Below are 72,089 nucleotides of genomic sequence, written 5' to 3'. Positions count from 1 at the left end.
GATTGTTTTGCAACTAGGAATGCAGTTGCCATTGACTTCAAGTTGGTGGTAAGCCATTCGTAAATAGGAAGGGGTCACCAAAAGACCCAGTCCCCTTTGCAAATAGGGGTGGAAACATTTTTTAGGAGCAGGCAGAGGTCCCACGGACAACTGCCTACTCTTAAAAAATTCAAAGAAAACTTAACAGTTTTCTTTTTCTAATGCATCTATTTTCCTTTAAGACAAATGGGCTGTATTGCAAAAATGATTGTTTTATTCAAAATCAATTACAGACATGATGGTCTGCTGTCCTCAGCAGGCCACCATCCCTGTGATTGTAGCCATTCACAATGGGTCGCAAATGGAATACTGATGTGGCAGGTCTATCTGTGGCACACTATGAATCGCTAACAGTGTCAAACACACTGTCATATATCGCAGTTTGCGATTTCCTAGTAGTGAGCTGCTAAGATTCGCTATTAGGAAATTGCAAATTGCTTTTTTGGTACATTTGGACCTAAGTGTAGCTGGCAATAGTCTTTGTGTATGATTCTCAAACAGTGGGACAAAGGCGGAATAGGAGCTGGCAGGATGATCTTTGACTTGATATGCAGGGGCAGAGCCTGGGCAGAAAGATGGGGAGGGGGTGAGATTCCATCAATCACACTGGCACATAAAGTTAACATTATACAACAAGCAGGGCTCCTGAGAGGGACTAAAGGGGAAGTGGAAAGAGAGTTGAATGTGGATTGGGAGTACAAAGTGAGATAAAACAGAATATTTTGTAAAATGACCAACATTTTTGCAGACTTTAAAACAATTAGAGGGAGAGAATGTGTGCACATTTTTGTCTGTGTGTATGTAAAAATTCCTGGCGAAATCTGAGACACTTCACAACTATTTATTAGAAAGTAAGCATTTTTAGGGGGGTCTAACACCCCAAACACCCCATCTGAAGTTATGCCCCTTTTGATAGGAGTGGCTGAGCTTTGACCTACCACACTTGCACATCACAAAAACTCTGACTCAGCACATTCACTAGGGGTTTCACACTACTGGGGCCAGGGCAGTAAGGACGGAAATTCCAGACACCTCAGTAGGGGGAGAATGCTAGAAGCTTCTACCACTTCAAAGTGGACTCTGGGTATAAGTACTGGACCCGCACATCCAACTCTTCAGTACACTTCTGGAACTGTGGACGACTCAGAAAAAGGACTGCAGTGCTGCTCCAAGATGGACTGCCTTCCGCCCAGCCACTCTGCGGCCTGAGCGAGAAAGACTGGACCTGCATCTAGAACCCAGGACCGCCAGAGTGACTGTAAGTCTCTTTGTCTGGACTCCTAATCAACCTTCTTGTTCCCTACACCAGGACTCTGCATACTGTGAGTCCTAACCCCTCAAGTTGTGCCTCTCTCCGGTTTTGGACCATTGAAAGTGAGGTTAAAGATGCTTTGGCAGCTCAGCTGTTGTCTCTACCAGAACCAAAGCAGCATGAAGCAAACCTGATGCAGCTCTTTGCAGCACATCATCAGAACTGACGCAGTGCAATGCAGCCATGACACAAACCAGCAGCACAGTCCTCTAAGCTCAGCAGTATGCTGCTATTAGACCCATCGTTGATGCAAGCCCATATTGCAGCTCATCAGAACCTCTGCTGCATGATGCATCCTCAACGCAAACTTCACATGTCTCATTGAGACCGCCAGTGCACAGCACATTGTTCCGCAACCAGGATTTAAGCTACATTTCTCGTAGGGACTAACATGGTCGCTATATCTGGCCCATGCTCCATCTCAGGTGGTCTGAACTTATGACTTTATCCAGGTCTGACGCATTCTGATAATCACATGTCTGACTTTGTGTTTCTAAGCACTATTTTTATCTAAACCTTTAAAATTGAATACCTACGGTCCTACTGATTGGAATTTTGTCATTATGGTGTCAAATGGCTTATTACATTTTATCCTATTTTTTCTAAATTGTTGTGGTATTTTTCTTGTGTTGTGTTTTTACATTATTACTGTTTGTGTGCTTCATAATTACTTTACACATGCCTCTAAGCTAATCCTGACTTCTTAGTGCCAAGCTACCAGAAGGTTAAGCACAGGTTATTTTGATATAAGCTTGTGTTTTACCTTGAGGAAAATCATGGTTGTTTCTTGAGTAGGATTTCACCGCCCTCAACCAGTAACCCAATTTGCTACACACCTTAAACTACATGCTTTGTACGAAGTAATTACAGACAGTCAGAGAACACCTCTGGAAAATCACTGTTCATGCACTGAAAGAAGTTTGCCCATGAAACTGAAAGTAGCTGGAACAATCAGTGTGCGTTACACTTCCCAGATGTTTTTCGCAAATGTGATTTACACACTGGTTTCGAATTTCAGAATGGTGTGTTTATTGATTAAATAGCACACCACACCGTAAAACTGCTTTGGTGTGGAAATATCCCTTCGCTTCCCTTTCTGTGCCTTCCCTACCCTACTCCTCCCTTCCCTTTCCTTCCCTATCTATCACTTCCTTTGCCTTGCTTGCCTTCCCTTCCCTTCCCTTCCTCTCCCTTTCCTTCCCTTCCCTTCCCCTCCCCTCCTCTCCTCCCCTCCCTATCACTTTGTTTGCCTTGCTTGCCTTCCCTTCCCCTTCTCTTCCCCGGACCCTCCACCCTTCTCCCCCCCTGGCCACATTGCACCTGCACGGTGAAAGGCAGACACTGGTTTCAAGTAGCTGCTCAGCTTCTTACTAATGTGCTGCCCTCAGGGCAGGGGCAGGTTTGCAGCTATGCAGGGGCCAGTACACTCATTGTGATGGATTGCAGTGTCCTGGCCTCTACCCCATGGCGCAGACCAGGGCAGAGCACTTTATATGTAACAAGGCTTCTCTTGGTCTCAGTGCAATGAGACACTGAAAAGATTGACCTTCTGCTCATATTTGAAGTGGAAAATCGATAAAGTCTACTAGATCTGGGCTGAAATAGAATTTTGGACCAGAATGTGGCTCCAGATCTTCAAGTCATAGCAGGAGAAGGAATCATGGCTTGCTCTTTACGTTCTTATTGTCCATTTTTAAGTCTGTCAATTCTAATGCTGTTAAAGTTGTAAGATCCACCATTGGTCTTAAATGTAGTTATCAAGTAGAGTGGACTGACCTCTTTTAAGAAAATGGAACAAATTTGGATACCGATTCTCAGTGATAGGTGTGAGCTCACTTGCTTTCTGAAGAGAAAAGGCAGACTACAACATGAAAGTACACCCTTCCAGGGTGTCACGGGTGAATCGAAGATGCCAATCACAGGCTGTTTCCTCTTTCAAGATGGGACAGGTCCTTCCTGTTTGTCTAACTACTTTCTTTCTTTCTTCTCATGATGTTTTTACTGAACTGGTTCAAATTGCACCCCTTTTATAAACGCAGACTCCATCCACAAAAAAGCTGCAACAGCCGACACACTGACTGCATCTGTGCTGTTGTTCATTATAAAGCTGGTCTTTTAACTATTCTAATTTTCCCTAATTTTGACCTGTGCATTTTCCTTCAGTGGGATGTACACATCTAAAAGTGACGACATCTAGCCTTATGTTTTAATGCATAATGGTTCAAAAAACAATTGCTAAACATTGCAGCTGTTTTTTTTTTTTAAATAAACAGCGTAGGTGTATTTAACTGGTTGAAACTAAAAGAAGGCATCAGTCACCCCCTTGATGTTTTTACTGAACTTGTTCAAATTTTATCCCTCTTATAAAAGCAGACTCCGTCCACAGAAGCCAGAAACTAAAATAAGTCATCAGCCAGCATTAGGGACAAACATGACGGTCAAGGTTAGGGAAGACGTACAGCCGGGGATATCCATACCAATGAATCAAGAGATTGGGGAATTCAGTTGTGGCAAACACAACACTTCTGTGGCAAACAGAGCTGGGCTGCCCATATGGGAGATAGGAAAAACCCTGGTGTGCTGAAGATCAGTAGCAACTTTTTGGGAAGGATGGATGAAGGAATCATGAGCTATACAACTTAGCATAAAGATAGGGGAGGGCATAACTCGTGTAATTCAGAGTAGCACATCCACTTTTTCGGTACTTAGAGGTATCCTTAAGTTCAACTCATGGGGAGCTCCAACAACTAGGATGGGGAGCAGTGTAGTCCCAAAATGGACTTTGGTACCCCCAACTGGAGCCGTCAATTTCTGTCTATTGATTACAGTCAGGCATACAAAGGTTGTCATTTCAATGCTTTATATAAAGAGTGAACAGGCAGATGACATAGAGTATGCCATAGCTTACTTTAGTATCAAAACATACAAATCATAAGCACAAATAACTCAGTACCGTTCTAAGTGCAATCTGGTATAGCATCGCCCCTAAGGTGAGGAAAAAGATTTTCCTGCACGTAGAAATTTACACGTCTTTTTATAGGACTTTAAACAAATAAATTTATACATTCTCTGTGAGTACATAGTTCTCAGGGTGTGCACCGATAGGGAACGAGCAAGATGAAACATTTTACTACAGAATACATACAAAGTTTCTTTCAGAATAGTACTACATAGGGTCTGCAGACATTCTCACAGTTTATTTTGCAGCTCAAATTGATACATGAATAACAATATCCCGGGAGGATTGAAATGTCCTTGGTTAGGTACAGAGGGTGAAAAGATCTCTGGGAACATTTCTCAGCACATTAGTGTGAATCTCACAATTGTTTGTTTAGAACAAGAAGACGAACATCATTTAGCCTTTCAGTGCAAGATGGATGACATTGTAAATACAACCTAGGTAAGCCTAAGCTCAATTTCTGATGCATTTAATATGGATGGAAAACAGCTCCCAAACACCTCCCCATGAATGATTTTTAAATCATCAATTTAATTCTTTGTTACAGAACATCAATTGTTAAAATTGGGTCTTCAAAACCAGAGTGAACCAATTTAATGGAATCCAGACAATAAAAAAAGTTTAAAGAAGGCTGAGCAGGAGGAAGAATAGGACAGGGGAAACTGGAACAATTCTGCTCCCTCAGCTGCAGAAGATGAAAGATAAGAACAAGTAAAATAGTAATCTACCTCCATAACTTTCACATTTTCTGCTAGCATCAGATAATATGCATTGTAACTATACACACACTCATGCTGGTGGGTACGCAACTCCTTGCTTTTAGATAGGGAAGGGCCAATCACAGCCTCAAGAGTGGAGTTGATTGACATATGAAGGATATTTCCTCCCATCAAAAATACATTCAACAGCCATCCAAATATTGAAACAGAAATGGCAACTGTCAGGCTTACAAGCAAAGTTTTGCACCTTGGCTAAGCCATGTTAACTTAAATCAGATCAAGGAAATCCCAGGTGAAAGGTTTGTCATATAATTACTATCCTGTCATCACCCACCCGATATTGGGATTTTTTTCTTTCTGCATCAACTGGAGACATATGGGACCTCTGACCATTACCCAAGCTTTCAATTCATCCGGCTAGCTGTTGTCATTTGTAAGAATGAACAGACTCTTGTCATGAGGTTTTTCCATCTCAGGGAGGCTCGTCAATGTCAGGTAAGCAGTTGTCTGAGTCAAAATGATTTTGGCAATGCGTGTCCAGTGCAGACCTGAATACTTCCAATTGATATTTCTTTCTTGTTTGGGTCGGTTGGTACCGCTCCGGTTCTAGCTTTCATCCACAATGTCAATCTGGTCAATTTGTTCTTGTTCATCTAACTTGCTGTCTTCCCTGATTGTCTCTGGTATCTTCATAGGTGTCACCAGTAACTTTTGGGTGGCTCAGGGTTTTGGCCAGCTGTCTCCAGCTGGGCCTTGGCTCTTGGAGGTGCTTGTGATCTCTAGCTCTGATGAGGTGGACTCACTCTTTGAGATGAGCTTCCTTGTCCTGTCCCCATCTCTGTTCCTTGTGAGGTTTCATTTTTCCAGGAATTCCCACTACCCTGGTGGCTGCTTCTTAATCCTGTGGTCAGTATTGCAGTCGTAACTGGAACTACAGCTCTCTCATCACCCTTTTGCTATAAGTGATGCTCATCAGATGGTGACCCTCAGCCTGGTTTTCTCTTCTTTCAAAGCCTCAGACACCTCTAACCTGTGATGACTCAAGAGATTAGTTGACGTTGGCTGCACTTCTTCCTCTTTGTGCCTTGCTCTTTTGGTATGGGAGGCGTGAATCGAGTTTGGCAGACTGGTGCACTTGACAACAGTGTTGTTGACCAGGACCACCTGGTAGGGTCCTCTCCAGTAGTCCACCAAACAGAACGTGTGGATGTGTTTCTTGATGAGGATCCAATTGCCAGGTTCAGACCATGCCCTGGGGACTGTTGAACGGCTCAAGTAGTGTTGTTGACCTGATGAGAGATAGAATGCATTACATCAGACAATCCCTTGCAGTACTCGAGGACCAGGTGATCTGTGATATTCATTAGCACCTCATGAGGTCAATCAATCAATCAGGATTTAAGAAGCGCAGCCAATGACCTGATAGGTTATCCATGCGCTTCTAGGTCCCAGAGGCTTATTCAAACAGGGCCATTCAGAATTCCAAGAGTGAAGTAATGGCCTGGCGGTGCGTGAGGAGGCTGTTCAAGGTTTTTGTTGCGATGAGAGAGAAGGAGCATCCTCCACTTCTGCTTTGGTAGATGCAGGGAATATGGGCAAGTAAAAGGGAGGCTCATCGTAGTCTTCTCAGTGGTTGGTGGATTTAGGTGGTGGTTAATGTACTTGGGCCCTTGGTTGTGTAGAACCTTGTGTGTGTGGGACAGCAGCTTGAATTGGCATCTCTTCTGTATGGGGAGCTAGTGGAAATGCCTGAGGTGGGATGTGATGTGGGTTCATTGGGGAAGGCCAAGGAGGAGTCTTGCTGTGGTGTTCTGTATGGTCTGGAGTCTTTGTAGGAGGTGTGCAGCGATTCCTATGTAGAGGTTGTTGATGTAGTCCAGTCAGCTGGTGATGAGGACCTGTATCACAGTGCGTCTCGTGTGTAGGGCTATCCACTTGAAGATCTTACATAGCATGCACAAAGTGAGGAGGTAGGCATAGGAGATGGTGTTTATCTTTGATTTCATGATGAGCTTACTGTCAATGATGATTCAGAGGTTTCTGGCTTGGTCGGAGGGAGTGGGTGCGGGTCCTAGGTCTGATGGCTGCCAGGCTGTCACTCCATGTGTTTCCAAAGACCAGTACTTCCATCTTCTCTGTGTTCAGATGCAGGCAGTTGTCCTCATCCAATCAACAGTGCTTGGTATGCATCAGTGGAAGTTGGTTCTGGTGATAGAGGGGTTGTTGGTGAGTGAGAGGATGAGTTGGATGTCCCCTATGTAGGAAATTGTGTTGAGACTGTGGGATCTGACGATGTTGGCCAGCGTGGTCATATATATGTTGAAGAGCCTGGGCCTGAGGAATGAGCCCTAGGGGACACCGTAGATGATCTCCTCAGGTTTGGAGATGAAAGCTGGTAGGTAGATCCTCTGGGTGCTTCCGGTGAGGAAGGAGGTGATCCAAATGAGCGCTACCCCTTAGATGATGATGTGGTGGAGTCTTTTGATCAGCATGTGGTGTGATATGGTTGTTAAGGAGGAGGATCAAAGTGCTGTTTCTCCTCGGTCGAGCAGGGTTTGGACGTTGTCCGTGGCTGTGATCATAGCAGTTTCAGTGCTGCGATTGCTGTGGAAGCCAGATTGTGAGGCGTCGAGTAGATGGTTCTGCTCCGGGTATGTCATGAGTTGCTTGTTAATTATCTTTTCCATTGCCTTCCCTGGGAATGGAAGAATGTAGATGAGCAAGTAGTTTTTGGGTTCGCTGAGGTTGGCGGAGGGTTTTGTGAGTGGTGGTCTATCTTCCGCATGTTTCCAGGCATCTGGAAAATGTTGCGGTGGTGAGAGAGGTGTTGAGCAGGGTGATGCGTTCCTGGCCAATACTTTGGTTTCCAAGGTTGAAGATGTGGTGTGGGAATGAGTCTGTGGGAGCTCCAGAGTGGATGGATTTCATGATGGAAGTGACGTCCTGGGTGGAGAGGATGTTCCAGGTGGTCAGAGTGCGGTTGGTGTCAGTTATGGTGGTAGTGTATCTGTTGAGGAAGTCCATAGGTGTGGGCTGGGGTTCGACATTTCTGTATATGGTTGCTATCTTGCCATGGAAGAAGTGCGTGAGGTTGTCGAACAGCTCCTGAGATGGTGAGAACTTGTTTTCACTGGCAGTCAGGTTTGAGAATTCCTTAACAATGTTGAAATGTTCCTCAGTGTTTTTGACACTAGTTTCAATGCGTGTGGCAAGGGCTGTCTTCTTTGTTGCCCTCAGCAGGCTGTGGTAGATGTTGAGGGAGTTCTTGAAGCCTGCTCTGTCGAAGGTGTCCTTCCTGGTGCGCCGTCTCCTCTCCAGCTGTTTCTTGTCTCGTTCTGCTGTCTGAGTTCTTTGGTGTACCAGCTGGCCTTTTTGTAGAATTTTCTCTGGATGTGGGGAATATGCTGTTGGCGCAATTGGTGATCCAGGCATTAAGGTTTGTCACTCCCTGTTCGATGTTGATGGTGGTAGCGGGGTTGGAGGTGTTGAGGGCATCTGCCCAGCTGGTGTCTGAAATTTTGTTCCACCTCTGGTGGGGGGTGCTGGTCATCTTGGGTGAAGGGGTGGGGGCTGGAGATGCTGAAGTGGATGATGGAGTGATCAGTCCATGTGAGTTCTGTGACATGGCTGTATTTGACATGGTTGTTGGAGGTGAAAATGGGATCCAGGAAGTGTCCTGCGGTGTGTGTAATGTCGAGGATGATCTAGGTTAATCCAAGGCTGGTCGTACTGTCAAGGAGGTGTGCAGTGTAGTTGTCGTTGGGGTTGAAATTTAGGTCACCGAGGAAGATGTAGTCCTTGGAGGTGACAATTCAATTCCCTTACAAGGGGTACTTCAATGCTTATCAGTACCAAGGGAAGGGAGTTAGGCCATTTGAGTCATGTAGGGGCAGAGGCTTTTGTCAGTTTAGCTTTGATCATCCCATTCAGCCTTTCGACAATATCTGATGCCTCGGGTCTGTAACCAGAGTGGAATCTCTGGTCAGTCCCTAAAGCTGTACACAGTAATTACATTATCTCACTTTTAAAGTTTGTTCCTTGATCCAATTCATCATGAACTGGCATTTTGAATATCGGGACCAACTCCTGCAGCAATTTTTTGGGCGACTGTCACATCTCTTAGTGGGATATGCCTCGGCCCATCGTGAGAACAGACACACAATGATGAGGATGTACCTCAATTGGTTTCATCGGGGCATCAGACCGGGCATGTCTCACACCATTGCAGGCAGGAACGAATCAGGGAAAGCTGCTTTTCCCTTTCCGGATACCCAATATCTGTGGCATACCTCACACATCCCATCCTTTCCCATTTCGGTTTCTCTAACTCTGGGGAAGTATGTTGCAGTTCCCTTAGCTCATGGAAGATATGCACAGTCTTCAGTAAGATGTTGCCCCCTCCTCATTACATGGTTCATCCAAATGGAAGATGCTGGACCAAAGACCACAGTATTTTGCATTTTCATCTGCATAACTGTTGCCTCTGGTGACAAAATAGTTATCACTCTTGTGTGCAACACACTTCACCACAGCAATTTATCTTAGCATTTGCAGAGCATCTAACAAAGTTAAACAAGCAACCTGTTGCAGATCGGGGTACCACCCGATGTGAAAGATCATTACTGTGAACCCAACTAGCCAAACTTGTGCACAACTCCAAACCCATACCGGCTGTCATTGTAAATAGTGACTCGCAAGCCTTATGATGTACAGCAGGTTCAGGTAGGTGCAATCAGTTCAGCCACTTGTGTGGACGTAACATGGCATATGTAAGACACTTCTACAACTCCAGCATACATACAGCAAAAGCAGCACTTAAAATGCTGCATCAGCCCCTCAGACAATACACATCAGCAAAAAGGGTATGATCACACTCATGGAGAGGAGTGTCCAGTATTCCAGGACTCGGTTTTGTGCACACCTCTATAACACTGACACACTCATGGTCGAATTCAGCCTCATCATCTCCCTCTAGGGTTGGTAACAGGGAAGTAGGGTATAGTGTGCTACATCTCTGAATGAATACATTTTCTGCTGGCAAAAAGATTCTCTCGTAGTGGTTTAGGTGGCTATTTATCAGATTTTGGGTTTTGGTACAGGTATGAGTATCTCTATGGAATGGCATGCCATTATGGTTAAGAGGTAACCCATCACTATCCTCTCAGTTTGCTGGATGCTAAGGCTTACTGCTGCAACAGCTTTGAGACAACCAGGCATCGCTGCTGCCCCGGGTCAAGAGTAGCTGAGAAGTAACTGATGAGGCTGTTAGACTCCCCATGGGCTTGTGTTAGTCCAGAAAGTGCACACCCATCTCGTTCACGACAAAAGAGCATGAATTCTTTTGTATGTCTGGCATTCCAAGAGCGGATGAGCTACAAAGTAATTTTTTGCTTTCCCTCAAGACATCCATGCTTTCGCCATCCTTTGGTACCAGGTCATTGACATCAGTGTGCATGAGAATATCAAAGGCTTTGCCACAAAGGAAAAGCTCGGGATTCACTGTCTGCAGTAGCCAACCATACCCAAAAACATACTTACCACTCTCTGAGTGGATAGGAGCTTAAAGGCTATTTCTATGCACTCATGGGACACTCTCTTCACTCCTTTTTCTATCTGATGTTCCATATTCATGACTTCTGTCTGACAGCATTGTAATTTCTCGGGTGAGACCTTCTGCCAAGTCTCAGCCAACTGATTAAGCATGGCAATTGTGACTTGCTTTCAGGCTTCCTTAGTTCTTGAATCGATCCGAAGACTGTCAATGTTTTGAATTAATGTCAAACTACTTGATAACTGCAGACTCTCTAGATTATTTTAGATTTTCGGATTGAAATAGGATAGACTATCAGCATACCCTTGTGGGGTCGAACACAAGGGGCGTGGTAACTGTCATTCAATGGAAATCGGAGTTCCTTATCTTTTGATATATATTCATGCCATTGGCGTAGACACATGTGCAACCCTTTCTCTGCAGCCATTTCCCTCACTGGAGTGCCTTCAAGAGGAAACCTTTCCTCCTTGTTTATGTTCTCCTGTTTTTTTGACAAGGGGTTCCCCATTCTAGTGATATCTCATTTGCTCCTCACTTCAATCTCTTGTTCTGTCCACACAAACAAGCTCACAGTCCATCCACCAATACGGGTGCGTCTCTATCAAGCGCCGCATCTGCAAGCTAATCCCTCTTTGGGACATTGATACAACCCTCTGATACCACCAGACTTCTTCTGATCCACAACTTTTCCATTGTTTGACTGCTTCGACTACAGCAATAAGAATGCTACTTATTTTCAGACAACAGTAAGTCCTCAACCTTCAAAAGTCACTATACTCAGCGTGTCCACTCCCCATACATAAGGCGGTGAATTCCCACTGACCTCAGTTAGTACACTTGTACAAGAAGGTTATTCCTGTATCTTTCACAACTGCTTCATTTTCATGTTTTGCATGCAAATCCTATTGATACTCACACAGTTGCTCTTCATCAGCCATCTTCTCTCTCCGGAGCCAAGATTGGGTTGGGGCAGGATCACTTCAGATCTTGGGGCAAACCATCTGCACCATTAAGATGCAGTATTAGGTTCTGTGGCCAATTAGTTTGTCAATTGTGGGTCAGCTCCAATCAGAAACTTCACTTCACCTCTGTTACTAGATGTGTTAGCACTCAAAGCTATCCTAAAGTTCAACTCATGGGGTCCCCAAGAACTAGGACCAGAAGTGGTGTAGTCCAGATACGAAATTTGGTGCTCCCCGACTGGAACAGCCAATTTCTCTATATTAGGTTCAGTAGCAGGTGATGAAGATTCTCATAAGAATGGCAGACATGTCATTTCAATGTGTTAGAAATGGGGTTTCTGGTTGGCTAGAGTATGCACCTCAGCCAGGCAGAACCCACCCACTCTAGCCAGGGCAAGGAAGTTACATGTCCAAGATAACCCCTGCTCACCCACTTGGTAGCTTGGCACGAGCAGTCAGGCCTATTCCAGAGGCAGTGTGTAAAGTGTTTGCACAACCCACACAACACACGTGACGCAATATCCCCACCACAAAGGAAACACAACACCAAGTGATATGAAAATATACTGTATTTTATACAACGCAATTATTAGACCCAACATCACATGTTAGTAATACCCTGCTACCTTAGTAGTTGTCAGAACGTTACACAAGTTACTAATACTCTGCAAGAATTCGCAGTTTTCACATTAGAACACGTAAATACTCAAGATTCTGCAACATAAGCAGTAGTAAGGAATTACAGTAAGAATTCTATGCACTTGTCATAAATACCTCATAAATACCCATAAAAGGAACATTAGAGTACATATCACAAGTCATAAAAAAAATACATATCAGCATGTCATGCCCATATAAGGAACATCAGCACATATATGTAATATCAGAAAAGCAGGTAGAAACACATAAACCCCCCCAAGGTTCATACTAGGCTCACTGAGCCACCATATCCTAGAAAGTATCTGGTGTCCTGAATAAGAGGCACTCCTTGTGCCTAAAAGAGGAGCATAGGGGGCCCCAGGCACTCCTGTGCACACAATGGGGCCACGCGGGGCTCCTGGGGAAGAGTGGCAGTCGGCATCCTCTCCTCGCAATAAACGGGCCCCTACGGGGACCTGCGATCTTGGTGGGGGCCTGCCTCGGCCTCCTCACACCCTGTCCACGGGGTGGGGGCCAGGCAAGGCCCAACAAACAAGCATGGGACAAGAGGAAGGGGGCCTCCGTCGAGGTCTCCCTTCCCCGTTTTAGGAAAACAAAATGCCAGTTTTTGAGAAAAAGGAGCGTCCTGCTCCTAGGGCAGAGACAGGGGGAAGGAGCGCTCCCCGCGCCTTCCCCCGAGTCCTGCGGTGAGGCTTTGGGAAGCTCGGACCCCTCGGGGGCCCGAGAAGACACTCGCCCGCACCCGATGCTTGAAGAAGGTTCCCGGGCCCGCAGTGATTCCTGAAGAATCGGAGGCGGCTGGTGCCCTGGGGGCGCTCCCAAGAGCAGACCGTGCCCCGGGGGCGCCGACAGGAGCACGCTTGCTCCGCTTTGCTTCTTCTCATGCCCCGGGGGCACAGGCAAGAGCGCAATCCTTGCGCTGGAGTTCAATTAGAGGCCTGAGTTGCGGCGATGATTTGGGGGCAATTAAGAGAGCGCTTTTCAAAGCGCTACGGCCAAATCTGCAGCCCGGGCTGCGGCGGTGATTTTCTTCAGTCAGCAAAACGCGCTTTTGAGAAGCGCTTTGAAGTCACAAAGGAGCGTTCTAGAAGTGCTATACAACCACAGCAGAACTCCAAGGTGAAAGAAGTTTACAGAGGTCGGGGCCACAGCACCCTGCCTCTGGAGACTATAGATGGAGAAGGGGGTGCAGGGCTGGAGAACCCACCAGCAGGTCAGCACAACAAGGGGGTTTAGGCAGTGCCAGTTCCTCCTTGTGACCAGGCAGATCACAGGTCAGTACAGCAGCAGCAGTCCAAGGTGGTCCTGGTGAGTCCTTTCAAAGCGTCCTGTCCAGCTCCAAGTAAGGCTCCTGGAGTTCCCAGAATGTCCAAAATGATGTCTCCAAATGATGTCTAAATTGTGGGGAAAGTTCCCCTGTACTTATACTAAGTTTACAGTGTGTTTTGCAATGGGGAGGAGAGGGGGTTCCAACCAGTTACAACTGGTTCGGGGAGTGCCCTTTCTCTCCTCAAGCACAGGCTCCAAACATCAGTGGGGGGTAAACGACCCTATTGTGCGAGGCCAGGCACGGCCTTTACAAATGCAGGTGAGCCCGCCTCTCCCTTCTCCCAGCCCAGGAAGGCTTTACAAAATATAGATGCACCTCTGTGACACCTCCACCCTCCCTGTGTATAGGCTGTCTGAAATGTATACACAAAGCCCCAACTGTCAGTCTGCCCAGACGTGGATTTGAGGCAAGCTGCAAAACACCAGAGACATAAGCACAGATAAATGCGCACTTTCTAGAAGTGGCATTTCTGAGATAGTAGTAAAAAATACACCTACACCAGTAGGCAGCATTTATTATCACCATCTCAACCATACCAAACACGCCTACGCTACCATTCATAAATCAGACAATACCCCTTACACATAAGGCAGGGTATTTCTTATGCAATCCTATGAGAAGGCAGCACTCACAGCAGTAAGACACCAAGTTAGGCTGTTTGTCACTACCAGGCCAGGCCACGCAACCTGGCACATGTCCTGTCTTCTCAATACATGGCACTCTGCCCTTAGGGCTAGCTAGGGCCTACCCTAGGGGTGACTTACATGTAGTAAAAGGGGAGTTCTGGGCCTGGCAAGTAAATTTAGATGCCAGGTCCCTGTAGCAGAAATTGCGCACACAGGCCCTGCGCTAGCAGGCCTGAGACAGGTTTGAAAGTCTACTTCAGTGGGTGGCAGAAGCAGCGCTGCAGGCCCACTAGTAGTATTTAATTTACAGGCCCTGGGTATACGGATACCACTGTAAAAGGGACTTGTAGGTAAATTAAATATGCGATTAGGTATAAGCCAATCATACCAACTTTAGATGGGAGAGCTCCTGCACTTTAGCACTGGTCAGCAGTGATAAAGTGCTCAGAGTCCTAGGGGACAACAGTGACATGTCAGAAAAAAATAGGAGGAAGGATGCAAACAAAGCCTGGGGATGACAATGCATAAGGAAAAAAGTCCAACACAATGCTTTAAACAAAGAACTAACAGGCAGATTACATAGAGTATGCCATAGGTACCTCTAGTAACATAGCACAGAAATCATAAGTACAAAGAACTCAGTACAGTTCTGAATGAATTTCACAATAGATTTGCCTCTCACATAGAAAGCCTAAGACAGATGTAATAACCTTGGTTAGGTAGAGATAGAGAAAATGCCTATGAGAACCTATTCTCAGTTCATTAGTGTGAGTCTCTGCTAGAAGTTGGGTCTCTAGTCGACAGAGGTATGCACCCTGCCCAAGTGGGGACCACAGTCTTAGTCAGAGTAAGTTTGATACACACCCTAGCAGTCAGGCTTAACTTAAGAGCAATGTATTAAGTATTTGTGCAACAAATAAAATATAGTAACTCAATGAAAACAGCACAAAAAGACTCCACAAAGGTTTTCTAAAATAGAGAATGTTCATCCGAGTAAAGCAACACAAAAATGACAAAAATCGAATAAGTAGAAGTCGAGATATGAATCTGTAAGAATTACATGTAAAATAGTGCTTAGAGGTCACTAGCGGTCAAAAGGTTACTTGTGGTCGAGAGGGACCAGTCCAAATCCAAGGTTCAAGCTGACTGCTACGGAGGGTAGGCCATCTACAGAACCCATACAGGGTCCTCTGAGAAAGTAGCTTGTTTGGAACAAAGCGCAGTTGTGAGTGCACACTGCATCAGTATTTTCCACGCAGTCAGGTCACTGCATCATCATCAGGCTTCGTAGAGATGAATGTAGTGCAATGTCATCAAGCTGCATCAAGTGTTGTTGTTGAGCTGTGCAGGCTGTAGACCCGCTGTCATGGAGTAGCCTCTGCATTGGCGTCGAAGTGCGATACAGTGAAATTGTACATGCACTCGAGTTGATGTGAAAGTTTATACAGGAATCAGCTTCAGAACCCACTTCTGAGGCCCAGAACTGGAAAGGGGCACTACAAGCAAGGGTAGGACTCACAGATGGAAGAGTCCAGCAGCGGCAGGGGAGGTAGAAGCACTCTTTGATGTTCCTGAGACTGCAGAAGAAAAGGGGGAAAGCCAGCAAGCCCTTGGAGACACTCTCATTCAGCAGGTTGGGTCCAGTCCTTGTCTTCAGCAGGGCAAAAATCAGCAGGTTGGGTCCAGTCCTTGTCCTCAGCAGGGCAAAAATCAGCAGGCAGCAGGGCAGCTCAGCAGTGCAGAGAAGCAGTTACTTCGAACAGTCAGTGCAGGGCGAGTGGCAAACCTTACAGCACAGCAGCCTTTACTCCAGCAAAGGTCTTCCCAAGTCCAGTAGTGATCTGATGTGGTAGGGTTAGAGCCCCAGTACTTATACTCAAATGTAACTGTCACCCAGCCCAGTGCAGCCATATATTGGAGACAGACTGTCAGACACACAGTGCAGTGAGAGCAGAGAAATGCCCACTTTCTAAAAGTGGCATTTCTAAAATAGTAATAAAATAAATTCAACTTCACTGGTAATTCACCAGAGGATTTATCATTACCATTCCAATTATGTGACTATGATGCAGCTACTCCTTCCTGATCAGGAATTACTACTTAAAAGCATATTAAGGAATTCCCAATGCTGGCCTATGAAAGGAGTAGGCCTCACAATAGTGAAAAAAGACTTTGGGAGTTTTTCACTACCCGTACGCGTAAAACTTAAAAGTACATGTGCTGCCTTTTACTTTTATAGCATCCTGCCCTATGGGCTACCTAGGACCTACATCAGGGGTGATGTATATGTAATAAAAAGGGGTTGGCAAGAAGTTTTAAATGCCAAGTTGAAGTGGCAGTGGAACTGCACACACAGGCTCTGCAGAGGCAAACCTGAGACATGTTTATGGGGGTAAAACCACCCTAAGGATGCCAGGTCGACCAGTCTCACAATTCTTTATTTAAAATGAGAACAGCAACAGTTAGCACGTGACATTTTGCAACACCAAGTTGTGGGATATTTTAAACACAACCTAGGTCAGAGTAATCCCAATTTATAATCCATTTAATATGCAGGGAAAACAGCTCTCACAACACGGAATTACCTAAAAATTCTGTGACATTACACATAGTTATGCAAGAAAAGAAATTCTACGTTCAGTGCTATTCCTTAATGCAAAAATGCCCTCTGCTTCTAAAATGGGTGCTAGAATAAACTAAGCGCTAAGAAATAGCCCTAAAGCAGCTGCTTGCTGTATGTGCTCTTGGCGTAGGACTTTCCGTCATCTTGCTCCTGACATTTCACGCTATTTTCTCAGCGCAAAATTTTCTCCCAAATTACTCTTAATTATGTAAGCAGGAGTATTTGCATTAACAGTAGTAATTCTGCAACCGAAGAGTTATGTGGAATTACCAAAATTACTTTGATAAGTCCAGCTTAACAAATATTGCACCTGGGTCTTTATAGATCCTGAGGAAACCACACAAACTTATTGTATACACCCACCCCTATTCCTCCAGGACAAGGTCAAACTTACTAACTACAGTCACTTGGTACACTAGTAGGGAGACGTGCAGATATTTTCACGGCTGCTTAGTCTTTGGTCGGCCTGCACAGGATCACTCATGAGAAATTCTGAAAAGCTCACTTTCACCTGCCCCCGTCAGTACTCAGTCAAGGGTGCAGCTGCCATTGGTGCAGCAGGTGCAATGGTGCCCTGCCAAAGGAAGTCAGAGGGACACTGCACCCCATGGATGGCTGTATTGACTACCCAGGCCCTATCCAAGCCAAATGTCCACTTATGGTTTGGAAGGAGTTATTTTCTGCAGTCTGTTTAGTACATTGTCCAGTTTTTATAAACAGATGTCTTCAATCCCAGAACTAGCAGCCCAACTAATGAGCCTTGGCAGCAGTAATCTGAAAATGAGTGATTAGCACATCTGATAGAGCTCTATCGGTGGCTAATTTTCTTCTGCCCTTAATAGCTGGGAGATTAATGGCTGAGCATTAGCACGAGAATTGCAGTTCTTTGTCGCATTTGTGCCAAATGACGATTCTAGTCAGGGCCAAACCTCAATGGACACAGGAGCAAGACAGAGGGAGGGCAATAGAGAGAAATCTCATCTTCCCAAAAATCATTCATGTTTCTTACATATGCCAATGACTTTAAAATGGTGAATAGGTATATTTTCATCGTAGCTGACCACGTGTTGCCTGGAGCAGTGCCAGGTTAAACACTGTGGAGGCCCTTAGGCAGTCGAAATTCCCCCAACCCCTGCAAATTATCCTCTAATACGTTTTAAATTTTACAAACCAACAATTTTAATAAACCAATTTTGTTACTCAAAACTAAACATTACACTACATAGTTTGCAGCATTTTTTTACAATCTGACAGCAGACAGGAGAAGAGGTTTTAAGAGACAAACTGTTATGGGAATCTGATGTCTACGGTTTATTTACTTTAAGTTATTAATGGGTACATAACCTTAATACAGTATTTTCTCTATAGAGTCTTTAATGTAAAGTTTTCATTTCTTTGAGTTGATTCATTTATTTTATTTTTTTTAGGAAACAACTAAGAAAGCTTAATTTTAATTTTCTTGCAAGATCAAATCAATATTGTTTTGATCCGTTTGTCACGGGCCCCTAAAGGGAGTGGGGCCCATAGGCCAGTACCTGCTTTGCCTATTTAGTAGTCCGGCATCAGGCTGGAGCAGCATTACTAGAGGAAAGGTTGGGTGCGTCGGCATGGAGTGAATGTTGTGCCACTTCGCCTGATTCTGAGGTGCACCGGGTATGAATCCGCACCCAGGCCCAGATTTATACTTTTTTTGCATCGCATTTGCGTCATTTTTTTTACGCAAAAGTGGCACAAACTAACAAAATACAATTATATTTTGTACGTTTACGCTGCCTTTGCGTCAAAAACTGGTGCAAAGGTGGCACAAAAAAAGTATAAATCTGGGCCCCGGTGTTTCCGCCCATAGATTCCCCTTGCTCTGTGTAAAGAAACACCTGCTGAAATCAAGGAAACAATGTAGGAGTGGACCAGATAAAACCAGTTCCACATGTTATCCCTTATTCCGGCCAGGAAAACTCAGAATAGCATGGCCAAGGTGTGGAATTAAGGGTCATGATCAGTGATTCTGGCCCACGTTATCGGGCAATGTTAATCATGTCCAGCCCTTTAGATGTTCAGAGTGTAGGTGGTGGGCTGTGCAACTCTAGTTAGTTGACAGAAACTATTCCATGAGTAAACCATAAAAATTGAATGTCCTTTTATTCGTGGAAATAACCACATTCCAGTGATATATGGACTCTTTATGATAAAAATGTCTATCAAACGTGGTTGGAACCCAAGAGCTGACTTTAGAAACAAGCGTGATGAACCCAAAACTGTTGGGTATCCAGCTTAATACTTCATGGTCATGGGTCACTTTATGTGATGGTGCCCTGTGTAAATCACGTTTGAGACAGTATCTTCTAATATTTGATAGATTCCTTAGCTATAGTGACTTTGTAGTTATGCTTCTGTGGCAGTTACATAGGAGGTTGTCATCTTATTTTATCCTTGTAACTTTTGGTGCTCCATCAGCCAGTTGGCTATATGACTCTATAAAGCACTTGAGGAGATGGAGTAGAGAAGGTCACCAAGAAACTGGAAATTTGTTCTTTGTGTGGAGGAGAGATGATTTTAGGTGTTTTCTGAGCACAACGTTCACCAAGGGTCTTTTCAGATCTAGTTGTAAGCTGTGCGAAGATTTAGAGGCCTGTGCATCAAATGGAAAGGGGTTTGTGCCCCTGATTCTCAGAAAAAGTCTAGTATGCTTTAGATGGTTTGCCACCTGAGATTTTTGCAGATTTCAGCGTTTTATTGGCATCAAAATGATTTTCCAGTTAATAGCCTCAAACCTGATGGATTCCCATGTACACAGGTGCACTCCTGGAAACGTTTTGTGATTCCATTTTAGCATTCAAGAACATACACGTGTCTTGTTATGTTATAGAAACTTGTTGAGCGCACATATACCACAAGGTTTCTTGGTGCTAAGGTACAAAAAAGGAACACAGTCAAAGAAATCCATCAAGAGATTACATTAGCAATAGGCTTACCTAAATAGTCATGTCTTTAGCACCTGTCTTAACTTCGAGTAATCCGTGGACAACCTGTAGGAAGCGGGCTATCTATGTAGTGCACCAATATAAAGGGACACTGTGCAGATCGTCCAAGACCCTTATTGGCTGGCAGGGGTTGAAATATTAACCCAAAAAGCTATATTTTGTGGTGGTGTGGGCGAGCAGTTAGGTTTATCAGAGGACAGTGTTAAGCATTTATTGCACACACAAAGCCAGTAAGCGAGACATACACTCAATAAAGAAATCCAACTCCAATTTATAAAAATAACACTTATTTTATATGAATTTAGATAGAAAGATCATTAGAATCAGGTAAGTATTTTTTGAGATATGAATTTTTGTACATTTCAAAAGTTGACACAGTGCAATTTCTGGAGAGGTAATGTTATCCTGTGGGGAAAAGCATGTATTGCAAGACTGTTTTCCAGGACTCGAGGTGAGTACAGGACAAGGACCAAGGCAGCACCACCAGGTCACCCTGAGTGGCACTGGGGCATCCGGGTGCATCAGTGCTTTTCAGGTCTGGTGCCCTAATGTTATCCTAGGGGAAAATAAATATATACTGCATTCGGGCACTTAGCAGCAACTTATAAGACTGTTCTTCTGGAGTTAAGATAAGTATATGGCAAGATCCAAAGAAGCACCAACAAGTCACTTCGGGAGACACTAGGGTGTCTGGGTGCAGAGGTGTGTTACAGTGTCAAGTGTCCCATTCACTTCAATGGAGATTGGTCCGGTTAGAAAGAGGCTGCAAGCAGGGACTGGGGGGCCAGTCCGCGGGAAACCACAGGGAGTTTTGACCATTGAAATGCCTGGGCGCTATTGGTCCACTTATCCTTGGGTTGGGGAGTTTGAGTGCAGTGGTGTCTTTTGCTATCGGGTTTGGTACTGGAGTCACTCTTGGTTAGAGGGAGGCCAGCAGAAAGCGACTGAAGGCAGACATTTGGAAGTCCTGTCTTGTCAGACCCAAGGATGGGCTCCGCTATGTAGATCTTTGGACCCTGTGGGCACCATCACCTCCCTCGCCTTCGGTCTGTGTGGCACAGGTGTAGAGGCACTTTGAGGTTTTGGGTGGTGGCAGTCGGAGCCTCACTCTTAGTCTTTGGTTCTGCAGAAGGGGGCAAGCAGGTCAGCTGGGCCACTCTTGATCTGGGTCTCACTGCCACTGAAATGCCATGCTGTGTTTTCACTCAGGGTTTGCAGTTTGCACCCTGATACACAGTCTGCAATGGCAGGCTGTGTGCAATTTTTGTGTGGGTAATGTAAGGTGGCATAAGATATGCTGCAGTCCTTAGGGACCCTCTTTAGTACCCAGGCCCTAGGTACCAGGGGTACCATTTACTAGGGATTTACAGGTGTGCTAAAGTTCTGTGCCAATTGTAAGGAATTAGACACACCTCCCTTTTAAGGAAAGAGCACTGGCACTGTGGTCTATTTCACAGGCCTCAGTGAGGTCTATTTAGCAGGCCTCAGTGAGCTGTCAGAGTTGGAAACCAGCATCTAGTAGTTCTAAAAGGGGGAAAATGTGGGGCGGAGCATCTTCAAAGAAGCCCAGTTTCATACACAGCTGTATTGTGGAAGGGAAAGAATTCCAGATCCAACAAGCTTGACAGGGAATTAAATGACACACATCCTTTTATTTTTATACTTGCTGGTAGTCAGAAGATTCTGATAGGAAGAGCAAAGTCTCCAACTGGGGTATATTTCTTAAGTCTAGATTTAATAAATGAGGGGCCTTCATCAGAAAAAGTCTTGAAGGTGATGCAACCTAGTTTAAAGATAATCCTTTGCTCCAGAGGGAGCTAATGAAGGTCTCTCAAAAGTGGAGTGATACAACAATTTCTAGGCTGTTAATAAATAAGACGTGCTACTTAGCTCTGAACACTCTATAGTCTGCTAAATAAAGATTTTAGTAAGCCAATATAAAATGAATTGACATAATAAAGACGGGAGATAACCTAGAGTATGGCCACTTGGGCTCAGGCTTCTAGAGTAAAGAATCTGTTGTTTTAATCCTTCAGTGATTTAAGAACCGAGATGACATTACTGCTTCCAACTTACATCTTAAGAATAGCTCATTATCAACAATGACTCTCAGGTTTTTGGCAATTTCTTGGCGGACAGAGGGTTTACCATATCAATGAGCCAAAAGGAGTCATTCCAAAAACCCAATTTCCTGTTCATGATGAAGATCTCTGTTTTATCCGCTTTGACTTTGACATAATTACTACTCATCCAATCGTGGATGAAATGTATCCTATTTTGGAAATTGTCATGTGAGGCCGAAGAGCCATCTAACCTGAAAAGTAGCTGCAAATCATCTGCATAGTTGTAAATTGTACAGTTCATATAGCCTAATGCTTGGATAAGATGACTGACATAAATGTTAAAGATAGTGGAGCCCCACAATCCAGTTGTACTTCTGTTCACCTCCAAAAAGACAACAAACAGGTTCAAATGAACTTTTTTTATTTTTGTACTTTTGTTTGAGCCATGGAAAATCCCCTTCCTCATGATGGAACCCCCTCCCATATTGACTCACACCATTGCTGGGCTGTGTTTCTTCTCTTGTCCAATCCTGGAAAGGGAGCTATCCTTGCCCTCCACAGAAGTATATCTTTGAAAGTTTCCAGGGGAAAGAGGTGGCAGGGGTATTTGTGAATACACACAAACATGGTGGAGAGACGTGGGAGGAGTAAGTGAATACCCACGAACCAAACATGGTGGAGAGGTGGGAGAACACCAACAAACATGTTGGAGATGTGTGGGAGATGCTTGTGTATACCCAAAAACATGGTGGAGATCAATATGATTTCTATTGCATTGTAAAATTTGTACAGCACTTCCCTGCCTATTTTAAGAACTCAAAGTGTTATTGCAGCATTACTAGACTGAAATGTTATTGGCCAGGAACACACACTTTGGCTTACTTCAGCAACCAGAATTTCAGTCAAGGATTTCCAGTCACACATATAAAGCCCACAATTCACGCACAAGAGTTACCTGCTTTAGTCTCTAGTTGTATAAGAAAGGACAAAGGGGCATATTTATGAAAAGGGGGGCGCCACTTTACTTTCGCCCCATAGAGCCCGTCCAACGACACCATGGTAGTGCTGTATTTATACTATGATGCACCGTGGCAATAGTTAGGGTGACTAGTGTCATATTTTATTACACTAGTCCGGCACTTTGCAGGGCTAGGGTCCAAAATTATGATGCTAATCCTGCAGGGCACCCAGAGGCCCAATGTAATCAATGGGAGCCTCTTTATGACACCTGCAGTTAGCAGGCGTTAAAAATTGCTAGTTAAAAAATGGTGAAAAGGAATCTCAGAGATTCCTTTGTGCCATTTTTAAAGCCCCCCCCCAGCGCCAGATCGCCCCCCTCTTGCATATATTATGCCTGGTGCAGGGATAATGTGGCACAAGGGGTTACAAATTGTAAAATATGCAGCAATTTTCCCCTTCCAGCGCCACATTAGCGTAAACAAATGACACTAATGTGGTGTCGGAATGGCGCAAGGGCTCCATAAATCTGGCCCAGAGTGCTTTGTGCACATTTGCCTTTTGAGACCTGCATTAGGAACCCTCGAACTCAGTTCAATAAAAATGACTTGTAATTCATGTATATAATACGGTAAATAGCTAGATAGTTACTGAAATAGATTTTCTAAACCCATTGGTGGATCCATTATCTACCATTTTCAGCATATAAAACACTGAAGCTGAATCCCAAAGTATGAGTGGCTGACATCTTCCTCTTAGTAAGCTTTTGAGTTGAAGAAAACACATTTAGGATATGTGACGGCATCAGGAGACATGTCACTCAGAAAAACCTCCCAGAGAAAACTTGTTAAGCATTCAGGGCCTTTTACGCAAAAGCAGCACAAACCTACAAAATATAATTGGATTTTGTAAGTTTGCGCTGCTTTTGCATGAAAAAATGATGTAAATGCGGCACTAAAAAAGTATAAATATGGGGCTCAGTGAGAGCTGAATAAAGGCACATATAACTAAGTGTAACTTTTGAAACGTATGACTGATGGATTCAAGTTAGGCCATCGCAAAATATAAATCACCAAGTAAATCTGATAGTTGGGGGAATTTCGAGTTACGCTTGCCTCATGAAAGTCCCTAAATTATGCTATTATGTCACGTTGCATAATTATGTAGCAAAGTTATAGCACAGGAACAAGGTGAACAATCAAAAGTTGAGAAACGTTTTTGCAGTGATTGTTTCTTGTGTCCTATTTTTTACACAAAATGGATCTCTGGATCAAAATGTGACATATTTGGGGGCATATTTATACTCCATTTGCGCCGAATTTGCAGCATTTTTTCATGCACATACAGCGCAAAACTAACTCCATATTTATATTTTGATGTTAGACCTGTCTAACGTCAAAATATTGGAATTTGCACAATTTTTTAGATGTGTGAAACTACCTTGCGTCAATGAGATGCAAGGTAGGCGTTCCCATCTAAAAGATGGTGCCAGCCCCATATTCATCCCCCAGGCTAAAATGACGAACAGGTGGGAGGAGGGGCTAAATAATGGTGCATAGCTTGCTTTGGGGACCTTTGGGTCGTTAGGGGACCTGTGGACCCATTTCTACCATTAAACACCATGGCATGGGTCCACAGGTGCCCTCCTCAAGCCCAGCGTCACTCCCACCCACACTAGAGGGACACCAGAGGATGGGGGACCCCATCCCAGGTAAGTAGGGTTTATTTTTTTAATTAAAGTGCCATTAGGGTCCCCTTACATGGCACAGGGGCAATCATGCCCAGGGGACACTGGTCTCGTCTGCTGGCCATTGGGGTGGTGGGCATGACACCTGTCTTTTCTAAGACAGGAGTCATGTGGTATGGATGGTTTTGCGTCAGAAAATGACACTAGGCTGGTTAAAGGCATTTTTTTTGCCTCTAACCAGCCTAGCGTAATTTTTTAGTGCAAAACCCCTTCTCCCAATCCACCACCCCCACCCGGCTAATGCCATTTTTTTTACGCCAGCCCACCCTTTGCACCGGCTTGAGCCATTCCATAAATATGTCGCCCGGCTGGCGTTCAGGAATGGCTCAAGCTGGTGCTAAACTTTTTGATGCAAAACTGAGTTAGTGCAGTTTTGCATCAAAAGGTATAAATATGCTAAATACCAGTTTTGCATTTGACATAGATACACATAATTTCACATAATTGTGTGTAATTAAGTGAAAGCAACACAAATTTTGCACACCTCCAGTTTAAACATTACTGGTAGCATTTGCACACGTAGCAGGTGAATGATCACTGATAGGACAGCCAGCATGAACAGAACTAGCATATAAGACTTCAATATATATAACAGATCTATCGATTCAGCCCTTTTACTGTAATTCAATATCCAAAGTTCGTTATTTTAGAGTATTTTAATCACATATATTTTTAATACCATCCCAAAGCACCTTTATTCTACCTGAAAACTGCAGTTTCAAAGTGCATCTTGTAATCATTCTGTAAGGCACTTTACATTTTGCACACCCAGGACCAACTGGCACATGCATTCTTAATGCTGGATATTTTACATTGGGTCTGATTTAGATCGTGGACAACGTCCTTACTCCATCAGGGCAACAGGGGCGTAGCTTGGTCAAGAAGACTGGGGGGTAGTGAGCGTCATATGTCCGGACAATCACACTGGCATATAATGTTAAAATACCATTATAAAACAAGAAGGGCACATAATAGAGGTCTAAAAGGCAGTGTAATGAGAGAGGAATGCAGATTGGTAGGAGTTCTAAGTGAGAGAAACGCAATATTTTGTAAAATAATCAACATTTTTAGAGCTTTCAAAACAGATGACAGAGTGTGTGTATGTTTTTGTTAGTGTGGGCATGCAAAATTTCCAGGTGAAATCCGACCAACACTTCACCATACCGGACTGACTGCACCTGTACCCAAGTATTCATCAGAAAATGCATTTATTAGGGTTGGGTAACACCCCAAACATCGCACCCCTGAAGCTATGTCCCTGCAGGGTAACAAAGTACAGTACCCCATCATCCTGATGGAGTATCCATCTTCCGCATCTAGAGAGGTCCGCTCTCTCAGTGGAAATCTGTTACTGTGACAGGAGCCAATGTCACAGCGGTACCTATCAATGTGTTAAAAATTTGACTGATGGCTCCTTCAACACAACAGTACAGTCCATCAAACTTTTTATCTGTTTATAATATCAAAAACAAAATCTTAAAGCGGGGTTTTGTTTAAAAAAAAAAAAAAAAAAAAGTTTATGACCCCCCCCCAACCATGTAGGTTGTCTCCCACGGTGTGGGGAGTCATTTTTGGCGTTTTCCCTGCCCTTTACCTCCAGGTTTTACCTGGCAGTGATCAGTAGTAAAATCTGGCCATTTGACCACAAACTTTAAATTGGACAGGCGGCCAAACGGACAAACTTCGGACAGCGCTTACTCAGTCGGGCATTGAACTTCATTATCTTCTCTCTATACATCGGGAGTAACTTTACCCTTTATTGAGTGTAGTTTTTCTGTGGGGTAGATCTTTTGCTTCCCATGATCTACAGTGCAATGCCTCAGCTAAGAGGTTCAATATGATATGGGGTTTTCAGAATCTGCAAGTAATACACATTAGTGGACAAAGTTTTAAGCAGAACCTATATGTTAGTAGTCTGAAAATAATTTAATAATCGTCATTTCAAATTTGTAGCATGTCACTTTACTCATCTGTTGAATTATATGATGTTGCATCTGTTGAGATATATGCTGCTGCATTAAAAAAACGTAGTAGTTTCTCTATTGCCTAGAAATTGGGCTTTTGGTTGAATGGGGTGAAACCATATTCAAGCAGCAGCCACAATTTCTATCAGGGTGAAGTTACAAGCAAACCCCAAATTAACCTGTGCTTAACCTTCTGGTGGCATAACACAAAAGCAGTCATGCTTAACCTGGAGGCAATGTGCAAAGTATTTATATACCACTTCAAACAGTAATAACATGAGACCTTAACACAAGAAAAGTCCCACACCAATTTAGAAACACAGAGAACTATCTAATAAATTATATGCCACCAAAATGACAAAAAAACTAATTGGTAGAACAGGAGGTATTCAATTTTAAAGAATTAAGTGAAAAAGCGCTATAAAGCGCAAAGTGCAAACTGTGGTTATCAGGTTGCACAGGTCTTGGAAAAAGTCACATGTTCAGGCCGACCGCAATGCGGAAGTGAAAATTCCCGGCTACACAAGTGGACATTGTTAAAGTTAAATAAACAAATACCGTGAGCCTCGCCAGCCACCATTATTGCACGGCTCGCCTTTGACATGAACAAAAGAAGGAGCCATACTTTGGATTTACAGAATTAGTCCAGGCTTCACTACGTCAGTAATAATAATTGAGCATGCAGACGACTTTGACCAGAAGACCATAATTAATTACTGGATTTTCTAGGTGCTACTGAATACAAAATATCCCCAGTCCTGATGATGACCCAACATTGATTTCTGTCTTTAAATGGGGTCAAAACGTCAACACGAAATTGAATGTGGATTGTAACTGTAAAAATACTTTGTGACTTCAGAGCCTCCTGGATTGACGGAGCCGTTAGAAGTCCATATTGCTCTTAACCACCTTCTGTACATATTGTATATAACACTATCACTCTCCTTCACAATATTCACTTTCACTGTGTTTCAGCATAGGAGCACCTACTATCACAGATATTGAAAATGTGAAATGTATGCAGTTAAAATTTGTTAAAGGAAGTAAAAAGGAATTAAGTACAATTAATACAATAAAGATTGGATATACGAAATTGTCAAACTGACAGCTTACATTGGAAGTCTAGGATTACTTCCCCCTTGCATTGACCATATAATAATCTCGCAATGGAACACAGGCTGGCTACAGGAACCAAGTTAGGCCCACTGAAAAAGAGTACTTTAAGTTTGATTTGAGGAGTGTTTCAAGGTCCCGCATTGAGCATGCTTTGCGCAGCTGAGTTCCTGGTGGGGAGATGCATCAGCCAGCGGCGGTTATGAGATACTGAAAGGTTGTGATGCGATGTCTTGTGTCATCGTTGAGGATGACATCAACGCGAGACTTGCGTGCAAAGTCCTATGACGAAGATGCGTTGCACAGTGGCTGGTTCCAAAAAATGTTGCAAAGCTGAGTATTGCATCATTATCGAGATGCAGTCAATGAGGTGCTTCCTGTGCAAAGGCCTACATCAAGGATGCATCATCAAGTAGCAACTGTTATGATGAGGCTGCGACGTTAAGTCCTTCATCTGGAATGCGTCACACAGCAGTTTCGATGCAGAGTTTTGTGAGGCAATGCGTTGGTTCTGCTGGAACCATTGCTGAGGTGGCAAACTACCTTCTGGCTCTGGAACTGAGAAACTTTCCATAGTTAGCCCCCATTCTGTGGACTTAAATTGCATTAGAGAAATTATCCTCAGAGATTCCAGTAGTTAAATGAGATTACAGCTATCTGGAATCTCTGCACATAATCCCTCCACAGTTGTCATCAGGGCCTTAGCCTTTGTGACATGTCCCCCAAAGCTCAGGTCACTTACGCCAGCCCATCTACCTGTTACTTTGATATCAATATCACCTCCACAGTGGTAGGCAAAGTGGCAATAAGGCTGATTATCCTTGATTATGTTACATCATACACACACCCTTGCATAGGTTAACTGCCAATCATTGTTAAGTGGAAATGTATTCACAGAACATAACACTCTAGCCTTTCACTCTTTACACTGTTTACAGTCTACAAGATAATTTAGAAGTTGGTGTTTGATTTTGGAGAAGAGAAGTTTGATGCTTGCTTCCAAGGTATGTAATTCAGTCATTCAGCCACCTGAAATAAAAATAACAATCTGGATATTCATAAAGTATCACATTTATGTATGGGTGGCTTTTATTATTTAAAGTAAATTTCCATAAATGTTTTAAATACATAAAAGGTAATAAGAAGTGTCAATATTGTAATGTTCTGTTGTCTCATAAGGTTGATCAGAAATAACTATATTCCAACTATTTACACATTAGAATTAGAAATTTCCTGGTGGTGTTGATCTAATAGAAGGGGTGGTAGTGTTTTACCAATTCCATGGAACCTGAACATGTTTTAACAGCAGTCATGTAAATAATGCTACAAAACATCCTTGGTATTTTTTACTTCTGAACTTGAAAGCAGAAATATGTGGCATTGGCTGCTTTTGAGAGATATGTTTAAAGTTACCATTACACAGAGTGGTTACAATGCAAGTTCCACATACAAATGTATTTCAATATATCTCATTCGTGGACTTTGTGAATCTAGTTTCTTGGCCATTTTATGTTGTCCATTATCCATGTTTCTTGAATCCTTGCATCATCTGCAGAAAAAGAGCAGATGGTGTCCACTTGTGATCCCAGTTATTATGACGTTGGATAGTCCTTGACTGCTTCTTTAGGGTAGCTGTGTCTAGATTCTGTGCCTTTGTAGACCTTGGTTTGCTGGCTGAAACTGTCATCACAATTTCTACTTAGGTTCACATTTATTGTGAGTTACTGTTTTTTGTCAATTCTCTTGAGTGTAGAGGTTGCCCATATGCTTCACCTCTTTGAGGACCTGGATTACCATAAGAAATTGATAGATAGCTTCTGTGTTAGAATAACCAAGAAGAACGGTTGAAGATACATGCCTACTAAGATGTAATAATGAGGTTTCAAAAATGACAAGAATAACATGCATTTATATGCAAGAGATAAACATAAAGGTAACTATGTTCATACTAAAACTTTAACCAAGCAAGGTGAAGCAAACAATGACCACAAAAACTAGGCCAAACCTCCTGTCTGCCCCTCAGTTCATCTCAAAGGGTGCCAAAATGTTAACTGATAATGGTGTGAAAAGTTCTATACTTTCTTCTGTATGACATTGTGAAGATTAATCAAGAGATCAATGAAAGGGCAGCAGTAAACACCACCAAAATCCCTTTAAACAATATTGAAAATGTCACTTACCCAGTGTACATCTGTTCGTGGCATCAGTCGCAGTAGATTCGCATGTTCTGCAATAGCTCGCCATCTGGTGTTGGGCCGGAGTGTTACAAGTTGTTTTTCTTCGAAGAAGTCTTTCGAGTCACGGGACCGAGTGACTCCTCCTTTTGTCTCCATTGCGCATGGGCGTCGACTCCATCTTCGATTGTTTTTCCCCGCAGAGGGTGAGGTAGGAGTTGAATTGTAGTAATAGTGCCCATGCAATGGAGTGACTAAGTATGCACCTATTTAAGGTTGAGATGATACATATATAAATAATTGAAGGTAACTTCCAAACTGCTACAGGCTCCCGGGGAGGCGGGTGGGCACATGCGAATCTACTGCGACTGATGCCACGAACAGATGTACACTGGGTAAGTGACATTTTCAGTTCGATGGCATCTGTCGCTGTAGATACGCATGTTCTGCAATAGACTAGTAAGCAGTTATTTCCCCAAAAGCGGTGGATCAGCCTGTAGGAGTGGAAGTAGTCTGAAATAATGTCCTTAATACAGCTTGACCTACTGTGGCTTGTTGTGCGGATAACACGTCTACACAGTAGTGCTTGGTGAATGTGTGAGGCGTAGACCATGTGGCTGCCTTACATATTTCTTGCATTGGGATGTTTCCTAGAAAGGCCATGGTAGCACCTTTCTTTCTGGTTGAGTGTGCCCTTGGTGTAATGGGCAGCTGTCGTTTAGCTTTAAGGTAGCAGATGTGGATGCATTTAACTATCCATCTGGCTATACCTTGTTTTGAAATTGGGTTTCCTGCATGAGGTTTTTGAAATGCAATAAAGAGTTGTTTAGTCTTTCTGATGTTCTTTGTTCTGTCAATGTAATACATTAATGCTCTTTTGACATCTAATGTATGTAGTGCCCTTTCAGCTACGGTATCTGGCTGTGGAAAGAACACTGGAAGTTCCACTGTTTGATTTAGATGGAACGGTGAAATAACCTTTGGCAAAAATTTAGGATTGGTCCTTAGGACGACTTTATTTTTGTGTAGTTGTATAAAAGGTTCCTGTATAGTAAACGCCTGAATCTCGCTTACTCTTCTCAGGGAAGTAATGGCGATGAGAAATGCCACCTTCCAGGTTAGGAACTGTATGTCGCAGGAGTGCATGGGTTCAAAAGGTGGACCCATAAGTCTAGTTAGGACAACATTTAGGTTCCATGAAGGATCAGGTGGTGTTCTTGGTGGTATAATTCTCCTAAGGCCCTCCATGAATGCTTTAATGACTGGTATTTTATATAGGGAAGTTGAATAGGTAGTCTGCAGGTATGCAGATATTGCTGCAAGGTGAATCTTAATGGAAGAGAAAGCTAGGTTAGATTTTTGTAAGTGAAGCAAGTAACCCACTACATGTTCTGGAGTTGTGTGTAATGGTTGTATTTGATTAATATGGCAGTAGCAAACAAACCTCTTCCATTTACTTGCATAGCAGTGCCTGGTGGATGGCCTTCTTGCTTGTTTTATGACTTCCATACATTCTTGGGTAAGTTGTAAGTGCCCGAATTCTAGGATTTCAGGAGCCAGATTGCTAGATTCAGCGATGCTGGATCTGGGTGTCTGATCTTTTGGTTGTGCTGTGTCAACAGATTTGGCCTGTTGGGCAATTTGATGCAGGGTACCACTGATAGGTCTAGCAGCGTTGTGTACCAGGGTTGCCTTGCCCAAGTTGGTGCTATCAATATGAGTTTGAGTTTGCTTTGACTGAGTTTGTTTACCAGGTAAGGAAGGAGAGGGAGAGGAGGAAAAGCGTAAGCAAATATCCCTGACCAGTTCATCCATAGGGCATTGCCTTGGGATTGTTTGTGTGGGTACCTGGATGCGAAGTTTTGGCATTTTGCGTTCTCCCTTGTCGCAAACAAGTCTATCTGAGGTGTTCCCCAGAGTTTGAAATAAGTGTTCAGAATTTGGGGGTGAATTTCCCATTCGTGGACCTGTTGGTGATCTCGAGAGAGATTGTCTGCGAGTTGATTTTGTATCCCTGGTATAACCTGTGCAATTAGGCGAATTTGGTTGTGAATTGCCCAATGCCAAATCTTTTGTGCTAGCAGGCTTAACTGCGTGGAGTGCGTCCCTCCCTGCTTGTTTAGATAATACATTGTTGTCATGTTGTCTGTTTTGACGAGAATGTATTTGTGAACTATTATTGGTTGGAAAGCTTTTAGTGCTTGAAAAACTGCTAGAAGTTCTAGGTGATTGATATGCAGTTTTGTTTGATGTACGTTCCATTGTCCTTGTATGCTGTGTTGATTGAGGTGTGCTCCCCACCCTGTCATGGAAGCATCTGTTGTTATTACGTATTGTGGCACTGGGTCTTGGAAAGGCCGCCCCTTGTTTAAATTTATGTTGTTCCACCACAGAAGCGAGAGGTAAGTTTGGCGGTCTATTAACACCAGATCTAGAAGGTGACCCTGTGCTTGAGACCACTGTGATGCTAGGCATTGTTGTAAGGGCCTCATGTGCAGTCTTGCGTTTGGGACAATGGCTATGCATGATGACATCATGCCTAGGAGTTGTAATACCATCTTTGCCTGTATCTTTTGTGTTGGATACATGCGTTGTATGATGGTGTTGAAATTTTGAATTCTTTGTGGACTCGGAGTGGCTACTCCTTTTGATGTGTCTATTATGGCTCCCAGGTATTGTTGTACCTTGCGTGGCAGAATTTTGGATTTTGTGAAATTGACGGTGAACCCTAGTTTGAAGAGGGTTTGTATGATATGATTTGTGTGATTTGAGCACTCTATTAACGAATGGGCTTTGATTAGCCAGTCGTCTAGATATGGGAACACATGTATTTGCTGCCTTCTTATGTGTGCTGCGACCACTGCTAGACATTTGGTAAAGACTCTTGGTGCGGTTGTTAATCCGAAAGGCAGTACCTTGAATTGGTAATGTATTCCTTTGAATACAAACCTTAGGTATTTCCTGTGCGATGGGTGTATTGGTATATGGAAATAAGCATCCTTGAGGTCTAAAGTTGCCATGTAGTCGTGCAGTTTTAGCAATGGCAATACTTCTTGTAGTGTGACCATGTGGAAGTGGTCTGATTTGATGAAAGTGTTCACTACTCTGAGGTCTAGGATTGGTCTCAGCGTTTTGTCCTTCTTTGGTATCAGAAAGTACAGTGAGTAAACTCCTGTGTTTATTTGTGTGTTTGGCACTAATTCGATTGCATTCTTTTGCAATAGTGCCTGCACTTCTATCTCCAGGAGATTGGAATGGTGTGTTGTTAAATTTTGTGCTTTTGGTGGTATGTTTGGAGGGAATTGTAGAAATTCTATGCAATAACCATGTTGGATAATTGCTAGAACCCAAGTGTCTGTAGTGATTTCCTCCCATGCTTTGTAATGATGACCTATTCTTCCCCCCACTGGTGTTGTGTGGAGGGGGTGAGTGACATGTGAGTCATTGTTTAGTAGTAGGGGTTTTGGGGCTTTGAAATCTCCCTCTATTTCTAGGGAATTGCCCTCCTCTATATTGTCCCCGAAAACCTCCTCTATACTGTCCCTGGTAAGTGGACGGTGTTGCTTGTGAGGTGCTGGCTTGTGTGCTTTGACCCCGAAACCCCCCTCGAAAGGGCGTTTTACGGAATGTGCTGTAATTCCCTCTGCTCTGCGGGGAGTAGAGTGCGCCCATGGCTTTGGCAGTGTCTGTATCTTTTTTGAGTTTCTCAATCGCTGTGTCCACTTCTGGACCGAACAGTTCTTTTTCATTAAAAGGCATATTGAGAACTGCTTGTTGAATCTCTGGTTTAAATCCAGACGTTCGGAGCCATGCATGCCTTCTGATAGTTACAGATGTATTAATTGTCCGTGCAGCTGTATCTGCAGCGTCCATGGAGGAACGGATCTGGTTGTTGGAGATGGTCTGTCCCTCCTCAACCACTTGTTTTGCCCTATTTTGGAAGTCTTTGGGCAGATGTTCAATGAGATGTTGCATCTCGTCCCAGTGGGCTCTGTCATAGCGTGCAAGTAGTGCCTGGGAGTTCGCGATGCGCCACTGGTTTGCAGCTTGTGCTGCGACTCTCTTACCAGCTGCATCGAACTTGCGGCTTTCTTTATCTGGGGGTGGTGCATCTCCAGAAGTGTGAGAGTTGGCCCTTTTCCTAGCTGCTCCTACAACAACAGAGTCTGGTGGCAGCTGTGTTGTGATGAAAGCCGGGTCCGTAGGAGGCGGCTTATACTTTTTTTCCACCCTTGGTGTGATTGCCCTACTTTTGACCGGGTCCTTAAATATGTCTTTTGCGTGCCGGAGCATACCAGGGAGCATAGGCAGGCTTTGGTAGGAGCTGTGGGTGGAGGAGAGTGTGTTGAACAAGAAATCATCCTCGACCTGTTCTGAGTGGAGGCTTACGTTGTGAAATTGTGCTGCTCTAGCCACCACCTGAGAGTACGCGGTGCTGTCTTCTGGTGGAGATGGTTTTGTAGGGTATGCCTCTGGGCTGTTATCTGACACTGGGGCGTCGTATAGGTCCCATGCGTCCTGGTCTAGGTCACCCTGGCTCATGGTGGTGTGAGCTGGGGAGTGTGATGGCGTTTGTGCTGGTGAAACGTTAATCACGGGCGGAGGAGAGGGTGGTGGTGTAACTCTTTTCACCACTTTTGGTTGTGGTGCTTGTTCCGTCTGGAACTCCAACCTTCTCTTTCTCCTAATGGGGGGAAGGGTGCTTATTTTTCCTGTCCCCTGCTGAATGAAGATACGCTTTTGCGTATGGTCCGCATCAGTTGCTTGTAGCTCTTCCTCAAACCTATGCTTTTGCATTTGGGAGGTTAGCGAGTGCTCTTCTGTATAAGAGCCCGAAGCTGGGTCGCTTGCAGTTTGTTTCGGCATCGAAACTTTGTCTGCGTGTTTTTTCGGCTCCGAGGTGACTTTTTTCCTTTTCGGGGCCGAAACCTCTCGGCGTCGATCTGTTTCGGTGCCGCTGTCTCGGCGTCGAGCCGTGTCCACACCGGCATCTCGGTGTCGAGGCTTGTCTCCAGCACTTTCTCGGTCCCGAGAAGGCTGCGTGCCGGTGTCTCGACCGGAGTCGGACGATCTCGGCACTGTTTGGGCCTTTTTCGGTGCCGACGGTCGGTCACCGAATTTATGGGTCGAGCCATGGCCTGGTGGCAGTGGCGTCCCCTGGGCCTTGTAAATGTTTCTTTGTGTGGTTTTCGACGTCTTACTCACGGTTTGTGTATCGTCGAATCCTTCGGAGTCTGAGTCTTGGATCGAGAAGGTACCTTCCTCTTCCTGTTCCTCGAACTCCCGTCGGGCTGTCGGTGCGGACGCCATTTGAAGTCTTCTGGCTCGACGGTCTCGGAGTGTTTTTCGGGACCGGAACGCACGACAGGCCTCGCAGGTGTCTTCGCTGTGCTCAGGTGACAGGCACAGGTTGCAGACCAAGTGTTGGTCTGTGTAGGGGTATTTATTGTGGCATTTGGGGCAGAAACGGAACGGGGTCCGTTCCATCGGCGTTCCTCAGCACGCGGTCGGGCCGACCAGGCCCCAACGGAGGATCGAAAAACTACCCGAAGGGCACCGGAGCTCTTCGATCTTCGATGCGGTGTTGAATCTAAGTACGCCGATCCCGAACGCAACAATACCGACGAAAATCTTCCGAAATTAACTATTTTTTCTGTTCCGAAACTCGGAGCGACAGGAACACGTCCGAACCCGATGGCGGAAAAAAAACAATCGAAGATGGAGTCGACGCCCATGCGCAATGGAGACAAAAGGAGGAGTCACTCGGTCCCGTGACTCGAAAGACTTCTTCGAAGAAAAACAACTTGTAACACTCCGGCCCAACACCAGATGGCGAGCTATTGCAGAACATGCGTATCTACAGCGACAGATGCCATCGAACATTTAGTTATTATTGAAATATCTACTATGTAAATGTCCCAACACCTTAAACATTATGCCCAAATGTATTGCGATGCTTTTCAAAAACAATTATAATTCTTCTTCTTCTTTATAAATTGAGTTATTTTCAAATTCCAATAATTTAATTTTAGTTCATTTTATACTTTATTACTCTTTCTGGGATATTATTACAGTACGCTTAGCAATATCCATTTGTTATTACAGTTATTGTGATGTGGGTGGCACTTGTGAAAACCGATGCTGTTGTTGTAGTGGTTGTCCACTTTCCATAACTGCCCAGTCCTTAGAGCACATGCAAACCCTGGTCAGGCGATGTCCATTTGTGATCACAGATACCATACGTTTGGTGCTCAGTAGCTTCAATGGATCCATTATAAAATGTTTATGCAGGTCAAAACAGAGCCACCTGCATGATGTTGCATTAGATCAGGACCAACTACAACCAGTTTGAGAAAGTCTTTCTTAGTTGCAAAAAATCCATAATTTGTATTCTCTTCTAATTCTTCTAACAATATAATCTATAGACTAAAAAATTGTTTATTGGATAGCTAGGGATCTTTGTAAGTAGTTGCAGAAGATGGATGTTGTTGTGATTCAATGCTGAAGTGGAATTATTTAGGCAGCTCTCACTTGCGGGTGCAGATATTGTCCCTTCGGCTGGTATTGTTCTCTTTTGATTCATTCTCAGTTTCTTCAACATATTTCTTATTCAGCAACCTAAAACAGTCTTGTAACCTTGTTTATAGTCATCAGACAGGAATTTATAAATTATGGGGTTGATGCAGCTTTTAGCATAAGCCAAGATGACTACCATATCATACGCTTTAACCAGCTCAGCGGGAAGACCCCCAATTACATCTATAACACTCAAGAGGTTTAATGGGAGCCAGCACAATATGAACACAATCCATAACCCGAGCATGAGCTTGGACCCTGAAGCTCCTTGGCAACTGTTTGGATCAGTTGAGGAGGCCACTTTTTTTGCTTTAACTAATAGCAGCAGATAAGTAACCCCATTCACGCTTATAGGTATGCAAAATCCCATTGCAAATATGCACAGTGTGTAGGTGGTATCCCAGAGGGAGCCAGGTTCAGGCCAGATAATGGTGCATTGTCCGGTTAAAGTATCAACATCTGCAAAAATAATCACAAGGAGGACAAAGAGGGAGGCAATGAGCCAAGTCAATGCAGAGAGACGTTTGGCCACAGCAAGTCTCTGACACACTGGCGACTTCTTTGGGCAATAGACAGATACACAATGACTAATGCTCATCACCATAATGAAAAAGATGCTGACTAGGGGATTGATAAAGTCAATTGTCATAACTATCTTGCACAAAAAGGAGCCAAAGGGCCAGTAGAGCTTGATTTGCTGCGAGGCTGTGAACACAAGTCCGAACATCACGAGGATATCTGCTATTATTAAATTGAATATGTAAATGTTGTTAGTTTTGCTTAATTTGGTGTATCTCAAAGTAATGTAGAATGCTAGAGTATTGGTACTCAGTCCAAAGGCAGAGAGTAAGAAGTAGACTGTTGGGATTGCAATGTAATTTACTCCGTAGTCTATTTCGTCAGTGAATGTTGCATTGAGAGTGAAGGAGTCGTTTGAATCAGATAGCTCCTCTGCAAGGTCTTCATTGGAAAAGTAATCCATTGTGTCACCCTCTTAAATTCAATGAAATTTGAAAGACAAAATGCTTTCTGAAAGAAAAAGAAAAATGTGCATGTTAGAAATGGTAACATGGCTGTAACACATAGCTTTAGACTTGCCAATCAGGCTAAATATGTCACCCCCCACCTTTTACTGAAGAACCTCTGCCTTTCTGACTAGTGTATGTGGTAGGTGCTCAACTACAAACAATTATTTGCATATGACACAGATGAACCATATAAAAAGATGAAATAATAATTAAGAGTTCCAGACCATCAGGAGAGGACTGCAGAGCAGTGTTGCACTACTAAAACAAAATGCCCCAAAAAAGCCCCAGAGATTAAAACTAAAATGGTAATAAAGATTTTTTATTACCATTTTATTTTTCGCCAACCCGTCCCGTACAGTGTCAGGTCAGGGCTGGGCAATTGCTACTGAGTGGCAGCAGGGAGCTGCGCACTTATGTTTTAAGTGTGCATGTCCCTTTGGCCGGCCGTCTTGCTACCACCAGCCAGACATGCTCATTTTAAACCTCTCTAACTCAGCTGTCTGGGTTAGCTGGGTTAGAGAAAGCACAGGCCTCCAGTGCTCTTAAGAGTACTGAGAGAGGCTGCTCCCTCCAATTCTAGTGTTTCTGTCATGTTGGTTTTTCGAGATTAAGGCCCTCATTACAACCTGCTGTTTTGGCGATTGCACTGCTAACAGGCTGGCAGTGAAATCTTGCGTATTTTGACTGCGGCGGAAGCGCCACGGTTGCATCGCCGGGACCGGCGGTATTCTGCCACGGTGGTCCAGGCGGTTGTAATCCACCAGGGCAGCACTGCTTGCAGCGCTTCACAGGGGATTACGAGTCCCCTTCCCGCCAGCCTTTCCATGGCGGTAGGAACCGCCATGGAAAGGCTGGCGGAAAGGGGAGTCACGGGCCCCCTGGCACAGCCCCACACAGCTTTTCACTGTCTGCACAGCAATGGCACCCATCGCATGGCCGCAACACACCGGCTCGATTGTCACAATGGGCACCGCAGGAGTGCGGCCGCATTGGCGGCCGCACGTCAGTTACAACTTGTTGTAATTAGGCCCTATATTCTTTCTGCTGGCCTGAGATTTCCCCCTCCCCTGCCCGAACCATTCCGTCGCAGGCACATCATGGGCTGGACCAACACATAGGAATTAATGTTCCTTTCTGCGCAAATATTAAGGAGACAAAATTTGGCCTCACTGTGTGAGCGCATGTACATATTGAGTGTTCACTTAGTTGTCACACATGGTAGATATGTATATGTGTGGCTTTAGATTTCCGAATGAATTGGTTGTACATACAGTTGTTTCATTTCTATTAAAGGAGCACACGCTCCATATATTGTCCTGAACAGACCACTAATCATTTAAGCCGAAACACGCCAACATTTATTCTATTTAAGGAGTCCGCAATTCTAAAAACAAGGCCTACCTACTGTATCAAGAAGATGAACATCAGCCTTATTCCACAGTGTGTAAGAGAAAAGAGTGGTATTGGCTACAAACTCTTCTTTGTGGACTACCTTATAAACCGACCAGATCGGCTCGACTGTACACAAGTGACCATTCATTTTTATGAATTGGGTTTATAAGGATATGCAAGGGATTGAACTATGATTTAATAGTTGTCTGTCGATTGTCTTATGTTTGTGTTTTGTGTATTATGTGTATGCAGAAAGACTGATTAGGTTATTTTTCCTTACTGTGTCCGTGTTGGTCTTTGTAAATACTCTAGAACGTCCAAAAACGAAAGTGCAGTAAATAAATGTGTTCCAGCAATTAATGAGAAATTATTGTGGATAAAATGGGGTGTGCATTTATCCCTCTATAGTTAATTACAGAAAGCGAAAATGTTGAAATTCTTATTAACATCCCAAAACGGGATTTCATGCTTTTTAGTGAGCAGCACTTTCGAATTCAAGCTCATTACAGCAAGAGTGTGAGGTAGGTTACTTACAGGAATGATGTTGGTGCAATTCTGTGTTTAGTTGGATTTTTCATTGTGAATATTAGGATGTTGCATCATCTACCTCAGTGAGTTGTACAACTAGAAAATAGTATGCATTTAGACATCAATGAAATAAAGGTGTTGCTTGGTAGTTTACTATGTTCTTTGTTAACCAAAGTTAAATAGTTCATTGAGTCTCCTGCCTAGATGCCCTTAAACCAGTTTATGGTCTGATGATCCGATGGTTGCAATGTACAGTCATGGGAAGCTATCTTCTTGCTCTTCCAAGGACATTTGACCAACTACATTCATGGAACTTCTCATCCTGATACTTAACAATGAGCCTTTCCTACTTTTTGACATCTCCCTAAATAAAATGATTTTTGCTGAAGCCTAGATATCTGAAACCACTAATGAGAAACCCATCACTGGGAGGATGTAAACATCTTCTGACAGCTCTTGAAAAAAGTGACTTTGAGCCAACTACAAAAGTATGTAGAAAAAAAACGGAATAAACTCCAAGTGATTCTTTGGTCAGGCCATATCATCAAGCTGGTGATACAATTAATTTTAGATCACATATATGGCTTGTTGATGGCAGTTGTGCCAAAGTGCTGTTCTTACTTGTTCTCTTGTTGACTTTCAACAGCATCTTCCTCAACATTCAGGTTAAACCTTGTCTGAAGCAGGAATCCGTGAGTTGCTACTAAAGTTGTTTTGTTTTTTTATAAAGAGATCAATAAGTGACCTTGCCCCTCCTTTCCTCTGAAGCCTATGTGTCTAGGCTGTGGTTTCCCTTAGGGGCTGTTCCTTCCTCTTTTTTACATAGTTCCCTTGCCACAATACTCCTTAGGTGGGAGCCCAATTTTACATGTGCACGGTTGAAACCCAGCTTGTATTCATCTATCACATCTGGGGCCCTATTACACATAGGCGCACTTTTCCATGGTTCACCTTTAAGCAGGTGTTCTGTGTGCAAACAGGGAACGTGCACTATATTTTGTTGAATGCACTGGGCAGCCGTGAACTTGTGCTGCCCCAGGGAATCAAGAGAAATACAAAGCAGCAGTTTAAAAGGTGCTCTGTGTTTCTCTATGCAGGCATCAACCGGCCTGCACTTTTATGAGGGACTAGAGATCTCCTGGCAGGAGGGTGCATTGAGTCACTGCACCCATCTGCAAGGGGATGTATGGGAGGTCCACGGGACCCCTTTCATCCCTCCAGAGGGCTGTCTTCAAGCGAAGCACTGAAAGAGTGCCACCTTTTGTGGCACACTTTTAGTGAGCCTCCTAAAGGCATGTTTGAATCTGCACCCACAGCGGTAATATGGGGTGGGTGCAGAGGCAAAGAGATTCTCTCATTTGCATTGAGCCATACCCCCCATGCAAAAGAGGGAACACCCTCTAATGATAGCACTCGTGATACATATGTGCTAGGCTCTCTGTATTACAGAAAGGCCTGCATAAGCGTTTGTGGCCCCTTCTGGTATATATAAATGCCTGGAGGGCACACAAAGTGAGAGCAAATGCCCGTTGTGCCCCCGCGGCACTTCTGTAATACCGTCCCAGGCTGATTCAGGGCCCTTTACTTAAAGACATGGCCACCTTTCAGACTCTCAGTGGTGGATATCCATTCATTTTTTTGAAAATGAACCCAGCTATGAGGGTGATTCTTACTTTTTTCAGATTATAGCCTTTAGAAAAATATTGTTTGGCCAGAAATGATAGGGCATAAACCTGTTCCAACAAAAGTTGTCTGCATTCTAGGAATCCAGTAGGCCTGGGCGGAACTCGAGGAGTTTCACTCGACGGAATTCCGCAGAGTTATTGTAAGCGAGATTCCGTTGAGTTCTGCGAGCAGGCAGCATTTGGCATGCCACGCTGCTTGCGCTGATTTTTTGCACTGGGAAATTGTTTTGCACTGTAACATCAGCGCGAACTGCACCATGCAGTGCACCAGAGGGAGTTGCTCCTTTATGCCACTCGAGTACATTTTCTACTTGGGTGCCAGCTTTCTCTTCTGCGTGCGACAGCATTTAGCATGCCATGCTGCTCGTGCTGATTTTTTGCACCTGGACATTGTTCTGCACTGTAACATCAGCGCGAACTGCACCAAGCAGTGCACCAGAGGGGACTGCTTCTTTCTGCCACTTGAGTAGATTTTCTACTTGGGTGCCAGCGTTCTCAACACAAACAATCGTGCCCTGCTGCAACCGCCAACATTGAAAACTCTTGCTAGGAAGGGTTCTAGCACCCAGAAATCATGCTACGGGGCACAGACTTTTGCTCACACTTACCAACTTAACTTTGGCGAGCAGTGTGTGAGAAAAACCTCTGCCACGCAGCGGCTGGTGGAGTTTTGCGACAACTCTACACTCCAAACGGAGTGGGCAAAACACTGCGAATTCCACCGGCAGAGCGGAAATTTTTGCCCACACCTAGAATCAGGATGCACTCCTATAAGTCACCTGGCTCACAGGCGGCACGAGTGTCTCACAGCTTTATACTCTCTGCTGAGGACTATCCCAGCAGTTAAAGGTCCTAAACCCAAAGTTAAAGGTCCGAGCTGCAGGTAATGGCCTATAATGACAGAGAGGGCCTTTAACAACTGGTATAGCCAGAGGGGGAGGGCCAATAGAATATTTGGGTATTCCACCCACTCAAAGTAGAATGTTCTAAATTAAAAAGGAAGAAACAGAAAGACATACATTGGAATGTTGGAGCAGAAGGCTTATACCAGCCTTTATTAGCCCTAGGCCACCCCATTATCTTAAGTGGAGCTTCAACCTTCCAAAGCTCTAATTTCTCTTCCATCAAATTATGCATCCTCAATGACTTTTCAATTATTGAAACAATCTTACAGTTCTTAGGTATCAATGCATTCATTCAATCCATGGTTATCAGTACTAATTCCATATACCAAGCAGCTCCTGAAAAACATCTTCAGCTCCCGCTCGTCCAGAATACCACCACCCAACTGATCTCAGGTACAACTAGACATAAACTTATTTCACCAGTGCTCATGTCTCTCCACCGGCTGCCCATATAGTGTATAATTTCCTTCTTAGAACTGATAATCGCCTTCCTAACATTATGTTGCTAGGTTTATGCTATATTTTCAGACTGACACTCTGTAACTTCAAATCAACTTCCCCCTGTTTTATCAAATCTGGAACCTTATCTATGGAGATTGGTATTTTTCTATACCTGCATCCATAATCTGGAATTCACAGCCCTACAACATGCAAAAAGAACACAATTTTATTAGTTTTAGGAAATTCTTGACAACTAGGATTTTTAGTAGTTAAGGTTGACCTTCCCTGCGTTTCGTACCTGGCAGGTTTGCAAGTACCATTTTGTGTTTTACAATCAGCGCTAAGAAGTGCCATGACAAGGAAAAGGTAAGACAAGTGAAAGTAAGTGAGTGAAAGAGGGTACCAACCTGTTCAAGCCACCCTTCACTTTACTTTGCACTTAGAAGAACAGATACACAGAATCACTTGCACTCTGGACTTTTGCTTTATGATGCACACAATGTCAACGTTAAGGCCCAGATTTAAGAAAAGTGGCGCTTCATATCAGGAAGTGCTACTTTTCTTGTGGCCCATTGCACCCCCCTAACGCCACCATGTGTGCACCGTACTTAACATACAACACACCATAGCGCGGGTTAGGGGCAAAAGCGTCATCATTTTTTCATGCTGTTGTTTTACTTTGCAGGATTAGTGACAAAATGTTTGGTGTGCCTCCTTTTAACGCCTGCTCTGTGCAGGTGTTAAAAATGAGGCTAAAAATGGCAGAGTGGAATCTTATAAATTCCACTGAGCCATTTTTGCGGACCCCCTAATGGGGGAATGCCCCCCTTGCATACATTATACCTGGCACAGGCATAATGTGGCATAAGGGTTTACAAAGTGGATCAATGCGTGCATTGCACCATTTTGTAAATGTGGTGCAGCATTTTTGCCACACTGTCGCCACATTAGAGTAAAAAAAAATTACGCTAATGTGGCGATAGCTGGCGCTAGGCCATTTTTAAATTTCTAAATGCTTTTTTAGGGATTAGTGAAAATGCCACTGCATGGTTTTGTCTTTTCTTTGACGTTCTCTCTGTTGAGGTGACTTTTAGACTGTAGGGCAACAAATTATCACCACTAAGTATGAAAATCTATAGGTGGTGATACAAGAATTAAGAGATCTACCTTGGTGTACAAGGTATGGAAAGCGTTGTAAACAGGATTTCTGCGGGGTTGTGCTAGCAACTTGAGGCAGAAATCAATATCCTAATTGCATGTGTATGTTAAGTTTCCTATCTACCATGGTTTCCGTTTCTGTTCATGTTTACTCAAATATTTTCTTTTTTCTCTGAGCTCTCTTTTCCCCCCACAACAGAGCCATTTTATCTACATAAAAATGATGAATTGATACTGACTGGAGATGGAGAAGCAGGTGCACCAAAGAGAAGGTCTACATCTAAATCCAGGCAAGATTGGTAAAAGATGTTCAGATAAAGTGGACTGTAAGAGTAAGTCAGTATTTGAATTAAGCAGTGTCAAAATACTCAGTACATTCCCATGTCGTCACATTTCCTGAAACTTTATTGAAATGATTTCGGAAATAAACATAAATAAAATCTTGCAAATTGAAGAAAAAGACTTTGGCACAGAGTGCTTAGTAGAATCTTAATGCAATTTTATAGCCTGTGACAATCAATTCATGACAAAAGTGCACAGGGTCCACGTTTGTAATTGTTTCATACTCAACTCTGGTATATTGCAAAGGAAGAAAACACCAAATTGCATAAGTTTCAATTTGTCTAGGGCCTCTGCTTAGCATTTTCTGGCCAAGGTGCAAAATGGCCTCTAACATCATTGCACCAGACAAAGCAGATATAGGACAGAAAGGCAGCCGGGAAATGTTCCCAAATATAAGTCCACTGCACAAAGCCTACTTCTATATTTAGAGCAAATTTCTGACTTTCCTAGGTTTAGGAAAGAATCCGACGAGGTCATTCATTTGGTCACCCTGAGAAGACCACTGTCCATCAAATGAAGAGATCTCGGCCAGCCAGGTGGAAACCTCTGTAAGTTCGGAGGAATCCCTGCCAGTACTGAAGACTGGCTGAGCGGGATGCTACTCAGCATTTTTTTTTTCCAAAAACAAATGTCCAAACTAGGTTTTGTTTTTGAAAAACAAAAAAAGAAATAACTGTAACAGCCTGGGTTTTTTTCTCCAGAGTGTTGGGGTAATTTTTCATTTTTTTCAGTTCAGGGCTGCCAAGCTTTCATCGGCGATCCTAAACTGGAAAAATACATCAGAGCGTCCGCCCTAGAGCACCAGTGCAGGGCTTTCTATGATGGAGGGGCACTGTTGTAAGAAACATAATGGTGTGCCCATTTAAAATAGAGGGTACTCCACCATATATGTGCCAAGTGCACTGTATGACAAACTCTAAATCAGGTCATAAGCAGTAGCATAACAATACTTGAGGATCCCCCCCTGCAAGGTACACGCAGGGGCCCCCCTCCGGACCCAGTCAGAAGCTCTTCGGCCAGGGTACGGTGCTGAGGAGGCCAAACAGATAAAGGCTTCTAGTGTACACGATGAGAAAATAAGAGTGGCTTAGGAGTGAAGGCATTTTGTAAGAAAGACAATCTGACAGCTGCAAACATAGCTGACAGTAAGCGACAAAGAACGAAAGGGGCCAGAAAACATCTGGATTTTTTCTTGAGTGATGAATATGCACAAGATGTGAACTGCATGCAGGCTAGTAAGACAGAGATGGCATACAGAAAGCAGGGAAGAACATTAATCAGCCACAAAGCAGCCAAAAAGTGGTCGGGCACTGATTGTACTAAAATGAGCTAGTAAGGGCCCCACTGAGACCATCACTCCTAAATATAATAAGCCATAGTTTTATGTAATCCAACAGAAAAGTTAGACTGTCCATTGTTCTGTACTGAAGAAAATGTAGCCTTTCGTCTGCCTCTTTTGACCACTGCTTTCATTGATGCAGGGAATATTTGAAGTTTGATGACTTATAATGTGTATCTTCTCCACATAGTGGAAGTTTTTCTCCATCAGCCACCATTCTGTCTCAACAGGTTTACGTGACTGGCTGAAATTTTTCAACAGATACCTTGTCATTGAAATGGTTCAAATAAACAAGCCTATGGTGGGGCAGACTTCAACAGGGGAGCTATTGAAAAGGGGTTTAAAGGGTTAAAGAAAGGAACTGAGGGCCATATTTATACTTTTTGACGCAAAACTGCGCTAACGCAGTTTTGCGTCAAAAAAATTAGCGCCGGCTAACGCCATTCTGAAGCGCCATGCGGGCGCCGTATTTAATCAATGACGTTAGCCGGCGTTAGCCGCCGGCGCTGCCTGGTGTGCGTGGAAAAAAACGACGTACACCAGGCAGCGCCGGCGTAGGGGGATATGGAGCTTGGGCACCAAAAAATGGGGCAAGTAAGGCTGAGGCAAATTTTTCGCCTCAACCCGATTTGCGCCATTTTTTTCGACTCCCAACCCCCATAGAAATGACTCCTGTCTTAGCAAAGACAGGAGTCATGCCCCCTTGCCCAATGGCCATGCCCAGGGGACTTCTGTCCCCTGGGCATGGTCATTGGGCATAGTGGCATGTAGGGGGGCACAAATCAGGCCCCCCTATGCCACCAAAAAAAAAAAAAAAATACTTACCGGAACTTACCTTAATGTCCCTGGGATGGGTCCCTCCAGCCTTGGGTGTCCTCCTGGGGTGGGCAAGGGTGGCAGGGGGTGTCCCTGGGGGCATGGGAGGGCACCTCTGGGCTCCTTCCGAGCCCACAGGTCCCTTAACGCCTGCCCTGACCAGGCGCTAAAAAACGGCATAAAAGAGGCCGTACGTCATTTTTTTTGACCTGCCCACTCCCGGGCGTGAATTTTGCTTGGGAGTGTAAATACGGCGCACATGCCTCGGAGTCAATTTTTTAGACGGGAATGCCTACCTTGCATATCATTAACGCAAAGTAGGTGTCCACGCTAAAAAATGACGCAAACTCCATGGACTTTGGCGCTAGACGCGTCTAAAGCCAAAGTATAAATATGGAGTTAGTTTTGCGTTGGAATTGCGTAAAAAAAAACGACGCAATTCCGGCGCAAACAGAGTATAAATATGCCCCTGAGATCTCATGTAAATCTCTTCTTCTCCACATTTCCGGAATTCTATGTATTCATGGGAATTCCATTATGTCCACTGGAAAAGGTAACCTCTATGGAATGGTTGACCTGAGGTCAACAGTGAAGTTATGTTATGCAGTGGCCGTTCCTCCATTTGAGTGGAGGAGCGTCGCCCTCCCACACTGCTGCAGAAAGAGTGAAAAATAAAATGGTAATAACACGATTTTATTACCATTTTATTTTGTACTCTCTGCCAAACGGCGTGTGGGTGCAGGGCCAGTCCACCAGTTCTGCTGATTGGCAGCAATGAGGAGTGACCACTTCAGTTTGATGTGTGCATGGAGGTTTGGCCAGCATTTTACTGCAGCCGGCTCTACATGCAGAATCCAAACCTCTTAACCCAGTTATCTGGACAGCGGGGTTAGACGGCAGGCACAGAGCTCCAGTGCATTCCGCCAATGGTGATTAACAGCATGAGAGCAGCGTCTAGACTGGATAAGGTAGTTGGCTGTGTGACGTCACCTCACACTCGGAGAAGTGTGGAGCTCCGGACTGGCGAGCATTGAGGATGGGCTGCAGAATACGGTAAGTAAAACTTTAATTTTCTCTTTTTTAAATGTATATTGCACTGTATGTTTTGATGTAATGTTATTTGTTTGTTAAAATATATGTAGCACCCCTCTGCAGGAAAGACCATAAAACAAGCCTTTGGTAGGGAGCTGGGGGAATTAGAATAGGGATGAAGAAGAGATTATAAAACTAAACAAAAAGTAAGGGTGAAGAAGAAGTGCTATTTTATATCTTAGGAGAGTAGTTTCCTCGAATCAGAACAGCAGGAAGAAGAAGCTAGGAAGCAATTGCAAGTGGTTCCCCACCCCCCGACATTTCTGTCTACAAATATCGGGGTGGGGGTGGAAGTGTGACAAAGAGGGAGGCAGTGTGTTGCCAATTTACAGGATGGAGAAAAGGGGTGGCGTTTGTGCCCCTGGGAAGGAAAAGGATGAAAATGGAATTGGACTAAGGAAGGCAAAGGGAACGCACGGCTAGCGCTAGATTTACAAAAAGACGCTTCTAGGCCCGTTTCCAATCTACTCTCATGGGTGTCATTCAAGTGGTAACTAAAGTCAGCGCCTGAACAGATCAAAGGGCTTGTGTATTAGATTTTCTGACTGTGCTGTCAACACATTGGGCCTTAAGCCAGATATTACTAGCGAACCTGAGATTAAACTAAAGTCTGCTGCTTGGGCAAAGGAATTGGTTCTGGACTATCTGGAAAACATTCACGCCACGGGATTTGGCATATGATACGTCCTTATTAATAATATTTTTTTAAACCCTAAAAAGTGAAAAAAAATATCGTCATGCTACACCCAGAAAGAAAAAGTGACTGTCAGGAGATGAGAAAAAGATGTGGGCCTACTAGCGAGGCTTCTTTTAGCAGATGGTGAATGAAGAGCATGTTTGTCATAATAAATGTTTATTTCCCCTTTAGCGATGTTTAGAAGTAACAACAGGTCAATAGAGCTTCACTGCATAAATCAATGGTCCGGATGATGACCTGTAGTTAGCAGCTACACACTGAATCTTAAAGTTACTAACATCCCAGGGGACATGCAATAGTTCTCTTGAGGCATTCATGAACACGAACTGTGGCATCAACCTATTGCAACAAGTGGGGATGCTCTTGATATATAAGTTTGCATCAAATGGGACTCGTTGAGTCGTGAGGCGGCCACGGGCCCTCTATTAACAAGGTAAATGGGCTCCGATCCCCTGGTATGAGAATAAAAAAACAGCTACAATTGGTTTACAGTGGGCCCCTCTGACCTCTGGGCACCGGTGTCACTGCACGTACTGCACTATTGCTACCGACACCCTTGAAAAAGTGGACGGGGTGTCTTGGAGGAACTGTCTAATTTTTCAATGCGCAATTTCTCTCCTTTTTTGTAAATCCTTGCACTGTTTTTTACTTATCATTACAACATATTGTTTAGATACGTGTACAAGGATATACTACTTCTGTATCAGCCCACCTTGAAGTGATGCGGGGTTAATTGAGTCTGCCCCAATTTACAACAACCTGTAGGGTGTCTTTTCTCACAGTTGGGACAACAAGTGCATCCAAGGACTATGTTTTATCTCTATGCTTGTTGTTAATACGATAGGAAAGAACGTGGTCGTAGGGATTATTAGAATTATAGAGGACCTTGCATTAACATAATCTATGCAATTACGAAACAAGTATATTTTGAGAGGAATAAGGATAGTATCTTTAGGAGTATTGGGAATTGTGGGACAAACTGAATAATTGAGAAGAAACTGAGTGTGAGAGCAAATTAAAAGGGGCGTAAATATAAATGTCAGGGTTCATTACCACATTTAATTTAATGTAATCCTTGCAGAAGCCGAATAAGGAGAGCAAACGGAAGAAACTAGGAGATGTTTTCATGTGGTTTCCCCGGAAGTAGTTTTACCTCAAGATGTAGGGGGGGGGGGGCATGCGCAATGAATAGAGGGCCCGTGTTACAAATGTACAGCAAGAGGAAAACAGTGCTGTCCTCGCCCCTCGCCCTCCCCCTCCACTTACGTGGCAGCTGACTGAGAGTATATACATTTACCATGGATGTAGCTCTGCGGTCATGTGTCCCTTTACTTTGAAGTTTTTTTCATGGCTTAATTTTAGTCATTTGCTTACTTTATGCTTTGGTTAATACTCAATAAGGAAATATAAACAAAGCCAAAGAGAAAAAGAGGGTCCCCCTCCCACATGGGTTCGCTTGGAAAGAACAAAGATTTAGTGTGAGGAAGTAAATGGTAAAGGATGACTAGAATTACAAGAAGAGCCTTGTAGACCCGTGTCTAATGTGCTTTCATGGCTATCATTCCAGTGGTAGCTAAAGGTCAGCTACTAGGTAGATTAAAGTTCTTTTATTGGGTTTTCTGACTGTGAGCTGTCAACACACTGGGTCTTAAGGCAGGATCATTTGTAACTCTAGGAATTACAGGCAGATTGGACATCACAAAACTAAAAACTGTTACTTATGCTTTGCAAAACAACAGATTACAAGTAACTGGCAAAGATGCATGACAAGGAATTTAAAATAAGGGTGGTCCTTAATAAAAAAAAATTGCTAAAAAAAAACGAATCATAGTGAAGAAATTAATGGTTCATCCAGAAAGAAAGAGGGAATTTTGGAAGACTGAAGTAATAGCTAGGCTCCATTTAACACTTGGGCTATGCAAACAAATGTTAGTGATAATTAATTTACATTGCCGGTTTAGAGAGGCATTCGAGGTCCTGATTTGATACCTCACAGAGGGATATGCTGGGTCCTGCGGGTGGACTGTAGAACTAGCACCAAGTAATTTTCAGACAAATGCCAGAGGGTCAGGGTGTCCCTATTAGGCCCACTTATCCCGTTTTTTTAATGACCTCAGGACATGAGGATTGAGTCCCCAACTTCTGTATGTTGGCCTCAACGTTTTCTTCTGAGTTGTGGCCAGCCAATCAAAACATTCAGATCTATAGGACGAGGACCGGTCTCATGGTACTGAACTGGCCGACAGGAGAAATAGCTCTTTTAGCCAATCAAAAGGCTGTATGGTTTTAATTTTCCATATCATGTGTTTCCTGCAGAACCACTCTTCCAGATGTGCCTAACATTTTAAACCCTTCAAGTCCAACCAGAGGACCACTTTAAATGCTAAATGTGAAAAAAAATCCTCAACAGATTTCCATCGAAACAGAAAAATCACACTTTCTGAGGACACCTGAAACTTTTTGCGAAATGTGGTGCAAATCCACTCAACCACTTTTTTTGGCATCAAACAGCTTCGTTTCTGAAGGGAATTAACATTGGGAATCGGTTTTTGGGACTCCCTCTTCTTTTGGCCACTGCTTGAAGAATCAGTGCAAAGCTTTCCTTGAAGTAACCGAGTTGGATGATTTTTTGGAAAGATTTGAGCAGATTCATCAAATGCCAGAGTTATTAGCATAAGAAAGCTATTTCAGTGGGAAAACTGATATGTGTGTGCATGTGTGTGCGTGTGTTGTGCGTAAGTGTGTGCCTGTGTGTGGGTGTATATATATATATATATATATATATTTATAGGTAAGGATGAATGTACAAAATTAAAGATTTGACAGAATAAGGGTGTGAGAAAGTATTATTGTATTACTAGGGAGAACATTTTAAAGATCACTGTTTTAGAATTTTTCAAGGTGGAATTAAATTCCTTTTAACAAGCATCGGCAAAGCCAATAGTTCTGATTTTAATGTGTAAATACTTGCAGCAATAGCACATTAGACAGAGATACACAGGAAAGAGCCACCAGAAGCAGAGAGGGATATAGTTATAGAAATACGGTTATAGTAAAACAGTCCATCATGTAGTTTAATGTAAACACTCAAGAGGAGATGGAAGGATACACCTAAAAGATGGAAGGATACACCTAAACAGCCACAACATTTGAATGAGAGATGAATACTTCACTGGGCTGAACCAAGACATGATTGGCACAATCATCTCAATACAATGGCTAAAGGAGCAAGGCATAAAAGTAAATCGTTGAAAGGGATGGACTCAAAGCCCATTCTAAATTGTTTGCAATACGTCAATTTGACAGGGATGCTCTCAAAACCCAGATGATAAAATAGCTGAAGGTACTAACAATAATCATGATAAGCATTATGAGCATGAAAATATTAGGATGTTAACCTTTTGTTATGTTAACATTATAGCAGGAATGCATGATAGCAAAAACTCTATACCAGGGCATTTGAATTATTGTGATGGTTAAATTAGACGGTGATACAAACATAAGGCTCTTAAAGACAATATTTGGCCAGATTCAGTCACAGAGGCCAAGGTAATATATTAAAATGTGATCAATGAAAAAAGAAATTGGACTGTGTTAAGGGTCAATATAGATGTTTGTGTGAACATAGACTGAACATTTTGGCCCTGTCTATGAGTTGGTAAACTCCTGTTTACACATGGGTCAGTATTACAAGTTTGGTTTTCATTAATACGTCCAATAGTTATCGGATGTGTTAAATAACTCAATATTTACTACATTTTGGCAGCACAAAAATGCTGAAATGTAACATGAAATAGGATGTGGCATTTACCGTATCACGCATATTTTGGTGCGCTAAACGCAAAAATCTGCATGTTAGTCCCCAGAAAATTATAATAGGTACTATTTATCGCACCTGATAAATAACGAACCCCATGGTATTGTTATTTTTTTTTTTACATAGATCTACAGGTCATTGATGATTGAGAAACAAATATGTGCACTTTGGTATAAGGAGAAAATTTGGTGTAGATACATTTTTCAAACTCTTTTTATGGAAATCAACTATTTTATGCAGAATATAAAATACATTTTATTGATGGGATTTATGTATATTGAGTGAATGTAAATTCAACCTTGAATATATGAAAATATGTCTGTAAGGTTTAATATGATGACACCAACACACAGGCCTTCACTATATGTGGCCTGCAAATGGGCTGGATTTTCCCCACCTCTGAAATTACCGATAATGGAGGAACTGAGAACTCCCAAGGTGAGTCAAATCCAGCTCATTATGAGTTGGACTCTAATGGTCCACTAAGAAATTAGGAATTACAGAGGAAATTAGTAACTCCATTTGCGGTTCCTCTGATAATTCCTCAATTGACCAGGAACTTTCACCTATAGATTTTGCCTTCTGTTAGCTGCTGGAAACTCTGGGATGGGTGAAAAATGAGAAATCTGCAGTGTTTCCTCAGATCTCATAATTCTGAAGCGGGTGGTGACTGCTGGTACTGGCCCTTTCAGAATTAAGAGGTCACATGTAATGAGGGCCTCAATCTGTATTGGTTTGTTCAGAGTGAACATTTCTTCTCAGACCTTCATTGACGTGGAAGTAAGTGGCCATGGGCCAACTGTGGTTGAAGAGATGCAAGAGGAGTAAATACATCGTAGGAGCTGATGATCAATCGCCCAATTACAGAAAGATTCCTCTTCTGGTTTACAGAAGGACTTATGAAGCCCATCCTTTAATACTGAAGACACAACCTTCTCACTACAGGCACCACTTCAAATAGAGTGTTTACTTATTTGGCTGAGAAATATGAGGGAGCGGCAGTTACTGAAGCTCACACTCTGATTACAAACAGCAGTGCATGGACAAAAGAGAACCCGGGCACCAATACGCAGTCAATGTTCACCCCTTGAAAATTACTTTTAGGAGTACACATGGAGCTTGCCAGAAATTCCTAGAGCTCTTCCCACAAATGCATGGAATCATGGATTACATCACTGGGGAAATCCTGGGCTGCATCCCAGAAGGAGGCCTGGGATGAGTGCAGCAAAGTTTGCTGACCAAACAAGAGGTGTGCATATTCATGCTGCTCCATGGCCATTGAGTGGGACCTCAGGGTACCCACAAAAGTGGATCCAGTCTTGGGTTGCACCTTCCATTGTGAGTAAAGGAGCCAAGCTTGCACTGTGAACAGGAAACAATTCAGCTTCCTGCTCTCTTCCTGTGCACTGCTTTCTCCCCATCACACTTGCTCAGGTCTTCGTGATTTGGCACACTGGCCGTGTATGCATGTGAAGATTATATTGTCCTCTTGGCACTGCTAACGGTTGTGTGAATGTGAAAGTGTGATGTGCTTTTTTAATATTTCCCTACGATCTCTGTTTTGCTGAGAATCTGTTTTCCATATTAGGACACATTAATCAATCAACAGACGACTTTGTGACGTGTTGAATTATTAAATGTTGCTGCTGATATCGTCAAGCTAAGAACAGTTATGCCAGTCTGGAGAGGAGGTTGAGATGACAGCAGATATGGCTGGGTGCCTCACCAATGTCATCTCCAGAGCCCAAGTAAGATGACTAATGAATGACTTGGGCATGATCTCAAGCCTGGTCAGATTGGCTTGCTATGGAAGGAATTTGCTACATTGTCTTAGATTTAGGGGTGAGCTGCCCTTATATTCTGTGGTAGGCATCAAGGTATTCCACATAATTCCATGACTGACAGTTTCTACCAGACCTTTTGCCTTGTCTTGTTTTTCTACAATGATGGCACGCTTAGTTGAGTGGGATGGAGTAAACATTGACTAGCAGGTAAACTATTTAAGAAGATTATTAAGAGAGAAGCTATATTTTATGTCAACTTCTTGCAGACTCCTTCAAACTTTATTGTGTCTACACCACACTACACAAATAATGGCATCTCACTCTCTTTCTCTTTTGGGAGGACACATAGAGATGATCCAATAGCTTATATGTTCACCTGAGTGAATACAATTCTGATTAATGCTTTTTCACATACATGCCTCTTCAACTTCTCAGCCTCTTAAAGAGAACTGAGATCATTGTCACTTCTGTTGAAAAATACCAGTGGGGGCTTCACAACAGCCATTGCAGTGCTCATTCCAACAAACGTGCCAATAAACAAGCATCCTTCCTGGATTTACAAAAACACACCATGTTTCTGGCACACAGCTTTGGAAAGCCTCTCAACTCAAATACAGATGTTATTACTTGCAACGTTGATGTGACACTTAAGGTTCCTAATTATACAAGACTAAACACTGACTTGTGTGGCAATGGATGAAAGGGCTACAGAAATAGACAAATACATAATAAACATTACAGTTAATGCCTCTTCTGGGTTCCATTTGATGACAGAACTGCATGTTGTGAACACATTTGACTCCGCTAGGGTGGAGAATCAGGACCTTACCAGACCTGGCAATGCACACTGTGCCATCGAGTATCACACAATATAGTTTGCCTTCGCCAGGCTCTGGACAAAAGAAGCATTATGCTGATAACAGGGCTTTGTTGTAAGCTGAAAAAAATGAGTAGCACCAAACCGCTCACTAATGGGCCATCACCAACATGTTTTGTCATTTATCTCCAAGCTGATAGTATGTGTCAAAAGGGAAGAGACTCCCAATACTCTTCAAAACCCCCGAACCCACTTCTAATAATCACACTGTTGTTACATGTTAGTAAGGTCTGCCTGACCAGAATAGTATGTTTGTCATCATGTATTTGATTGCATTTTTAAAACAGTACCAAAGCTTAAATGCAATGTTTAAATAAGTCTAGACAAATTTAAAGATTTTCCAATTTAATAGAATAATTGTGAAAAATTTGGAGGGGGGCCCTACAATTTTTTTCCACTGGGGAGCATGGCATTAAAAAGTTTGATGACCACAGCCCTATACAAATGGCAAAGACAGCCAGACATAGGTTGCCGAGCCGGAATGTAGGTCTTTATACTAATGTGCTATATCCACTCAATTGGTAAGGACCCTTACTAGAATGGGTCCGCTCATGAAACGGCACCCTTTGCCGACTCTGGTATAATTATGAATGAGACCACCAGCCTTTATGGGGGATCGGAATCGTCCTTTGCGACCGCCCATATACATTAATAGTGGATGTCTACACTCAGGCTCCTCCTCTTTTCCTTCTCATCGCCGCTTGTTGAGCATACTAATTGCTGTGAACCCCCACTTCTGTGCAGCGCCCTACTGCTTTGTAGCTAGGTGCATGCTGTATAAGTGACATACAGGGAGTGCAGAATTATTAGGCAAATTAGTATTTTGACCACATCATCCTCTTTATGCATGTTGTCTTACTCCAAGCTGTATAGGCTCGAAAGCCTACTACCAATTAAGCATATTAGGTGATGTGCATCTCTGTAATGAGAAGGGGTGTGGTCTAATGACATCAACACCCTATATCAGGTGTGCATAATTATTAGGAAACTTCCTTTCCTTTGGCAAAATGGGTCAAAAGAAGGACTTGACAGGCTCAGAAAAGTCAAAAATAGTGAGATATCTTGCAGAGGGATGCAGCACTCTTAAAATTGCAAAGCTTCTGAAGCGTGATCATCGAACAATCAAGCGTTTCATTCAAAATAGTCAACAGGGTCGCAAGAAGCGTGTGGAAAAACCAAGGCGCAAAATAACTGCCCATGAACTGAGAAAAGTCAAGCGTGCAGCTGCCACGATGCCACTTGCCACCAGTTTGGCCATATTTCAGAGCTGCAACATCACTGGAGTGCCCAAAAGCACAAGGTGTGCAATACTCAGAGACATGGGCAAGGTAAGAAAGGCTGAAAGACGACCACCACTGAACAAGACACACAAGCTGAAACGTCAAGACTGGGCCAAGAAATATCTCAAGACTGATTTTTCTAAGGTTTTATGGACTGATGAAATGAGAGTGAGTCTTGATGGGCCAGATGGATGGGCCCGTGGCTGGATTGGTAAAGGGCAGAGCTCCAGTCCGACTCAGACGCCAGCAAGGTGGAGGTGGAGTACTGGTTTGGGCTGGTATCATCAAAGATGAGCTTGTGGGGCCTTTTCGGGTTGAGGATGGAGTCAAGCTCAACTCCCAGTCCTACTGCCAGTTCCTGGAAGACACCTTCTTCAAGCAGTGGTACAGGAAGAAGTCTGCATCCTTCAAGAAAAACATGATTTTCATGCAGGACAATGCTCCATCACACGCGTCCAAGTACTCCACAGCGTGGCTGGCAAGAAAGGGTATAAAAGAAGGAAATCTAATGACATGGCCTCCTTGTTCACCTGATCTGAACCCCATTGAGAACCTGTGGTCCATCATCAAATGTGAGATTTACAAGGAGGGAAAACAGTACACCTCTCTGAACAGTGTCTGGGAGGCTGTGGTTGCTGCTGCACGCAATGTTGATGGTGAACAGATCAAAACACTGACAGAATCCATGGATGGCAGGCTTTTGAGTGTCCTTGCAAAGAAAGGTGGCTATATTGGTCACTGATTTGTTTTGTTTTTGAATGTCAGAAATTTATATTTGTGAATGTTGAGATGTTATATTGGTTTCACTGGTAATGATAAATAATTGAAATGGGTATATATTTTTTTTTGTTAAGTTGCCTAATAATTATGCACAGTGATAGTCACCTGCACACACAGATATCCCCCTAACATAGCTAAAACTAAAAACAAACTAAAAACTACTTCCAAAAATATTCAGTTTTGATATTAATGAGTTTTTTGGGTTCATTGAGAACATGGTTGTTGTTCAATAATAAAATTAATCCTCAAAAATACAACTTGCCTAATAATTCTGCACTCCCTGTAGAAGCATGCATACATATAAATGTACACATACATATTAAATGCATGGTACACAGGCTTTTCTTCTGAAATTGTGTCACAATACCTGGGGGTTCACTCTACCTAAAAGCACACCAATGTCAGCAGTACAGACTCTGCATTGACACCTAAAGTGGTGAAAACCGTACATCAACACTGACAACTTTGAAAATGAGTTTAGTGTGTGAGATGGGGTATGGGTTTCAAGGGGAGGGGCTTTTAGCCCATCACCCCTGGCAAACCATGAAGGGCATGTGGCTTATAGTCCGGCAATGCCCAAGCCCACCCATAAATGCTTCCTCAAACACGAATAACAAAGCCATCTGTGATTGTAGCCACTGTCCAGAGGAGGTTGTAAAACCTGGGATAGACATTGGTTGCCCCATGTCATCAAACAACCTCTCGAAATTCGTTGTGTGCATTGGTTTCCGGTTCACTTTGTCCCACTGTGTGATATCGGCTCTTCACCATAAGCTTGTATGAAGGGAGCCCAAACCGCGCAGCTACACAGTAGCACCGTGTATACTGGAGCGCCTCATACACGATGCTGGAATGTGCCGTTTTGTTGCAAGGCCCACGTAAATCTGGGGTATCTGAGTACGGCTGTGTTAAGTCTTCACACAGTTTCAGTCTGCTTAGTGTGAAGCTGAGGAGGATTTTTTTCAACCAACAATGTACGAAGACATTTTAAAAAGGAGTAAAAGAGATCTTGAGCGGGAATCTTTTTGCCACTGAGCGTGTCCGGGACAGCAGCTGCCTTCCTTGATTTGAACACACCGAACTCCATCTCCGTGCCCCTATCCTGCGAGCACCCGAGACTAGGGAAGTCCCTGGAAGCGCTTCAGAGGTTCCCTGTGATGGAAGAATGATGCAGGAGGGCGGTGGGGCCATAACAAGGGCATGTGGCTGCAGGTACCGGGTAAAGTATAACTGCCACAAACAGTCTGGGGGTGGGACAATCTGCAGCTGAAAGAAAGCAATAGGCCCAGCCTTTGGATTACTTCCGGCCGCGAGGGAAGGGCGGACTGTAGACACCCCAGAGGGGGAGGAGATGGGCCTTCTTGGAAAACGCACGAATGAACTTCCATCTCATCGTGAAACGACAATAGGTGTTTGGAATCTCCACATCGGATTCGACCAGGTCTCTGATCCGCAGCACTTGTTGATTAATCCACACAGCCAACTTTCCGTGATTTACTTTAATCTCCCCCCTCACTCCTCCGTCAATGTATGCAGCAACGACTGCAGTTTGACAACTTGGGCCAGGAATTTAAAACTGCGCCCAAGCCTGATAACTTTGCACTGGTGCCAAACAGTACTTCATCTTGAACTAGTGTTAGCATCACCGGACTAGTGCAAAATCTTGTTTAGTACACTAGTCAATTGGTGCAAACTAAGTTTTGCATGGTCAGCATTACAAATGGCATTAATTCACAACTCAGCGAAATGAGTGCAACATTGCCCTGTACTGATCCGGCACTGTGACTGACCTCAAGTGAACTTGGGATTCACAGTCTATAATTGAGCTCTCATGTCAGCAGAACAGCACATCCCCGAAATCAGTGAAATCGTGCTGACCAGACCCACGGTAGATCCTGGAAGTGAGGCCAGGACTACACTGTCTGGGTTTGTACTGAGTCTTCCTGCCCTCAGCCCTTCAAGAGCACCAGAGTTTGTACTATAGAGAGAGCCCCAGGACCACAACTGAGGAGTTTCTGCTTTAATCGCTCCTGGAATCATTTAGAAGGGACCACATGTGATTGTATGGCTCCTTCTGAAGATATTTATTTGTTGATTTATTGCAGTTTTTATATAGCGTGAACCAGACAGACGGGGTATCAGAATGCTTTACATAATTAAAGATAAGAACATATAGAAGTGACAACATATACAGACATAAGTATGACAAAACCAATGAGCAGAGAAATCAATTTCATTCTTGTTCATGGCCGAGGTCTTTTTGATTCATTACATGTAATTTTATATAATTCTGCAGTAATTTTGTATTACTATTTGAAAGCAAATTATATGAATTTCACACAACCCTAATGAAAACAAGAGACTGCACTGCGATCTTGAAATCATCGGCCAAAATGAGGGGCTTGATTTTATGGAGGATTTTGCTCTGTCAACAATTGTTAGTTTGAATTGAGTATGACTGCTGCATTTAACCATGATTGTTTGGGAGCACTGCTGTGTTGAGAAAGAGATCCATAAAAATTGTGTCTCCTGTGAGCTCAATTTCAGGTGATGCAGCATCATTCAGGACTGAAGCTTTTTCATTGTTGTTCCAAGAGCATCAATGAGATGAGGCTTTTATGTATAATTATGCGTGGTGGGCTTTTTAGTGGAACAAAATGTTAGGATTGCTCAAAAAGGAGGTCATAGGCACCATGTATAAGTTGACAAGTGTGGCAGAGAAGATGAAGCCTTGTGTCTTCCCTTGTTCTAGGGGTGTGAAGAAAGTTGTTTGCCAGTAGTTTTATCCTTGTTAGTGGTGGGAAAAGTATCACTTGAACCACAATAGAACTGAGCCTTCTCGTTCATCCGTTCTATGAGGATTTTTAATAGGGAGTCATGGCTGAATGTGTTAAACGCTGTTGATAAGTCTGGAATAGCTAAAAGGCAGATTGGCCTTTGTCTAATATGGTGTGTGCATTATTCATTATGTGCAGCATTCCTAATTCTGTACTACAGCAGGTTTTGACTCTGGGTTGATAGGAGTCGCAGAGCCTTATAAAGGCTTGGCGCTGCACATAGCTCGCCAACAGTTTTGAAAAGAATGGGAGAAAGGAAACTAGTCATTAGTTGCTTAAGTCATCAGGGTCAGCATTGTATATTTTAATGAGAGAGGTGATCTGACTCACTTTGAAACTTTCTGGGACAATTCTATTTGAGAGGGGGTCATGGAGAATTTTTGGTAGGAGAAGGGAGGAAGAAATACAGACGTCCTTAATTATTTTGAATAAGATTGATAACAATTTTGAAGTTTACAAAATATTTGCAAGGATGTGAGTCAGACAGAAGAATTTGCAACTTCACACTTCCCTACTTAGAACCCATTATATATTGAAAAGTCTTAATAAAACTCTGCAACATACACCAGAAATTTTGGTATAGCAACCTATGCAGACAGAATTAGGCTAAGCAACCAAAAAGTCCAGGGACAAAAAAGGCATGGCTCAGGACCATGGCCGGCTTTAGCGCTGGTAGAGCCTGGTACGACAATCTTTTTTCACACCACCTCATGACCTCTTTCTAGGATTCCCTCACTACCACCCAGAAAATGTGTCCCTCATCTCTCTACATCTCATACATCTTATTTACTTTAAAGCACTGGTAAGGGCTGGCTTTACTAATCCACTCAGCTATCCACATAATATACAGATCTGTTCTTTGCAGCAGGCAAGTTAACCCTCTGCGCTACATTATGGAGAGTCAAAACTGCCAGTAGACAAAACTCTGATCTCCCTTTCTAGCAGGAACATTAATTACGAGAGTTACTGTGACATTTCTGGTGCACAAGGGACTCTGCAGTAGGTGCTTTAAAACTGTTAGTTATTGCTAAACATCCCTCCCCCAGGTCACTGCCCCTTCTCCAGGTCAGCGCCCAGTGCGGTTACACCAGTCACACTGCCCTAAACCCATCCCTGCTAAGACCCCTGACAGAGATAATGTTTCAGTTTAAAGTAGAGACCCACTAGGACAAAGTATGGCTTACTGCCCCTTAAAGATTAAGGGGGTTATTACAACTTTGGAGGAGGTGTTAATCCATCCCAAATGTGACGGATATACCACCAGCCATATTACGAGTTCCGTAGGATATAATGGACTCGTAATACGGCTGGTGGTATATCCGTCACATTACCGTCACTTTTGGGACGGATTAACACCTCCTCCAAAGTTGTAATAACCCCTAAATGTCTTATTCTGACTTAAGGCCTGATTTAGAGCTTGGCGGAGGGGTTACTCTACCATAACAGTGATGAATATCCGTCAAAATATAAATGCTATTGTATTCTATGGGATTTATATTTTGGCAGACGGGATATCCGTTACCGCTGTGACGGAGTAACCCCTCCGCTAAACTCTAAATCAGGCCCTAAGTGCCCAACAAGTGCAGAGTCTGACTCAGTGACTACCTAAGGTTTTGAGCTCATTGGAGCCAAACAAGGGAATAGTATAGTTTTTTTTTAACAAAGCCTTTGTTCCATTTAGTATTTATCGTGCGTTTAGAGCTTATTTACCATCAAAAGAGACTCGGTATCTCTAAAAAACAACAAAGACAAAGTCATTTTTAATAGGGATCAACATAGGTTTATGAGTTTAACACACTTTCGTTTCCATGAAGGGGTCAGTGGCTCTTTGGAGAACTTCTTAGTACTGGTAAGAAATCAACAATATTAAAAGCTAATGTGCACCTAGAACCAAAAATGATCTAATACATCCTCAGGTCTATCCGGAAGTTATCACCATGGATGTGAACCAACAAAAGTCATCAATGAATGAGAACCCCCTACAATCCACATGCAAGTAGGCTCAGGTATTCTATGAGACTGGTCTAAAAAAGTCTCAAATTGTAAACCATCTTTTCATGACCAGTCTTTAATTTTACAAAATAACCAAAGTACTAATAGACTAGATCACAAAATCTCCAGTCGCAGGGTGTGGCAGAAGGATATCAATTAGGCAGGTCAGTGTTTGCAACAATCTGTGATTGGCTGCAAACACAATGAGGGCGGCCTGCAAGGAACAACATACTGCCATACAGCACATTCTGAGGGTTTATTATAGCTTCATGCTGTCGTTTTAACACAGATTAATGCTGTATGGGGAAAGGCCTCACCTTATTGCACTGATTTACCACCTGAACACAACAGTGAGCAATTGAAAGATCACTAGAGCCGCAACCACAGAACCACGTAATTTGTCTGGTCCTCAATCAATCAATCATTTGTATTATTACCTGGTAATATGGTATGGAAACCCTCATTTATTCCAAGAGAAAAACATGCAAAAGGTTTAAGTGAAACATTAGATATGCAAGTCGATCATATTTTGGGGAGCTAATACACACTGAAATTATGTTCAAACTCAGACTCCTTTAAAGCTTGCTGTGCAGCAGACAGCAACATATTTATAGAATTGTGAAAAATATGCAAATAAGAGGTGAAGTATTCAAGAGACCTTTAGGATCAGAGCGCTCACAAAATAACGGAGCGCTTCATCTTTGAGCTATAATTGGAATGGTGAACACGTGCTGTTAATTTGCCCGATTCCTTTTGTAGAGCATGTCAGAGACCGATAAATTCTGAACAGATGTGTGAAAATAATAAAACTCAGTAATTCTTTAAAGTCCCGTTTGACTTCGTTTTTAATTTTTTTTAATTTAAAGTTATTTTGGCAGTTTTCGGTTTGTTTCAGGAAAATGTGTGTTTTGCGTCAGGTCTTACACCATAATGCTGCCCTTAAGCTGACCTGACACTGGAGCAGCGGCGCGGTAGGTGTGTCAAGGGCGATAGTGAAAAGCCCCCTCGGGCTTCAGGGCCCTGGTGCAACTGCACCTGCTGCACCGTTGAACTAGAGGGAGTGGGACCACGCGACGCCAGGATAGTGTAAGTGGGGACAGGCATCACTGTAGACAGTAGTGATGCGGGTTGTTTGTTCAGAAAGAGCAGAAACCTACCCAAACAGTGCCTGGCGCGTTTTATACCACAGTGTCTCTAGAAAGATATTTTAGGTGAACGTAACCTGAGTTAAGATAACATGACAAGTCATAAGATAACATGACATTACAAAACATAACATGCCATGACATAACATAATATAACATGGCATGCCATATGACATAGTATAACATGAAAAGACCTGTCATAACATACCATAACATAAGATGGCATAACATGTCATAACATAACATATAACATAAAATGATGTCATAACATGATATGTCATAACATGACATAACATAGCATAACATGACAAGACATGGCATCATATAACCCAGCATGACCCAATACAGTCTCATAGCAGATTCCTACACGGAATTACAGCGCAGTAAAGCACGTCCCAGTGAACCATGAGACCGGACTGCACAGGATACCATACCGTAGCATGACATACCTTAGCGTGGCATGACACGGCATATCACAGCAGTGTGGCAAAGCAACATACCAAAGCACCCCACAGCCTAATGGGACAAAGCAAAGCGTAGCATAACAACGTGCCATAACGCATGATTTCATAGCACAGGATATGCTACCATGACAAACCATAGCACTGTAAAACATAGTAAAGTGCAGCATAGCACTGCAGTTCCACAACACCACCACACCCTACAGCATAGTGTAATATAGCGCAGCAAAGCATGCCATGATGTAACGTGCCATGCGCATGTAGCATGGGATTCCATTGTTCTACTGCGTTATTTACAGCGTGGCAGAACAATATTGTATGACATAGCGTAGAACTCTTCAGCATAAACATATCCAAACTACAGCACCATAACATCACAACGTAACATAACATAGAATACTGCAACAGAAGCTGGCATACCATCCCAAGGTAGCCCGAAATAGCATCCAATAACTTGCCACATCATAGTATCGAGTAGAATACTAGAGTACTCCATAAACACAGCACAGCACCACACAAAACATATAACAATTGAAACTTATATCGGTGTTGCCATTTAATGATGACACACATCTGCAAAACATCTGCTCGTCAACCGCTGTCAGTGTGTATATGAACCCCGGAGTGCATCACTGGGGGTCACACATGACAGTGCAACATGCGAAGAAGCGGCTATGTCATATCACATTTCTTAAAGAATGCCGTTTGCTGCTTCCGCATCCTGTCCGAAGAGCCCGCTTTTCAAGCTCCTCGTTTCATGCACCAAGACTGTGGTTTAGTATTTCAGCATCTTTTCTAAAAGAGCCCTCTTTGGTGCCCGGGTCCAGAGCCCCCTCGTCGCGCTTATCAAAGGCCCGGCGCGTGTTTGGATTAGAGGGCCTCGAGGCGGGCGCTCTGGCGCCAGGCACTTTTTCCACAGATTCCATTGCTTGCCAGTTTTCATCATGTGTTAAAGAACGTAGGGCACGTTCATTTTAGGAAAGAAATAAAATACACATTTTCTTTTGGGGAAATACACAGAATGAATGTATTTTCGGCAGCAGACTGGTATGTAACCTCGAGGAAGTGAAGCAGTACGTGATAGGCACAGCATGAGGGATTCTGCTCAAAGTGAAGCCTTTAGAAGCTGTGGGTCAGTCACATAATTAAAAGCATTAATAATTGCATTATGAAGATATGATGGCGTCGAATTCCAGAGAGGGGAAAGGAGCGAAGTAAGAACAGAGACTGGAAAGGGTAAGAGGGAAAGGGGATGAGCAGTATTAAAAAAGAATCAAATGACTGAAAAAAAGAAGAACCGTACAGCGGAGGGGGAAAGGAAGGATAGAGTATGGATGGGGACGGGAAAGAACGGAAAGGAAAGGAAAACGAAAAGGAAGAAAAGGAAAAGGAAGAAAAGGAAAGGAAAGGAAAGGAAAGGAAAGGAAAGGAAAGGAAAGGAAAGGAAAGGGAAGGAAATGAAGGAAAGGAAAATAAAGGAAGGAAAGAAAGAAAAGGAAAAGGAAGAAAGGGAAGAAAAGGAAAAGGAAGGAAAGGAACGGAAAGGAAAGGAAGGAAAGAAAAGGATAGAAACGGAAAAGGAAAAAAAGGAAAAGGAAGGAAAGGAAAAGAACATGAGGGAAGTGAAGGGACAGAACAAGAATAGAAGGGAAGAGAAGAGAGGGATAGAACATGAAGGGAAGGGGTTGGATGGGGAAAGACTGACAAGGGATGTGAGGGGAAGTAGATAAATAGAATCAAAGGAGGCTCAAATCATAAGAAGGGTCGAGCAAGGCGAAGAAGGGAATTAAATGAGCGAAGAAGTGAAGGGAAATGTAATAAGATAAGTTGAAAGGGAGGGAAGGGCAGAGGAAGGGAAGAGGACAGTAAAACAAGAAGAGTGCATGCAGGATGAGTGGCCATCAGCAGTGAGACTCAGCCGGATCAAGGCTCCAGGTAAAGCCTCTCAGCCAATAAACGCTTCAGGTGAGTTGCCATCACCTGGGTAAGTTCTGTGCCCCACAGCGCAGAGGCTGGTGGAAAGCGGGGCGAGGACAGACTAAGGCTCCAACACTGCACCGTACCTGAGAGCGCCCCCTCCAGCAGGGTCTCCTCTTTCTGCAGCTGCTCTCGCTCTGGAGGCCAAAACAGCGTCTGTACGAAGTTGAGAAGACACTGAGTCCCGGCTGCAACCCTGCAGCAGAGGCGCAGAGTGTCAGACTACAATGAAAACACGAGCTCCGCTAACCCCCGCCCAGACCCGGCCCCGGCCCCCCCAGGCACGCGGTTCCCATCCCTGACATGTGCTGCTAACTTTATAGGAAGCCGCCTTCCCACGGCAGGGAGAGCGCGCTGCGCCTGGCCCCTTCCACCCCTACGAGGCCGCAGGGAGAACAGCGGCCCCCTGAGTGGCTGGGAAACACGGGGGCCCCGCTCTCGGAGCCCGCACGGCACCACCAGCACGCATTACCCCGTGCCAGGCCACCGCCCACAGAGGAGGGAGGGGGACCCGTGTGAATACAGAACAAGTGAAGGGGTCACGTCTGTACACGTAAAAGGCTAACTTCATCCCGACATTACTTGGAAACAAAATGAACTGGAACATCTTCACGAGTGCGAGGGAACGGAAATCTAACCCTTCACGCGCCGGAGCGCATGGAGGAGAGATAAAGGCCCAATGTAATGATAAACTGGTATCTGGCCCAGGGAGGCTCAAGCAGCACGTGCCAGGACTGGGCTATGATTAGATTCTAGTCGGAGCAGGCGATATAGCTCTGTGGGTCAATGCATCCCTAGAACACCTCAGCGTGTCACCCGTCCACAGGTTTGAATCCTAGACAGTTGGCCCAGTTCTTTGTGCCTGCTAGGCCCAGTGCTTTAAATTGCTGCTACTGTCAGGTACGGAGTACCTGCATCGTTTTATTTCGAGAGGGAGAGTACCTGCAATTCCCTGCAGAAGTACCATACCTTTAATTGGGTAGTTGTGGTTTATTTCATAAACAAGCAGGTACTCTGCTTTAAGGTGCCTGCGCTTCTCTTTTTCTATTTTGAGCATTTCTAAGATGTATAAGCAATTATTATCCTGCAGCCCTAACCTAGCGACTTGTTTTCCTCTGCTTTTTGTCAGGTGGCGCTTGATGTGTGTCCGAGTGATAAACATTAGCACTATCATTGCAGCCTGCAACCTTTAGAGAAAGCTTACCCTACTGTCACTATATGTAGAGTGTGCATGTACTGCTGTTGTATCTGCCTTGTGTGTGTAGAGCTTACCCTACTGTGGATAGGTGTAGAGGTTGCATGTACTGCTCTTATATCTGCTACACGTGTAGAGGTGACCCTACTGTGGCTATGTGTAGAGGGTGCATATACTACTTTTGTTACATTTTTAAGTCTCTAGTTGGCAGTCAGTTTACATCTTGTCCAAGTATGGACCCTCACTCTAGTCAGGGTAAGGGAGTCACTCACCTAAAATAATCCCTGCTCACACTCTTGGTAGCTTGGCACAAGCGGTCAGGCTTATCTCAGAGGCAATGTGTAAAATATTAACACAAACACATAAAATAACACAGTGAAAACACCACAAATGTATTCTATACCAGTTTAAAAAAATAGCCAGAAATTATCTGTAGGAAGTTGTCTCTGTATACACTATTTCAAAGTAAGAAATAGTGTGCACAGAGTCCAAGGGTTCCCCTTAGAGGTAAGATAGTGGAAAAAGTAGATAATTCTAATGCTCTATTTTGTGGTAGTGTGGTCGAGCAGTAGGCTTATCAGAGGGTACTGTTAAGCATTTGTTGTACACACACAGGCAATAAACGAGGAACACTCACTCAAAGACTTACTCCAGGCCAATAGGTTTTTATATTAAAAAATATATTTTCTTAGTTTATTTTAAGAACCACAGGTTCAAGATTTACAGTTAATACTTTAAATGTAAGGTACTTCACTTAGATACTTTAGGAACGTTGAATGAAAGCAATATCACATACAGTCTTTGTAAAAATGGCAATAAGCTATTTTCAAAATGGACACAGTGCAAAAATCAACAGTTCCTGGGGGAGGTAAGTAAATGTTAGATTAGCAGGTAAGTAAAATACTTACAAGTCTCAGTCTCGGGGCATAGGCAGCCCACCGTTGGGGGTTCAAGGCAACCCCAAAGTTACCACACCACCAGCTCAGGGTCGGTCACATGCAGATGTCAAAGAGGTGCCCAAAAAACATAGGCGCCTATGGAGAACAGGGGTGCTCCGGTTCCAGTCTGCTAGCAGGTAAGTACCTGCGTCCTCGGGGGGCAGACCAGGTTTTTTTTTTAGAGCACTGTGGCGGACACAAGTTGGCATACAAAACACACCATCAGCGGCACAGGGGCGGCTGGGTGCAGTGTGCAAAGCAAGCGTCAGGTTTTGTATAGGTTTCAATGGAGGGACCCGGGGGTCACTCTAGCGGTGCAGGCAGGCACAGGGGGGGCTTGTCGGGACAGCCACCACCAGGGCAAGGCAGAGGGTTACCTGGGGGGTCACTCCTGGGTCGAAGTTCGGTTCCTTCAGGTCCTGGGGCCTACGGGTGCAGTGTTGGTTCCAGGCAACGGGTCCCTTGTTACAGGCAGTCGCGGTCAGGGAGAGCCTCTGGATTCTCTCTGCAGGCATCACTGTGGGGGCTCAGGGGGGTCGTCTCTGGTTACTCACGGGCTCGCAGTCGCCGGGAAGTCCTCCCTGAGGTGTTGGTTTTCTGCAGGTCGAGCCGGGGGCGTCGGGTGCAGAGTGTAGAGTCTCATGCTTCCGGCTGCAAACGAGAAGTCCTTGGAAGTTGCTTCTTTGTTGCAAAGAAGTAGCTAGTTTTGAACAGGGCCTCTGTTCATGGGAGTGCCTTGGTCCTGTAGTCCAGTGCAGTCCTCTGAGGCTTCAGAGGTCGCTGGTCCCTGTCGGATATGTCTCTGGAGCAGGTTTTCGAAGTTGGAGACAGGCCAGTACGGCTGGGGTCAAATCAGTTGTCGTCTTCCTCCTTCTCTGCTGGCTTGTAGTTCAGCAGTCCTTCTTCTTTCTTCAGTTTGCAGGAATCTGATTTCCTGGAATCTGGGGTGCCCCTAAATACTGAATTTAGGGGTGTGTTTAGGTCTGGGAGGGCAGTAGCCAATGGCTACTGTCCTTGATGGTAGCTAAACCCTCTTTGCTCCTCCTCCCTGTGGGGAGGGGGCACATCCCTAATCCTATTGGGGGAATCCTCCAAACTCAAGATGGAGGATTTCTCAAGGCAGGGATCACCTTAGCTCAGGGCACCTTACGGGCTGTCCTGACTGGTAGGTAACTCCTCCTTGTTTTTCTCATTATCTCCTCCAGCCTTGCCAGCAAAAGTGGGTGCAGTGGCCGGAGGGGCAGGCATCTCCACTAGCTAGGATGCCCTGGGGCGCTGTAACAAAAGGGGTGAGCCTTTGAGGCTCACCGCCAGGTGTTACAGTTACTGCAGGGGGAGGTGAGAAGCACCTCCACCCAGTACAGGCTTTGTTCCTGGCCACAGAGTGACAAAGGCACTCTCCCCATGTGGCCAGCAACATGTCTGGTGTGTGGCAGGCTGGCAGGAACTGGTCAGCCTACACTAGAAGTTGGGTAGGTATTCAGGGGGCATCTCTGAGATGCCCTCTGGTTTATTTTACAATAAATTGCCCACTGGCATCAGTGTGCATTTATTATGCTGAGAGCTTTGATACCAAACTTCCCAATTTTCAGTGTAGCCATTATGGAACTGTGGAGTTCATGTTTGACAAACTCCCAGATCATATACTCTTATGGCTACCATGCACTTACAATGTCTAAGGTTTTGCTTAGACACTGTAGGGGCATAGTGCTCATGCACATATGCCCTCACCTGTGGTATAGTGCACTCTGCCTTAGGGCTTTTAGGCCTGCTAGAGGGGTGACTTACCTATGCCACAGGCAGTGGGGTGTTGGCATGGCACTCTGAGGGGAGTGCCATGTCGACTTGGTCATTTTATCCCCAGCAGTACACACATGCTGCGAAGCAGTGTGTATGTACTGAGTGAGGGGTCCCTAGGGTGGCATAAGACATGCTGCAGCCCTTATAGACCTCCCCTGGCATCAGGGCCCTTGGTACTAGTGGTACCAGTTACAAGGGACTTACCTGAGTGCCAGGGTTGTGCCAATTGTGGAGACAAAGGTACAGTTTAGGGAAAGAACACTGGTGCTGGGGCCTGGTTAGCAGGGTCCCAGCACACTTTCAAATCATAACTTAGCATCAGCAAAGGCCAAAAAGTTAGGAGGTAACCATGCCAAGGAGGCATTTCCTCACATTATCTTAATCAAACAAGACCAAAACAAGGAAAATCTAACATACACAAGTAAAGAGATCGTGTTTTATAGTAAAGAAAAGAGACTTAATCCATAAGAATCAATAGATGCGTTAATTTGGCACAAAGTAGCTGGTATGCATTAAAAATAAAGTCACAGTGAGAGGGTTCATCAGAAAAGCAAGCAGAGCGTCAATTCCTTACTCGCAAGTGAAGCCGTGCGTCGATTCTTTACTCGCAGGGAAGTAATGTGTTGATTTCTAAACAGGCAGTCTCTAGTCCGTGTGGTGATATTGAAGTTTTGGTGCCCAGGGATGATGCATGGAAACTACGGACGCACAGTAACAATGAGGCTACACTGAGCTGACGATGCGTCGATTTCTGCAGCCATGAGGCAGGTGCTGCGTCGATTTTACAGCTGCAAGGTGGGTGCTGCGTCGATATAACAGCCGCGTTGCGAGTGCTGCTTCAATTCTTCTGACGCTCGGCTCTGGTGTGTGGATTTTCACTCTGGTTTTTACCAGCTTCTTCTTCCAAGGACCCAGGGACTGGAGTGGACCACTTGGCAATTCAAGGGGTCTCAGTAAGAGAGCCCAGGTGCTGGCAGATGAAGTCTTTGATGTCCCTGAGACTTCTTAACAGGAGGCAAGCTCAGTCCAAACCATTGAAGAAACTTCACAAGCAGGATACACAGCAAAGCCCAGACTTTGTCTCCTCTAAGGCAGAAGCAGCAAATGCAGACCAACCCAGCAAAGCACACACAGCAAAGGGACAGTATTCCTCCTCACAGCTCTTCATCTCTTCTCCTTGCCAAAGGTTCCTCTTGATTCAGAATTACTCTAAAATTGTGTGGTCAGCAGTCCAATACTCATTTTTGTCCTTGAAGTAGGCAAACTTCAATGGAAAGTCTTTGTAGTGCACAAGACCCTGCCTCTTAGTTGCCCTCACTCAGCAACTCTCTAGGGGGTTGGAGATTGTATTGTGTAAGGCCAGGCACATCCCTTTCAAGTGCAGTTGTCAGCTCCTCCCTCCCGCTCTAGCCCAGGAAGACCCAAAAGGATTTGCAAGATGCACTTCAGTATTACTGTCTATAGTGAATTCACAAACATCCAAAGTGTCAGTCTGACCCAGACGTGGATTCAGCAGCCAAGCAGAGGCCCAGAATGGTTAGGCAAGAAAATGCCCACTTTCTAAAAGTGGCATTTTCAAACTCACAATCTACAGACAACTTTACCAAAAGATGTATTTTTAAATTCTAAGTTCAGAAACCCCTCAAACTCTATACCCCGATCTGCTCCCCCTGGAAAATTACACTTAAAAGGTATTTAAAGGCAATCCCCATGTTAACAAATGGGAGAGATAGGCCTTGCAATAGTGAAAAACGAATTTGGCAGTATTTCACTACCAGGATATGTCCTACTGTTTAAATACACTGCACCCTGCCCAGGGGGCTGCCCTGGGCATACCTTGGGGTGACTTATATGTGGTAAAAGGGAAGGTTAAGGCTTGGCAAGTGGGTGCACTTGCCAGGCCGAACTGGCAGTTTCAAACTGCCCAAACAACACTTCCATGGCAATTCTGAGACGTGTTTACGGGGCTACTCGTGGGTGTCACAATCAGTGCTGCAGACCCACTAGTAGCATTTGATTTAGAGGCCCTGGGCACATTTAGTGCACTTTACTAGGCACTTAATAGTAAATCAACTATTCCAATAAGGGACAACCAATCAAGATCACAATTTAGATAGAAAGCACTTGCACGTTAGCACTTTTCAGAAGTGCTAAAGTGCCCTGAGTACCAAACCCAGCAAAAACGAAATCCAGCACACAGTCAAAAATAGAAGAAGCAGAGGCAAAAGGACAGGGGAAACAACACCAAGGATGCCAGGTCTAACAACTGTTATATATGCCTCATGTGTAGAGCTGACTGTACTGTGGCTATGTGTAGAGGGTGAATGTACTATTGTTATATATGCCTTGTGTGTGTAGAGGTTACCCTACTGTGGCTATGTGTAGAGGGTACTTGTATTACAGTTGTATCTGCCTTGTGTAGGTAGAGCTGCCCTACTGTGGCTATGTGTAGAAACATCTGAATTGCTATTCTCTGTCTCCTCTGCTATGGCTCTGAGTAGCAACTCACTCCCTACTGCTGCTCATGCTTTGTGTGGAGGAAGCTTACACACTGTGTCTGTGTGTAGATACATTTGTGCAACTGCTGTTGGTCACCTCTATGTGACTCTATGCAGATTAGAGGCTCACTCCCTACTGTTGCGCATGCTTTGTGTGAAGGGAGCTTGCACTCTCTGGCTGTGTGTAAACACATTTGTTCTGCATTGTCAGCCACCTGTACTGTGGCTCTGTGCAGGATAGAGGCTCACCCGTACTGCTTCTGCCTGTGCTTTGTGAGGAGGAAGTTTGCACTCTCTGGCTGTGTGTAGACACAACTGCACTACTGCTGTCTGCCACCCCTACTGTGGCTTTGTTCAGAGGCTCACACTGTACCGCTGCTCGTGCTTTGTGGGGAGGAAGCTTGCACAGTCTTGGGCACGTAAAGGCACATTTGTACTACTGCTGGTGCCACTTGTACTGTGGTTCTGTGCAGAGGCTCACACCCTGCTGCTGCTTGTGCTTTGTGTAGAGGAAGCTTACACTCTTTGGCTGTGTGTAGACCTATCTGTACTACAGATGTCTGCCACCTCTACTGTGACTCTGTGCAGATAGAGGCTCTCTCTGTACTGCTGCTGCTTGTGATTTGTGAGGACGAAGCTTGCACGGCCTTGGGTGTGTGTAGGCACATCTGTACTACTGCCACCCCTATTATGGCTTTGTTCAGAGGCTCACACCCTACTGCTGCTCGTGATTTGTGTGGAGGAAGTATGCACAGTCTTAGGTGTGTGTAGACCCATCTGTACTACTGTTGTCTGCTACCTCTACTGTGGCTCTGAGCAGAGGCTCACACCCTGCTGCTGCTTGTGCTTTGTGTGGAGAAAGCTTGCACAGTCTTGGCTGTGTGTAGACCCATCTGTACTACTGCTGTCTGTACTTGAACTGTGGCTCT

The 72,089-nt window shown here is 43.9% G+C and overlaps 1 protein-coding gene across 1 annotated transcript; it reads right to left on the bottom strand.

Moving 5' to 3' along the window:
• Nucleotides 1–35,576: 35,576 nt before the first annotated feature.
• LOC138261145 (somatostatin receptor type 5-like) lies at nt 35,577–64,969 on the bottom strand. The gene is made up of 2 exons (XM_069209826.1): nt 64,816–64,969; nt 35,577–37,385 (listed from the first exon to the last, which is right to left on the bottom strand). The coding sequence occupies exon 2, from the start codon at nt 37,336–37,338 to the stop codon at nt 36,391–36,393; it is 948 nt and encodes a 315-aa protein (XP_069065927.1). The 5' UTR covers nt 37,339–37,385; nt 64,816–64,969; the 3' UTR covers nt 35,577–36,390.
• Between the last annotated feature and the right edge of the window lie 7,120 nt (nt 64,970–72,089).

This window comes from Pleurodeles waltl, chromosome 10 (genome assembly GCF_031143425.1).
Source record: "Pleurodeles waltl isolate 20211129_DDA chromosome 10, aPleWal1.hap1.20221129, whole genome shotgun sequence".
Classification (NCBI taxonomy): domain Eukaryota; kingdom Metazoa; phylum Chordata; class Amphibia; order Caudata; family Salamandridae; genus Pleurodeles; species Pleurodeles waltl.
Note: the sequence above shows the minus strand (reverse complement) of the source record. Positions and strands in the feature narration are given on the sequence as shown.

What these genes read in the sequence shown, in the direction of transcription:
- LOC138261145 (XM_069209826.1), bottom strand. Translation starts at nt 37,338, where the DNA reads ATGGATTACTTTTCCAATGAAGACCTTGCAGAGGAGCTATCTGATTCA.